At 36.5% G+C, this 60,948-nt stretch overlaps 3 protein-coding genes and 1 long non-coding RNA gene across 6 annotated transcripts; 2 read left to right on the plus strand and 2 right to left on the minus strand.

Annotated features, from left to right (window-relative positions):
- Positions 1-2,749: 2,749 nt before the first annotated feature.
- On the plus strand, positions 2,750-16,163 carry erap2 (endoplasmic reticulum aminopeptidase 2). Of its 2 annotated transcripts, none has more exons than XM_022667472.2 (19): positions 2,750-2,892; positions 5,776-6,425; positions 6,531-6,669; positions 7,217-7,351; positions 8,329-8,449; positions 8,544-8,698; positions 10,556-10,669; positions 10,764-10,895; positions 11,859-11,990; positions 12,097-12,165; positions 12,261-12,436; positions 12,688-12,767; positions 12,852-13,035; positions 13,485-13,641; positions 14,054-14,238; positions 14,752-14,913; positions 15,209-15,349; positions 15,429-15,510; positions 15,650-16,163. In XM_022667472.2, exons 2-19 carry the CDS (start codon positions 5,911-5,913, stop codon positions 15,794-15,796), a joined length of 2,826 nt encoding a protein of 941 aa, XP_022523193.2. In that variant the 5' UTR covers positions 2,750-2,892; positions 5,776-5,910; the 3' UTR covers positions 15,797-16,163. The 2 variants fall into 2 exon arrangements, with proteins under 2 accessions (XP_022523193.2, XP_007244012.2); XM_007243950.4 differs by having other exon boundaries at positions 2,762-3,052.
- Positions 16,164-20,310: 4,147 nt separating this feature from the next.
- On the plus strand, positions 20,311-43,628 carry LOC103042675 (leucyl/cystinyl aminopeptidase). The gene is made up of 18 exons (XM_007243949.4): positions 20,311-20,945; positions 23,078-23,903; positions 24,805-24,943; positions 25,036-25,167; positions 26,515-26,635; positions 26,797-26,948; positions 27,187-27,300; positions 29,082-29,213; positions 29,337-29,468; positions 29,554-29,705; positions 31,871-31,962; positions 34,043-34,226; positions 34,392-34,548; positions 35,297-35,481; positions 37,289-37,450; positions 37,556-37,696; positions 38,466-38,547; positions 39,754-43,628. Exons 1-18 carry the CDS (start codon positions 20,927-20,929, stop codon positions 39,883-39,885), a joined length of 3,054 nt encoding a protein of 1,017 aa, XP_007244011.3. The 5' UTR covers positions 20,311-20,926; the 3' UTR covers positions 39,886-43,628.
- Positions 32,183-33,209, minus strand: LOC125786986 (uncharacterized). Its single transcript, XR_007428950.1, has 2 exons — positions 33,030-33,209; positions 32,183-32,493 (listed from the first exon to the last, which is right to left on the minus strand). It is a non-coding gene; the product is annotated as an uncharacterized LOC125786986 (long non-coding RNA).
- Positions 43,629-48,066: 4,438 nt separating the features above from the next.
- Positions 48,067-60,212, minus strand: slc14a2 (solute carrier family 14 member 2). 2 transcript variants are annotated; one of them, XM_049470698.1, is made up of 10 exons: positions 60,072-60,212; positions 59,870-59,926; positions 58,470-58,653; positions 56,234-56,423; positions 53,618-53,746; positions 51,841-52,033; positions 50,185-50,332; positions 48,949-49,083; positions 48,765-48,814; positions 48,067-48,651 (listed from the first exon to the last, which is right to left on the minus strand). In XM_049470698.1, exons 1-10 carry the CDS (start codon positions 60,093-60,095, stop codon positions 48,262-48,264), a joined length of 1,500 nt encoding a protein of 499 aa, XP_049326655.1. In that variant the 5' UTR covers positions 60,096-60,212; the 3' UTR covers positions 48,067-48,261. The 2 variants fall into 2 exon arrangements, with proteins under 2 accessions (XP_049326655.1, XP_022523126.2); XM_022667405.2 differs by having other exon boundaries at positions 59,870-59,987; positions 60,072-60,155.
- Positions 60,213-60,948: the final 736 nt, after the last annotated feature.

Raw genomic sequence — 60,948 nt, forward strand, 5'->3', positions numbered from 1 at the left:
TGCCCAGAAAAATATCATGTCTATCACGATAACAAAAGTTAGCATGATACGCTTAAATATTATTGTATTTTTCAACACCTATTTAGAATTATATGGAATAAAATATTTTTTACTTTGACTTTTACAAAAAAAAATAATTAGTGTTTTTCCTTCTAATGCTACGTTGCCATTTTGGAATATACAGCTCTGGAAAAAATAAGAGAGCACTCAAAAAGTGATTAATTTCTTTGATTTCACCAAATTGGAAACCTCTGAAATATAACAAATGTAAGATGGATGATCACAAGCCATCAAACCAAGCTGAACTGCTTGAATTTTTGCACCAGGAGTGACATAAAGTTATCCAAAAGCAGTGTGTAAGACTGGTGGTGGAGAACATGCCAAGATGCATGAAGTCAGGGTTATTCCACCAAATATTGATTTCTGAACCCTTAAAACTTTATGAATATGACCTTTTTTTCGTTTTTTTCTTTGCATTATTTGAGGTCAAATTTCAGCCATTTCTCATTTTCTGCAAATAAAATTATTTTTATTTGGAATTTGGGAGAAGTGTTGTTCGTAGTTTTTTTACTCAAACATACCTATAAATAACAAAATCAGAGAAATTGATTCAGAAACAGAAGTGGTCTCTTTTTTTATTTTCCAGAGCTGTATATTATTTTCATGTCACAATAAAACAATTTATTATATAAAATTAGCTTCTAAGCTTTTTGTGCAAAACTAAAAAAAAATAAAAAAATCAGAGAACAAATTTATCATGGCTACATTTGGGGTAAACTATGTAAATTAAGATTTGTTTTTGTATGTATATATACACACACATCCCATTCCATTAAACCATTAAACCATTTAAAGTGGAGTTACTCACTGGTAATGAGCAGGATGGTGAGGAAGCTGCAGAGCATGATGCTGACAGGGCTGTTCACTACACTCTGCCCATCAGCGCAGGGGATTATCAACTTTCAGTCATGTGACTTCACACCCGCCATGGAATCTTTCCACTGGCTTGTTGTTCTTTCCTCCTGGGCCTCTCTGCAGAGACGTGCACGAGCTTAGCCCATACGCCAACAGAAATACCAGCACTCATCTTCACACAGGCCTATTCTGGCACCAGCTCCTATGGGGCATTATAGTGTGGCACTTAAATATTAATGTCCTACTGCATTGTTTGTCATTGGAATGAAGAAAATAGAAAGAGGGATGAGTCCATTGCCGGACAAAAACTAAAAGAAAAAAGGAATTAAAAATTAAAAGGGTTTTTCTGATAGATCAGAAGGACAAAACTGTAAATAAATGATCTGCCATTGTTCTTAATGCCGTGTTTCGTAGAACCACACCTGTTTTATGGTGGTTTGTGGTCAAAGGATGATACAAGCCCCAACGGCTCTTGAACATCTGGGAATCCATTCGTGTACATTTCACATGTAGCCTAATTTATGCTTTTAAAGAAACTTTTCAGTACAGTTTATATTATTCAATTCAGTACATATCATTTACAATAAAGATGTTTTATATGTTAGTTATGAGCAAAATAGCCCAAAAGTTTCCTCGTTTTAATGTATTAGAATGTTATTTTGTTATTAATGAGTGATAATAAAAAAAAATAGGCAGGTTTTCTATGCAATGCAGACAATATCAGATAAAGTAAAATTCATAAAATTTGCAATATATGCCATGAATATTTTACAATTCACACTACAGGCACTGTTTACCTTTAAAACATGTTTTAAAATAAATTTAAATGAAGCTATGGTTTATAGATTAAGGTGCGTCTAAAGGAGTTTGTGGCCACTTCACCTTTTAAGTGACAAACGCTTATCCAGTACCTCTGATATACCTCTAAAATCCTTCCTCCAGTAAGCACGCACTGAAACCATGTCTTTGAATGTTAATGAATAATGATTAACGTATTGGTTCCATCTATAGGCCTGAGTGGGTAATTATCTGATTTCTCCCCAGCTCACATTAAGTATCCTGAAATAATTATCCCGAGATTACTTTAAGAAAAAAAATAAAAATAAACATAAACAAAAACAAACTCAGGCGACCCACCCATCCCCTAAAACATCTTTTAATTTTTTTATTTTTTTTTAATGCAATTTTTTTTCCACTCATGTCCTTACAGGCGGCTTCATAACAATCAGAAATAAGCAAGAAAATATATTTCTGCTGCACAGCAAAATACATGTTTGTGATTGGTTCAGATATCATTCAAAGGTCTCATTTCATGTTTTTTTTTTCTTTAATTTTGACGTGGTCTCTAGTATCAATAAATGTGCTTTGAGACAGTTTGTATGAGAGAGTGCTTGGCGTTCCTGCGTTCCTGTTTCAGGCTGATTTAGTTGTTGAAAAAAAAAAAAAATTTGTGCAGCCCTAATTTCTGCCTTTGCAGCTCCCTCTCAGGTTCAACTGTGCTTAATGGGGGGTGGATGATGTGTCCGAGTACTTTGGTACGCAGACACATCACAATATGCAGATCAGTTAATCAATAATACCGCCTGCGGCTGACCTCTAACCATCTGCGCCTCAGGCCTACCAGAGGCACACTGCTGCTTAGCCAATCAGCTCTCAATCCTGCCCCACCCCTAAACCCATACATCACCCAGTGCCCCTCCCAAACTTCTTCTCCTATTTTTAGCCTTTTTCAAATTTGAGCTGAGGGTGGAGTCAGCAGAAATCAGGGGGTTTAGTGCCCCTTTAAGAGGGGCAAAGACAAAGAGACAAAAAAAGAGGCGGCCCTGATATCCTCCATTATTTATCTGTCAGGTTCAGCATGGCTTTAGACACCATGTGACTGAGAGATGACACAGCAGAGCTGAAGCCCCTCCAGTACAATAGCCGGGGTTAAACATGCCGCAGCGCTGTGAGGACGCGGGCCGGGGGCCTCTGTAGGTCAGTCAGTGCTGGTGCTCTTTGAGCTATTTTACTCTGAGCTCTATCAGCTGCTGCTGCGCGCGCGCTGGAGGCGGTTGTTGTTTTATGTGGGCCGGGCGCGTGAAAGGGAAAATGAAAGCCAGCGAGCGCGCGCGGCAGTGATGAGGCGGAAATTCAGGTAAACTGAACTCTTTACATTCAGCCGGTAAAGCGCTGTTTACCGTGTGTTTACCGCGCTGTGTGTGTCGGTGTGTAGTGTAGGAGCTGCTGGGTGGTATTGTGCGGTGTTTGTGAGGGTCTGTGAAACCTGAGCTGGTGGGAGAGAGAGAGAGAGAGAGACAGGCTGGATACAGTAAGGACAGTCTGTGTCACTCAGGCTCACTGTAACACTGTCATGGCGGTGTGACTGACTGCCTGCCTGCTGGGGGTTAAATTGTCTCTATTCTCTGTTGTGTTATTATACTGCTGCACGCAACACCACATACACATACTTCTATTGTTGTGAGTGTGTGAGCTTTCCAGCTTTCACCATTATTAACAACACTAATCTACTGTAGTCTACTGAAGCTAACAGCACTGAGGACAATTACACAGCAATATAATGTGGTGTGTAATGGTCAGACATGTATAAAATACTATAGACTAGGGGTGGGCAATATTACATCATATACAATATATCGTGACACAGAAATATCATGATAATAAAAATCCATATCGTGATAATATGGCTGTTCTGTCTTAAAAGTAGTCTAATATTTACTGTGAAGCTTTAGGTGTATTTATTGTATAACTTTTAGTTTGCAGTTTATATGCATGCACTAAATATTCTGCAATATTATTTGCTGCAATATATTATTTTATGCTATATTATTTACTTTGCCACATTAGTATTATACTTTTATACTATTATACTATATTCCTGAAATTAATTAATTGTTTTAGCTTTCCTATATCGCCAAGTATATTATCGCAAAAATACCCTGAAATATTGTGATATTATTTTAGAGCCATATTGCCCACTCCTACTATAGACCCAGGTTTTGAGTATAAGTAAAAAAGCTAAATCAAAAAAGTGACTGGACTTGAGAAAAGCTGAAGTGTTTAAACTCCACAATAAAGTGGAAATACTAAAGCGTTCAGCGTTTTTTTTACTTAACCCTTTCAGACCTTAATTACATCCAGTGATGGAATGAAATGTAGGAACGCTGTTTCCTGGACAGGAAAGTCTCCCCAAACAGTAAAAAAACTAAATATGATTGAAAAGTGTTCCAAGTCTCATTAAATAAGTACAAATTATCTGATACTTTGCCTTAACAGCTCTAGTACTACTGTTTGTCCAGTGCGTTGAATGGGATCAAGCCACTGTTCCACTGGTTTATAAACTTGTTCTGATTGATGGTATATCCTGATGAACAGCTCTCAAATAGTGTAATGTGCAGCAAAACATTTAAAAATAAAGAAAATACATGCCCAATGTAATGGATGTAGGGTCTGAAAGGGTTAAAGGAGAACTCTTGTGAAATGGATTAGGTTGTAGTAAAATATGATAACTAGCACAAACTTTTGTTGAATAGCCCATCTCCGTTCACCCCCAGCATTCCAAATTAAAGCACTTTTATCCAGTGCTTTCGACCAGCTTACAATGCTATTTGAAACCCCATTGTTGCCATTCCACTGCATTTTTAGGGTTTGCTGGGTTAATACCATGGCATTTAATAAAAACAACTAAATCAGGTAAAAGGCATCAGGAAATAGTTAAAAAGTGCTTTATTTGCAACAGAACTACTACAAAAACGGTTACATTTTAAAATGATCAAATACCACACCAAAACAAAACATAACACTTTCCTCTTCAGAGTTAGAAAACAGCTAGCTAGGTTAGAATTAAAAACTAACAGTGTTAAATATTTTTGGCAAATAACCAAAATACAGTGAGTGGTGGTGTCCTCTAGCCTTGGGAGACTACACAGAGTAGAATCCTACAGGGTGTGGAGTGAAAAGGTGTGCCTTTCTTACCTGCCTGAAACCCCATGAGGCACAAACAATCAAACAAATCTTTCATAAAACAGAGTTCAAGAAACTACAGGTAAAATACCGTAAAACAAAAAAAACATCCCTGAATCTAAGAGTATGAGCTCATTAAAACAAACCTGTATGATAATCTGTTAAAATACCCAAAAGTGAGTAGGTCGAACACAAGAGAGTTAAACTAAAGAACACATTACATGTCACAACAGTCCTCACTCTCTGGCAGCCATCTTGGACTCTGCATTTAAAAGGTTGGCTCCTCCCCCAATGTTCACCTAGTCAGGCCTCCCATTGGTCAGTAAGTGGAGTCAGCAGCACGTCCAGAGAGAGACAAACAAAACAAAGTTAATGCGTGCAACACCCACTTACAAACATTTAAAAATGACTAAGATTGAATGGCTGCTGTTGGATGGACAGAAAGCTACTAATACTGACAAATACTGACTAACTGACACAAGTATTGAACATGGTGAAGTTAAGCAATTAGCATTGGAGTGACAAAATGCTAAATGTGACAAGTTTGGTTGTGTTTGGACTCATAGGTGGCCAGCTAGGCTTAGATAAGTTAGCTAGCTAACAGGTTAAGCCCCACATGATCCAGCTTACCAAGGCTCACGTCACACAAGTTTCAAGGGTTTTGACTATTTTTAGTGATATTTAGTACAAGTTTGCCTGCATTTCCTTTTATTTGAACTCAAATAGATAGATTGATATGGTGGGCCTGTTTAATTCTGTGTTACAATCATAATTTTAAAATACAGCAGTTGCATGGGATGACTATTATACCGCCCAACTCAACATATATTGTACATCAGTCTAGATAAAATGTAGAATATGAGCCCCCTAAACTTTTTTTACTTTTATTTTCTTCAGGTTGAACTGATTTTAGTTGCTAAGAAGACTAAGAAGCTAAGAAGACCTCAAAACAAGAATGTGAAAAAAGCTGCTAAGTACAAATACTACAGCCATTCACCTTTACAAAAAACTGCAGTATTCTACTGGGCAGTCATGTCATCTTCCAGTATTCTCTTTTTACTTTTGACTGTAATCGCACTGACATTTCCTGGCGTATGTCTGCCTTCTGAAAGCAGCAGTGCTGCTGAAAACATCCATGTGGTGGCGACCAATGGGCTCCCTTTTCCTTGGAGCAAGTTACGCCTTCCGAATTACATTATTCCCATCCATTACCATCTGTTAATCCATCCCAACCTCACCACCCTGAGGTTCAATGGCTCCGTCAAGATTGAGATCGATGTAAAGAATAACACCAACTGGGTGGTTCTGCACAGCAAGAACCTCGAGATCACCGCGGCGACCGTACTGGACGAAAGCGAGGCCCACCTGTTTGATAAAGCTCTTCCTGTTCTGGAGTATCCTCCCCACGAGCAGATAGCCATCTTCTCCCCGAAGATCCTAACATCTGGAGAAAAGTACTTTCTGTACTTGGAATTTAGTGCAGCACTGAGTGATGGCTTCTTTGGCTTTTACAAGAGTTCATACAGGACCAAAGATGGAGAAACAAGGTGTGTATTAGATTTTGATGATGAGAACAAAAAAATTGTTTTCCATGTTATAACAGACAATAATAATTACATTGTTTTCTAAGTTATTCTTATTTAAACTCTCAGGGTTTTGGCGTCTACGCATTTCGAACCTACCTCCGCACGAATGGCGTTTCCCTGTTTTGATGAGCCCATCTTCAAAGCCAACTACTCTGTCCGGATCAGAAGGGGGCCATCTCACATTGCTCTGTCCAACATGCCAGTGGTAAGACTGCCAGCAACAAAAAGACCACATTTAGACATTGTCACTTTATTTGACTAGAATCATCTTGATTATACCTTGATAAGATTTCTCACTAAAATCTTATGTGGGAGGGAGTATTCATACTTCCTTGTTTTTGCAACAATTATCGCTGGTATTTTGGGTTGTACTGGGAGGAGCTTTGGTTGTTAAATGGATCTTGGAGATATAGATGTATTTACACTACTATAAGACTGCCTAAATGCATCTCAATACCTCCAGAGATCCAGAAGGTAGTCAGTCTCAACAGTTTGATAGATATGGGCCAATGGCTGAAGTTTATCAAGCAGCCTTGAGTTAATCTCTGCTCAGATAAATGTGCATTTATGATGATCAAGGTCACAAAATTAGATTCTGTGTCAGTACCTCAACTCCTGAGGTGTTTTTTGGATTTGAAAGACTGTTTTGTTATTGAGAGAAAGAGAGAAATATTGTCCAACAAAGATTTGATGATGAAGTCATGATGAAATGCTAATTCACTGGAACTCAGATGTGTTTTCTTGTTTTTTAGGAGCACACAGTGGAGTTGGAGGATGGTCTGTTTGAGGATCGGTTTGAAGCGAGTGTGCAGATGAGCACCTACCTCGTGGCCTTTATCGTCTGTGATTTCAAGTCTGTAAGCAGGAGAACCGTGACAGGGGTTGATGTAAGTCTGCAATTCTTTCAGCCTAGGAACAGTTGTCGGATCCTTTTTGCTGCACATAATTGGAAGAAAATGACATGGCAGGTTTTTCTTTTCAGTTTATTGTAATAGCAAAAAAATACAGATTTTTTTTACCAGATTTTTTTGTATCCAGGATTGGAATAAAGTAATAATATTAGGCACAAACAATATGAATCTGGTGGATATGTCATGAAAAATGAGATCCGTGCAATTTTTCGTTTTTCATCCAGCAGACGCAACAAGTTGTAACATTTAATTAAATTTGGTTTATGTAACATTGTCTGTCCAGCCCTAATATAGAGCCATTTCTGAAGAAAGCTAATTGAGATGGCATGCATAGAACTATAGTAGGTTGATGGTGTGGTTTAGTGGATAACACCACTACCTGCCAGTGAGCTTCCACATCAAGTGGGAGTCTGAGGTTTAATTTCCAGTCTGGGTGACTATTGCCGTGCTACACCAATAAGAGTCCTTGACCAAGACTCCAGTCCTCCACTATCAATCAATCAACCTTTTATTTTTTTTATTTATAAGTACATTGATGGCAATACTCATTCTTAATGTAGCCAAGCATTTACAAGAAACAGGGATTGACATGACAAAGAAAATAACTAAGTTTAATCATTTTAAAATAACAGTAAATAAAAGATAATAAATAATCAAAATAATTGATAATAAATTAAGATCAAAAGAGGATTAATACAACAAAAAAATAATTAAGCTAAAACTACATTGGCCCAACTCTGTAATAGAAATAACCTGGTTGCTCTGGATAAGATGTCAGCTACATGCCATAAAATGTAAATGTAAAACTATAAAACCCAATTGAATAGGTACTTTTGCACCTATATAAACCCTGTTTTTAAGAGGGCATGACAAGTGTTTGTTCTAATTGTATCCCAATTTAATATTAGCTTGCTTCTGTTTTGATCTAATGTTTGTGACTCCTTCTTCCTCAGGTTTCAATTTACGCTGTTCCGCACAAGTGGCACCAAACCCACTACGCTCTGGAAGCTGCTGTAAAACTGCTGGAGTTTTATGAGACGTATTTCAACATCTATTATCCTTTGCCAAAACTAGGTAATTATCAAGATACAAAGTATTTCTACACGCTAGGCTTAAATACTTAAACACTCTTTTTAGAAACTGTATTTGTCTCTGTGTTTTTGCATAGATTTGATAGCCATTCCAGATTTCCAGTCTGGAGCTATGGAGAACTGGGGCTTGACCACCTACAGAGAGACATCTCTGCTCTATGACCCTGACGTCTCATCCACCTCAGACAAACTGTGGGTTACGATGGTGATCGGACACGAGCTGGCCCATCAGGTTAGTATTTCACACTCAAAATAATGCAGTTTTGTCAAATTTGTACTTTGCAGCCAATACACACAGAATAAAACACAAATTTTATACCGTAGCTTTTAAAACTGCAGTATTAGTTTACATGAGCTACAATATGAAGATTATAAGTGTTTTTTTTTTGTTGTTGAATATTCTATTCTTTTAATTGTTGCTTTTTTAAACAAACATAACACTCAAACACATAACATACAAAGCTACAACACATCCCTGATTCACACGTACATTTAAACAGCACAATAATAATAAGACAAAAATGAAATAAATAAAATCTGTTAAGATTACATAAAATGACAGTTTTGTGTGGAACACAAAAAACACATTCATGGTGCTATTGTCGGCATCACTATAAAACACAGTGACATCATACATCAATCTTCAAATACATTTTTAAATGAATCCTCTTCTAAAAAATGCCTAAATTGTTCCCAGATCTCGCTAAATTGACGTGACTTCTTTTTAACTGCGTAACTGAGAAAGAGATTTAAACCACTGACCTAAAGGGGGTGGTTCAGTACTTTTCCATTTACAAGATATGTTGTGTTTTGCGTGTAGGAGCCATATATTGATCATTTTTAAATTACAGTTTAGTTGAAATTGTCATATTTTCAGGGATTATACCCAAAATGCATAATTTCGGGCAAAGAGGCAGTTTAATAAAGGTTATTAATTATATAGTTTCTATAAGTTTCTTAATCTGATTTTTAGAGTATGCTGTTTAAGTGGCTATTTGAATAGACAGATAACTAAAGTAACCCAGTTATAAATTTGAATATTAAGATATTTTTGATTGCATGTAAATATACTTCATGTTGTTTATCCTATAATTTCCATTACCTGACGGTGAACTGTAGATTGAAGATTTACCCCATAAAGAGCATATTTCAGAACATTATTGTCTGTTTGTGAAATTTTAAAGCTACAATATGTAATATTTTCCTATATGCATGTTTAAACTAACAGACTGTTATAAAACAAATGCAAACCTCAAAACATGCCAGCCCGTATGATTCTTTGATTTATATTCCTGGGTAACAAGACTTTAAGTATTAAGACTTCAAATAAATGTTGTAAAAAGCTATATATACAACTCTACCCAACCTGTTGGAAATGGCTGTTTATGTAAACCAAACTTTTAATATAGCAAGTTTCTTATTCTGCACCCAAGTTTTTCATTCACATGTAAACCTGTACTCTGTGACGTGACAATAAAAATCTTGAATCTTGAATCTTATTTTATTTTAAAACAATTAAAAAAAAAAATCTTGGACAGTTTGATGATAAATATAAAGTACGTTTTTTGGAAAATAGCTGTTTATGCTAACCAAACCTTTAAAGCATTTTTATTTTTTTCTTCAAACAATAAAATCAAATAAAAATCACCAGAGGTCAATCTTTCCAAAAACTGTTGCAAGGCATCAGTAGATGGAGCCACTGAGCAGCTCTGGTTCTTTCTACAGTGGCTCTGCTGAAGGGGAGCCAGGAATCCCAAACCATCCAGCGACTAGAGTTTAAATTGGGCCAAGAATGTACATGTGCACTGACAATGCAGCGTGCACATCGCCGATGACATTTCAAGCATCAGTGCGAAACTGTGCGGGACGTATGTGTGTTCATTAGCGCTGATTTTCCCCTGGCGGATAAAAGCTTCGTTTGGATTCTTGACTCAAAGCCAAGAAGAGAAAAAGTCAAGTAGCCAAAATTAGACTACAGCAGCACAGGTCAATGTATACATACTGTACAGCCGGGATAATGTACACTGGATCTGGAACATTCTCTTTAGGAGGTTATTTATTCATAAAATGTTCCTCTCTTTTTCCACAGTGGTTTGGAAACCTGGTGACTATGGACTGGTGGAATGATATTTGGCTTAATGAGGGCTTCGCTCGATATATGGAGTTTGTGTCTGTTGAGGCCACTTACCCGCAGTTAAAAGTGGTACGGTGCTGTCACATTTTTTAACTCTTACATTTTAAAAGTATATATTTTAAAGTTGTTATAAGATATTTGTCATTTTTGTTCTGGATTACAGGAGGACTATTTGTTGGACACCTGCTTTGCAGCTATTGGACGGGATTCTCTAAACTCCTCCAGGGCGATATCCTGCTCTGCAGAAAACCCAACTCAGATAAAGGAGATGTTTGATACTGTATCTTATGATAAGGTGAGATAATAATGCTCTTCAAGCATAACAATGCAGAGCATTATTCTGCGTCAGAAATTAATAATTAAACCAGAACTGCCTGAAAAAACATCTGTCTGAAACTAACAATCACAAACTTAGAGACAAACTGAGATTTTTATTTTTAACTCTGGCATTTGTTAAATACTTTATAGCAACAATGACCTCATTCATAATATCTTTTTATATTTTTATATTTTTATTTTATTTTAATTGACACCAACATTGATGCACTACAATAAGATTAAGATCTTTAGATTTAAGATCTAAAACAAATTATGACAATAATAATCTAATTAAATACAAAAGCAATAGGATAAATAAAACAAGCTATAAGCTATATAGTTAGTAGGAAAATAGAATCATATGGTATAGTATAAGGAGTATATCAATTTTATCTCTATTAAAAGAAAAAAAAAATAAGTAGCAATTACCACTGCACATACAGCTTTGATTGATTAGACAAGCATTTAACAAGGCTTTAACAAAGTCAGTGTTTTAAATATCTTTAAAAAAACTAGTCAAAATTATTCAAAACTGTTCAAAGGTTTACATTTAACATTAACAATTTATTTGATCATTTTTAATGAAATACAGACTGAAATGCCAAAAGTCAGGGGATAGCATCGTGTAAATGGTTTCCTTAGAGGGCTGCTTGAGAACGTCCACCCCTGTGTAATTTTTGAGGTGTTGTCTTTGGGGCATTAAAACTGTATTAACTCTTATGGTTAGTTCCCCAGATTAAGTGATTAAGCCTAGTGTACAGTTTCTCCAATACTAGGCCTAATCTTAATAAAAAAAATAAAATACAATAAATTAGCAGATGTCACAATACTTTTGCCCATATGGTTTAGATATTATTACTAAAGCAAGGGTTCTTGCAAAGTCTGAGCAAAAAACTTTTTAAACCTAACCACATTTTCTCTTCATTTTGAACTATTTTAGGGGGCTTGTATTCTGCACATGCTGAGGCATTTCCTGACAGATGATGTGTTCCAGAGTGGCATAGTCAGGTATCTGAGAAAGTTCAGATACAGGAATGCCAAAAACGAGGATCTGTGGGACAGCCTGGTCAATGTAATTACTTCTAATCTCTTTAACTCATTTACTTTTGGAAATAAGAAATTGTATAAATGAAGTAATGACATATTTGTGTAGTGTTTTATATGTTTCTGTTCCACAGACATGCTCTGAGGAGGATTTTACATCAGGAGAATACTGCTACAGTAGCACACAGGCCACCAAAAATTCAGTACGTATCAGTCTACACTACTCTAATGCAAAAATAAGGAATTATAATGATGAAAATAAAATATTCACAACTTTTTAAATGGTCTTTTTTTGCAGTATCGGTTTGCTGGGGAACACATAGACCTGAAGAAGATGATGCACACATGGACTCTACAGAAGGGCATTCCTCTGGTCACGGTGAAACGAAAGGGGACCAAGCTTTACATTGAGCAGGAGAGGTTCCTGAAGACGGTCCAGCCCAGTGACCCACTTTGGCAGACAATGCAAACTGGGTAATAACATAAATCTCTCTTATCTTATATGTACTGGTGCTTTATGAGGTTGGCTCAAGATACAGGCCTCTGGTGCTCCCCCTAGTGGTTATGTCTTAAAAAAAAAACAAAGGCAGCTCTGCATGTACTTTCTGTATGCTTTCTTTATACTACAGATACTAGGGTTTTTTTTTTAGTTCAGTGCTTCTTGCTGTCTTCTTTATTTATCCAATGCTGTGTTTAACTGTAATGTAACAATTTCTTCACTTTAGTTTTCTGTGGCACATTCCTTTGACCTACAAAACAAGCCACTCCCACACTGAGATGAGACACATACTACAGACAAAGTCAGGTATGAACTTTCCTCACTGTCTGTTTTACTCATATTTAAGCAGTAATGCAGTTTAGTTACAATGTGTATTTAATCACTTCTCAGACGTTCTGGTGCTGGATGGAGATGTGGACTGGGTGAAGTTCAACACAGATATGAACGGCTACTATATGATCGATTATGATGCTGAGGGATGGAGCGCCTTGATTGAGCTCCTGAGAGTAAACCACAGCGCTGTGAGCTTCAAGGACAGAGCAAACCTTATTCACAACGCCTTTCAGCTGGTCACGTAAGCTACAAATACACACCATACAATACAAAAGATGTCTGCTGCTAATAAAGTGTTAATCCAAAAGATACATATGGTAAATGGTTTGACCATGTTTTTGTCTACTGTACCTTAGTTGTAGTAGATCAGGCCAAAACATATGGCATCTTACTCTTACTCATCTTAAGTCTATGATAAAGTTTAAGCACTAAAAAAAACTGTATGTCTAAATCGGATTTCTAACACTGTATTATAGAAAATAGTTATACTCACCTATAGAGTACACCTTTAAATATGCAGCATGCTTATGTACATTTGATGTATGACCCCAACCATGTTTGACCATAGTACAGTTTCTCATTAAACAAAACTGATTATACCCATTAGTTAACTGTTAAGTCTTTATGAGTTGATTTTAGAGTGGATGTACTCTATTTTACTCTGTACTCTTTTCTCTCTGATCCCTCTAGTGCAGGGCGATTGCCGCTGGACCGGGCTTTGGATCTGATCACTTATCTGAAGACTGAGACTCACAATGTTCCCCTGTTGCAAGGAATTGGATATTTAGAGTCATTTTACAAGATGATCGAGAAGAGAAACATGCCTGACGTCACTCAACATCTCAAGGTATTCACTAACTTACCCGTTACATCAGTGTTATTATTACACTAGTGTAGTCTGAGCTGTGTGCTGATCATGAAAAACAACAACATGTGCTCAGTATCTCTGAACTGGCCGTACAGCACGCACAGGATTAATGTAATGTGCCAGACTTCCCTGAGCGAACCATTCCGAGGATATTGGAGCCAATCTAATTTGCTATACCTCATTCCATTGGATCTCAATCAAAGAGGCTTTTAGTTCAGACACTTTACCAGCAGCTGAGCTTCCTCCATACATCCCTTGGCTGGAATTAGTTTGATTTTCATGTTGAAATGTCAGTCTTAATCCAGTCTTTCTGCTCAGTTATTAGGTTGTATTAATCTTGGGTGGACAGTGACCTCTTGTGTGTGTGTGTGTGTGCTCTCTTGTCTCACAGACCTACATCCTGCAGTATTTTAGAGACGTGATAGATAAGCAGACCTGGAGCAATGAGGGCACAGTCTCAGACAGAAGGCTGCGCTCTGAACTTCTGTCGTTGGCATGTGATCTTGGTTATGCTCCTTGTCTGGAAAAGGCCAAACATTTCTACCATACATGGGTGAAGTCTAACAGCACAATCAGGTGATTTCATAGACTATAAAATATCAAAACTACAGAGAAAACTGTAAAAAAATAAATAAATACATAAAGTATTTACTCGATTCAAATATATATGCACTAGTCATGGGACAGCAGAATATAAAGTGGCTGTAAAGTGTTACCTCAGGGGATGGTTTGGGACTGCAGTGCCCACACCTGTACAAATTTGTGAGGTGTTATCTTGTGAGTAAGTCTGAACACTGGCCGGTGTACTCCAGTTGTGCAAGCATTTAACGTTTCAGGTGAGTTAAGAAATCAATATTTGGTGGAATAACCCAATTTTTTTATCACAGTTTTCATGTATCAAGTAATTGGTCAAATCAAAGAAACTCATCATATTTAAGTGGTCTCGTATTTTTTTCCAGCTGTATATTTAAGTCAAATGATTGATTATTAATAAAACAGTGTGTATATCAAAAACATTGCATCATGCATTTGAGCCAACTGTACTAGCCAGCATATATTAGTGTACGGACTGTTAATTTAATTCCACAGTTTACCCAGTGACGTGACTGAGACCATCTACATGGTTGGAGCTCAGGATGACAGTGGCTGGCACTACCTGTTGGAGAAGTATGGGGTTTCCATGTCTGAGGCAGAGAAATGCAAAATCCTCTCAGCTTTAGCGAGCACCAGGGATTCCAATAAGCTTCTACGGTATGGAATTGTCTTTTCACGTCTACATATATTATCTCATTTACTATGATTACTTTTTTAGAAAATAACAGAGGAAAATTTTTTTTTTCAAAATTACACCAGGTTTTATTTTTTTTTCTGGCTGGAATTTTATTGAGGCTAAAATTATACTTTACATTATTTGATACTTGACATTATTTGAGACCTGTAATATTAACAGTTTGTTTCAAAATGAAAAATAAAAAAAAGAAAATTATTTTAGTAAAAAAAGGCTGCATTATAACCATTATGTATTTTATGATGCATTTGGTTTCAGACTTTTGGAGCTCGGAATGGAGGGATCGGTGATAAGAGCTCAGGACTTATCTACACTAATTTACACTGTGGCCAGAAATCCAGCAGGACATTTCTTAGCTTGGAATTTTGTGAAGAAGAACTGGAATAAACTGGTGGAAAAGTAAGTGCAATTGTTTGAATCTGCTTGAAATCAATATAGTCAGAAATCACTCAAGTAAAAACTTTTTTCCTTGTGCCAGATTCCAACTGGGATCATTCAGTATGAGAAATATCATCATTGGTACAACTGGACAATTCTCATCAAAAGAGGAGCTTGTTAATGTAAGTTTTATTTTCTGTTTTGTGTTTGTATGCTATGAATAATAACATTATATACTATTTAACGTACTATTCAAGTGTCATCAACAGTGTTAATGAACTAAATGAAGAATGAACTAAAATATATGCATTGTTTTTTCAGATCAAGGAATTTTTCGAATCCATCAGGGACCAGACCTCTCAGCTCCGAGTCACTCAGGTGGCAGTTGAAAACGTGGAGAAGAATATTCTGTGGTTGGAGAGGAATTTAGAGACTCTGAGGACGTGGCTTCAACAGAGACTGAATTAATACATCTAATACGCTTTTCCTGAACTTTTTAGCACATACAATCATACTACATCAACACATTTCCACAGGATTCAGGAAAGTGCAGAGACAGATGTATGAAAACTTGCACTGTTCAGTTTTATAAGCAAATCAGAATGTTTAATAGGTTTTATATAGTTTCATATCTTAATGCAGTTTTTACGATAAAGTACAGAGAATGTTTTGATAAATACATTAAGCATGGTTTGAATGGTTTTGTGTTCCATGATAATTATGTTAAATAGGCTAAATGCTGATGAGAGTGCATTATTTTTATTAGGTTTTCTAAAAAGAGATTGTGAGATATTTTGGTGCAACTGCAGTTTAATGGGTTTTAATTTCTTTAATAAAATGATATCCAAACAAAGGAGTTCTTCTTTGCTTTAGGAGTGGTGTGCTGGTAACTGTGTACATGAACAGAGATACTAATAATTTTCCTATTTATGTATCTGTAAAAAATAGCACTTGATTAAGTCAGGTGGTCAACTTTATCAGATTACGGTCAATAATCTACTCTTATTTGGGGCAGGAAATACATTAAAACAACTATCATGATATAAGAATTGGTACCACAATACACATTATTATATAGGGGTTAGGATTTAATAAATCACAATGCATTGAGACACTGTGAGCAAGGCAATATATTGCAATTGTTTAAAAAAAAGACATAGTATAAAAAAATCTGAATTAAATATTTTTTTTCTTTTCATGCATGCAATACAAAGAGATCTAATGAAAGAGTACAACACTGCAAAAATGTTGCAAAGATGTTACACTAGTTATATTTTTAAGTAAAGCTAGCACATAATTGTGTCTTTTTTACTTAAAATATGCATAAGCTTACATATGTATATAAATACAAACAAGCTTGCAAAAATGTTACACTAGTTGTATTTTTCAGTAAAGCTACCACATAACTGTGTCTTTATATAAGCCTTTACTTATATAAATCAATTTCTATAGTAAGTAAAATTAAATACATTGCTACCCTAACTGACTACTACTGACATAAAACAAGTTCTATAGCAGGTTGTAGTTCGTCAAATACATTTATAAACACACAAATAAACCTTAGACCATTTCAAATGAATTTCATTTATTTTTAAAGAACGTAAAACCTTGCCAAAATCAATGCAGTGCAGTGCTGAGTGCGGCATTAGCGACACCACCCACCGGGCTTGGAGTATCGGGCTAGCGGCATTAGCAACACCACCGACCGGGCTTGGAACGTCGGGCTAGCGGCATTAGCGACACCACCGACCGGGCTTGGAGCGCCAGGCTAGCGGCATTAGCTGCTCACTAGCTAGCGCCGGGCTAGCGGCATTAGCGACACCACCGACCGGGCTTGGAGCGCCGGGCTAGCGGCATTAGCGATACCATCCACCGGTCTTAGTGCGTCGGCTAGCGGCATTAGCGAAACCACCAACCGGGCTTGCAACACCGGTCTAGCGGAATTAGCTGCTCACTAGCTAGCGTCGGGCTAGTGGCATTAGCGACGCCACCGACCGGGCTTGGAGCGCCGGGCTAGCGGCATTAGCTGCTCACTAGCTAGCGTAGGGCTAGCGGCATTAGCGACACCACCGACCGGGCTTGATGCACCAGGCTAGCGGCATTAGCAATACCACACACCTGTCTTTGAGCGTCGGCTAGCGGCATTAGCGACACCACGGGGCTTGGAGCTTCTGTCTAGGGGCATTAGCGACGCCACCTTCTTGGAGGGTCGATCTAGCGGCAATAGCGGCGTGCCAGCTAGAAACTGCAATTGACTGACATGATTGATTGATTGATTGATTGATTGATTGATTATTGATTTATTCTAAAAAGTAATGCATTGTCCGACTTTTTAAATAAATACTGTGACGCCATACCAAAGGCTCTTCTAGGCAAATGGCTGAAAATAAAGTGTCATCGAAAGCAAACCTTACTTGCAATCTTATTATAACTGTCTATACAATGCTGGGTGAGCAGTGGTCTACCTAATGAGGTTGATCTGCGGAGCCCTCTCCGTAGTAATGGACACTACAGCTCAGCCATATGTGCAGGACACCGTGCGGCCACATGTCATTTCTCAGGCCAGAGGGTTTCCAACTGGCATTTTTCAGCAGAATCATTTTCATATTGCAACACTGCCCTGGCCTTCCCAGGAACCAGATTTAGATGCTGACTTTGGCCAGCGAGAGGTATAGAGGATCTACAGTCCTAGCTGCAACATCTGTGGCTGCAGAATGCTATACAGAACCTGTACAGTTTTCTCTAGTAAACTTAGCTGAACTTTCAATCAAATATTGTAATCACATACATTTATAAAGTCATATATATATATATATATATATATATATATATATATATATATATATATATATATATATATATATAAAGCTTTATTCCATTCCAACTATTCCTTTTTATTATTTCCATTTAGTGTACATGGTTATGCGGACAGGTTCTTCTCTATCTGGTTAAGATGCCAATCAGTAATCTCACATTTAAGTTCCAGCAGAATAAATGATGCCTGTTCTCTCTAGGCTGTACGAGGCCATTCAGACAAACAGGCAAGGCACTACAATCACATGAGAGAACACCAGGCTATTGTGAGAGACGTGCTGAAGAATGGCACAGAGTCCCTATAACAGAGGCATTGCCAAAGAAATTGTCAGCATGTGATAGCTCAAATTGCTGAACAGGGACACTCTAAGCTTTCCTTAGCCCACTTTTTTAGTGCAGTAGTATGGCGTTTAGCTCCGGCCCAGGTCTGCTCTATGGAATCAATCTGCTTTCTAAATCAGCTGGAATATGGATCCATGGGTATGACGTCTTTACATTTAATCTATTTAATTTAAATAGTGTAGTTTTTCCCCTCTCTCTTAGTTTCACTCGTTCTATCTTAGGGTAGATAGGTTACACTGGGCTTGATTGTCTTTTAAGGTCTTAAAGTATACTGTAAGCCACTAGATCCAGTTGCTAGTTGTGAGCCCGAGCATGAGCATGAGTTATGGATGTAAGCTAGATGTTCAGGTGAGTCAGTAGTGTTTTTATTGCCTTTTACAGCTGTTTTTGCCAGGTGGTTTCCATGTAGAACCACTATGTATTTTGTGGGTCTGAACTGTGTCATTTCTAAATAGTCCAGCTGAAGACCAGCTAATCATTTAGAAAAACATACCCTATGCTGGTAGGTTAACTCTTTAACCATTTCTTGACCAGCATATGGTATGTTTTTTTTCTAGATGGACAGCTGGTCTTGAGTTGATTTTTTTGCAGGGTCTAGTAGCTTAGGTCATACAACTGAACAAACAAGGCCGTAATACTTCGCTTTCTCTCTCTCTCTCTTGACAGTCATGTAGTAGAAAATTCAATTTCAGTCAGTTGATAATTACTCACATGGGCTAACTATGTTATCCTTAATAGCTCTTAGGCTTGAAGTGTTCGATGATACAAACAAGGAAAAACAGGCAAGCCTAGTTTTCCCAGACCTACATTGGCTGCATAGAACTGTCAGTGGTGTTTGAACAGTCACAATGTTCTTTATTTTGGAAAAGGTGCTGTGGCATAAAATTTAACTTATATTATCTTTTATTATGACGATATGATTATACAATTTTATTCTCAAAATGCCATACCATATGTCTTTTTGCTTGAAAAGACAACTTATGACAAATGTTATGACTTTAATCTCGTAATATTACATCTGTACTCTTGATATATTATGACTTTAATCTAGTATTATTACAATACTTTTATTTAGGCCTGTCACAATAATTACTTTATAGACATATCATACAATAAATGGACATGACCTCAATAATATTTGATAATCGTGATCTCATCTATTGTGTTAATTTGTACGTTTGTTCACGTATATAACAGTGAGCATTATTTTTAGCTAGTCGTGCTTCAATAACTGACCATAATATCTGTGACTCCATACACAGACTATGATTAATTAAAATGTAGTTTTCTTAAAAGGAGTATAATTGCTTTGTAATGCTATTGTATTATCATTATGTCAGTGGTATTTAGTGTTCTTAAAATGACAATAATATTGTGTAGCACAATAATTTCCGGGACAGTGTAGGTTATCGTTTGCAATAGGGGTGGGGAGATATGGCCCTAAAATAATATCACGATATTCACTCTGAACACTGAATTAAAAAGAATTGTTTCAAGAATACACTACTGCAACAAAATTAAAATCACATATTGCATACCCCTGATTAGATTTGTAACAGAAGTCAATAATCCAAAATGTCATGATACTAATAATGAACTCCAAATATCTCCATATATCCAGGACTGAAGTAAAATGAATGAGACTGGACTGGTTATTATCTGTCTCTAGTAGATATATAATGGGAAATGAGAACAGTGTGAACTTTTCTTTCGCTAAAAACGACAAGAAAGTTGTACACTGATGTGATAATTAGGGGTGGGTGATATGGCACGATATTTCAGGGTTTAATATTCAAAAATGTTGGCATAATTTGAGGTCTAAATGAAAGACTTGATAATTTTAATGTATGGGGTTTGTATTGTCATTCAGTAGGATGTTATTTTGAAGGATGTGAGCTACTGATAAGAAAGAGAAAGTGTATGTGTGTGTGTGTGTGTGTGTGTGTGTGTGTGTGTGTGTGTGTGTGTGTGTGTGTGTGTCAGGCAGCAGCAGAGCAGAAGTGAGAGAGAGTCTCCAGCCAAAGTCGGGTGACAGCAGCAGCAGCTAGCAGTCAGAGAGGCGTCGTGGCTTTTTAACGATTTTACTGTTTCTTCAGAAACTAGAGCTGCTCGCTCTGAATGCTAAACGCTGCAGAAATCGATGCCTGTCGGCGTTTGTCGGCTTGTTTTGGTGCCACGAGCTGAAAGGCTGCAGGTTAAAATGCCAGAAGTCAGCTAGGTTAGCTAACTATAACTGGCTAGCCGAGCCTAGATAAGATAAGCTAAGCTAACGGTTACTTTCTCCACCGGTGGCTGATTCCTCAGCGTGTTGTTGTTTACTTGGCAGCTGCTCTGCTTCTTATTTTCGCGAGAATTCATTGAGAAGTTGATGAGGATTAGTGCTGTGTCCGTGGGCTTGAAGAGGAGCAGCTTTGTCCTGCAGTTTGTGCCTGATTTTTGAAGATGGAATCGTTTGAAAGCGGTAAGAGAGAGATAACAACTTATCTGTTAGCTAACTCCTGCTAGCTAGCTGATAGCCTGATAACCTGCCCTCTCCTCAGGCTAATCTAACTTAGCTAGCCTGTGCTACTTTGAACATACAGTTAGTTAACTACACTGTGGCTGGTTAAAAATATACTTTAGACCATAGCTAGCTGCCATTTAAGTCTTCCAAACCTCAGAACAACTTTTATTTAGCTTTAATTGTGTGTTTGTTAATTGTGGCTTTGCTTGCTAACCTGGGTTAGCTACTTCGCACTTGCTAGCAGCTAGCAGCGCTGTCAAACTGTCATTCAGGAACATCTTAGGGCATAGGTTAATGCAGTGCAGGTCTAAAAATATAAAAATGAATACAAAGAATTATTCAGGTTATAGCGAGTGAATGTGTAAGCAAGCTAGTTAACTAGCTAGCTAACGAACCAGTAAGATATGTAACTAATTCTTATATTAGAAAAGAACCGCAAGAGTTACCATGTATAGCCTGCCATGCAGTAATGTCAACAAAGTGAGAAAATAGCTCCAGCCTGAGCTTCATCTTCATTTAAGGTCATAAAGTCTTAATAAGCCCATATAAAGTAAGTAACTTAGCAGAACCATAATACATATTAATATATGGTTTTGTTTATATGAACAGTTTAAAGAATTTTCAACAATTTTATCTATTTAATATTATGGCAAAGCTTACTGAAGCTGAGAGTGCTTTTCATTAGGCAAACAGTGTGTTAAAGTTGGTTAGACAAAAATCTGGTAATATGAATGAAGTGTTTGAAGCGATTTAGTGCAAAAGTTTGATTTTCATAATGCTATATGTAGTTTTGGTTGCTGTGCTTATTAGTTTGCAGGAAATACTGCTCTGGAATAAATAAGAGATTACCTAAAATTATGAGTTTCTTTGATTGTACCAAATTGAAATACTCTGTAATATAATCAAGAGGAAGGTGGATGATCACAAGCCATCAAACCAAGCTGAACTGCTTGAATCTTGGCAGTCATGTATTAGTGTATTAGGTACACTGTAGTTGGCCTCAATGATAACCTCATACATGTTAGTTGGCTTCAAGTCATCATACTTTTTATAGTAAAGGATGAATTGATTGGAATTTTTATCATTCACTTTTGCATTTAGCGTTAATCAGTGATACTAAACAAATTAACTCAGTTCTACACACAACAAACATAGTATGGGTTTAGTGATGGGTTTAGGCCTGAAAGTTCTGAAGTGTTTTGTTAAGGGCTTGTGCTGGAGAGAAATCAGAATCTGTTCATGCTGCAGCAAGTGGGGAGATATTATTCAGACTGGGAGTTTATGGTTCAGTCAGATATGATTTGTAAATATACAGAGCAGATAAGGGAGTGAACAGCAGCTGTGCCGTGCCTCATAGACAATAAAACTAGGCCCTGAAATCTTTGAGTCATAAGAGTGTGGCTTTGTATGACTAGCTAATAATTAAGGCCTACTGGTGGTGTTTACACAAACATGGGTTTATGGTCTGTTTTACTAAAGCCTGGGACTTTTTATAAGCAGTAGAAACGGGATGCTTGGAAGATCAACAACGACAGCAACTATGAAGCAGTTTGCTTTATTTATGTCTGTAGAGAAACTGTACAATGTAGAGCTTGAAGTTATAGCAAACAGCCAGACTATTATAACTCTTCCAGCAAGTCTTTTTGTTTTTCTCTCAGTTGGTTAGCGGAGGAAACGAAACAAGGAAGGACTCTGGTTGGTTGTCACTTTTGAAGGATGTCGGTAAACCTATTTGTAGTTGTTCAGCTAAAGTAGGCCTAGTGTTTCTAATAGGCACACCTACTGTTGCCTAGAGGTTTTTGAACACCGATATCTTCTACAGTATTTTCTTCTCAGATAGATTTATGTCAGCCAACGTCAAAAAAAAGGGGTTGATCTTTGTCGCTCACTCTTTTAACTCTTTCCTTTTGTGGGCCAAAGTGTAGGCCGAAGACGAAATCATGTGTTTCTGAAGAACGCTAGGTTAGCTTGCGTGACATCAGCCCACATGACAACAGGAAATAGGCTAATATCACCAACAACTGTGCTGTTGTTATCCTGCACAAGACCTTAACTTTGACATTCTCTTAATCTCTGATCTTAACTTACAGAGCGAGCCCCACTCCCCAGGAACATGATTGAAAACAGCATGTTTGAGGAGGAGCCAGACGTGGTGGATCTGGCCAAAGAGTCCCCCTCCTATCCCATTGACTCAGATGATGTGGTCTACGAGCCACGGAGCTCCAGACTGTTGGTGCGAGGCCTTGGCGAGAACGACATGGATGAAGATGAGGAGGACTATGAGTCGTCTGCCAGGCTTCTGGGAATGTCCTTCATGAACCGAAGCTCCAACCAGCGCAGCGCTGCCTCCTCTTACACCCGCCAGCAGCCCTCCGGCTCCTGCTCCATGCCTTCTGCAAAGAAAACTGTGGTGGGGATCTTGGTCTTAATTGTAGTTGCTTCGATAGCCATGGTCATCTACTTCCTACCACGATGCACCTTTTCCAAAGATGGCTGCCACAAAGCCAACTCTTCCATGGAACACCTCTATCCTGTCGCATCCAATGGAGAACTTTTCCCATGGAGAGATATAAGGCTTCCCACCAGTGTGCGTCCAGTTCAGTACGAACTCTCGCTCTTTCCCAACCTGACCACTATGACTTTCCAAGGGAACGTGACCATAACCCTGGTGGTCTTGCAGGAATCGAAGAAGATTGTTTTGCACAGCTCTGATATGAAGATACTTAAAGCTAATTTCCAAGGTAAAGAGGTGCCGATCTTGGAGTACAAGCCATGGCAGCAGATTGCAATCAAGTTTTCAGAAGAAATCAAAAAGGGACAGGAATACGTCTTGAATATTGTCTACACAGCAAACCTCTCCAACAGCTATGATGGCTTCTACAACAGCTCTTACAGTGATACGGCTGGGGTAAGAAGGTAAGCATGGGCCTATCTGTACTGTCATGTGGGGGGAATTTCTTTTTTAATTGTTTGTAAAATGTAATTAATTAATTAATAGAAATTTATTTTTCTGGTGTGAAAAAAGAAAATTGGGAGCCCTGCACATTTATTGTAACTATTCAAACATACTCAGTTTTTGGAGGAGCCTGTCTTAAACCTCATCCAATCCAATGAGCTTTAAAGTGAGCTAATGTGATGCACCTGATTTTAATTTTATTTATAAGTAGTAGATATTTCCCTATTTCTATTAATTGCAATTTATTTTCTTTTTAATTCCTTAATTTCTTATGTTTTATTTGTTTAGTTATATTATCACAATTTCTTAGTATTGTTAAAATAAAAATATTTGGTTGGAGATTTTTTTAAAGCTCCGTTTTTATTGTTGTTGATGCCTTACTTCCTATTTAGTGAACTACATACAAACAGCTACAATGCCTATGCACAGGTAATGCTAGATTCAGATTCCCACATGTGATGGAATAAATGTAAATAATGTTCAATTAAAAATGTTCTGTTTAGATTTAAAATCTGTAAAATCTGTTTTGTAGTTTGGGATTAAACACCTGTATTTTCTTCCTCCAATAAATAATCATATATTAACCATTTCTTCCCTCATTTTCTTTATTTTACTTTCTTTTTACTTATTTATTTTAACTGTATTTATGAATGTAGAATCCGATGTCTAAATAAAGCACATTTTAGGAAGAAATTATCGATATGGTTAATTATTTGAAGGGCTTTGTCACTGATTACTATGTTTGTATGTAGATTTTTTCACTTATGAAAAAATATTTTAACAATAATTTTTACTTTTTTATTCTCTCTCTCTCACTTTCTCTCTCTTTCTGTCTCTCTCTATATATTGTTGTTTTCTCAGAGTTTTGGCTGCTACTCAGTTTGAGCCCTTGGCTGCCCGCAAGGCTTTTCCTTGTTTTGATGAACCCGCCTTTAAAGCCAGTTTTCTAATTAAGATAAAGAGAGAAGCAGAATACATCAGCCTTTCAAACATGCCCAAGGTAATAATCCCTGTTCAGTAACTAATAGTACAACATCTCTATTTACTGTACATCCACACTGAGATAAATCCTGCTTTTATTTTTCCCCCCAGGCCAAAACTACTCCGTTACCAGGTGGACTTTTTGAAGATGAGTTTGAGAAAAGTGTGAATATGAGCACCTATCTAGTTGCATTTATTGTGGCCAACTTCGTCAGTGCCAACGCCAACGTCTCAAACACACTGGTATGTACATGTTTCATATCTTTCACATTGACATTTCAAATTGAGCTCTCCAAACTCTTATAATAAAACTATGCACCGAGAGGATCAGAAATAACCAAAATATGTATGAAACAGCTTGTGTTTGAGCTTAATTTACAACACTGAGTCTCCAGTATGGTTATTTTAATGTTTTTTCAGCATTTTGCAAGAATTAGCTTTTCTTGCTTCTGAACTTCCCCTGCAGTTGGGAAGCGTAATATACCCTTTAAGCCACCATTAAATTACACACTTTACACATGCATTTCCGGGCAAGCTGAGTAATATAGATCTGTCACTGAAAATGAAAGAAGCATGAGGACTGTCACAGAAGAGTAATATTACAGGATTTTACACCAGAATGCAACTGCATGGGTTATAAAGTTCTTACAAGCGGTATACTCCCTGCTTCTCCAAAGATACATCATGCAGTTAGCAGCATGATTTTGAAGCTGTTAACCTGAAAGTCTTAACCTGCTTCTTGTCGATGAAGCATGTTTATCCTTTTATATAATGAGCAATAATACAACTCTGGGGAAAAAAAATGATTTTGCTATTTATAGGGTTATGTTTGAGTAAAATGAGCATTGTTGTTTTATTCTATAAATTATGTACAACATTTCTCCCAAATTCCAAATAAAAATGTTGTCATTTGGAGCATTTATTTACAGAAAATGAGAAATGGCTGAAATAACAAAAAGATGCAGAGCTTTCAGACCTCAAATAATGCAAAGAAAACAAGTTCATATTCATAAAATTTTAAGAGTTCAAAAATCAGTATTTGGTGGAATAACCCTGGTTTTTAATCACAGTTTTCCTGCAGCTTGGCCTCTTCTCCTCCACCAGTCTTACACACTGCTTTGGGAAAACTTTCAAATTCAAATAGTTCAGCTTGGTTTGATTGCTTGTGATCATCTATTTTCTATCTAATTATATTCCAGAGGTTTTCAATTTGGTAAAAACAAAGAAACTCGTAAGAATTTTTTAAGTGGTTTCTTTTTTTCCCAGAGCTGTAGTTAGCAACAAAGGTAACATTTTGATTCATTTTGCCCACATTGCGCTGATGCTGCTCAGTTGATACGTTGTGCAGCGTCACTTGCAATTTCAGATGGTGTTTAAAAAAAATGAAAGATTTGCAAGTGACTTTGTTGCATGTTGTCTAAAAGACCAAAAAAAACCTCATATATTACAATTTCTGTCATTCTTTGTGTTGGAAAGTCTAACTTCATTAGATCTAACTAAGAATTATTAAAACTAATTGTTCTCTTTTTATTCTATATTCCTCCTTTCTTTTATGTCCTTATTATTCTATATTTTTCTTCTTTTTCACAGGTCTCTGTATATGCAGTTCCAGATAAAAAGGACCAAGTTCATTATGCGCTGGAGGCCGCCACAAAGTTGCTGCATTTCTACAATACTTTCTTTGAAATCGAGTACCCTCTCCGCAAATTGGGTGAGACTGGCCTTAATTTACTGTAACTTCACAAATAGGAGTTCTTCAGTTCTTTGTGTAAAAGAACTCGTGATAATGGCGTTATCTATAATCAGTGCGGCGTTGGTTAGATTTACTTTTGTCCGACTTCGTGACTTATTACGACTCCTATTTATCAACAGACTTAGTGGGCATTCCTGACTTCCTGGCTGGAGCTATGGAGAACTGGGGACTCATCACATTCCGGGAAACGACTCTACTCGTGGGCAACCATTCCTCCCCCATTGATAAACAACTAGTGACCTCTGTCATTGCCCATGAACTTGCACATCAGGTACATTCAGGAATTCACTGTATAGTCTTGATATTATCAGACTTCATACAGATAATATCTGTAAATAATATGTTTGAAATCTCGTCACAGCTGTTTGTATGATTAGCATCACAGACATTGTTATTAGCTATGATAATGTAGGTTAATATTTAATTGAGTTGCTCTTTTTAGATTCTGAATGTAAAATAGATTCTTAGAATCTTAATTTAACAAACTTTTTTTGGTTGTTTCATTTTAGTGGTTTGGAAACCTCGTCACCATGCGCTGGTGGAATGATCTTTGGCTGAATGAAGGATTTGCAACCTACATGCAGTACATGTCTATTGAGAAGGTGTTTCCAGAACTTGATATTGTAAGTGTAATTGAGTTCCTTTAACAATTTGTATTACATAATGTAGTTTTAGAAGTTTGTGTTAAAAATGTATTTGATATTTAAACTTTTTGGCTGTTAGATTAATGGATTATGATAATAGCTTCTCATTAAAGAGCTGCTCTTTACATTGGATTCGTGTTTATTGTGGCTAGTGGTGTACTGGATCACTAAAATGGTTTAGATTGGATTTTGTTTTTTGAGGCAAGGATCAGGTCAGCGTAAAAGAAAATGGGAGAAACTTATGAGACAGTAATCCTAAAAAAATCTTTTACTAAATAAACAAGACAGTAGTTTTCAGTTTTGCGTATTTGTTTCTGTTTTGTTTGTATAAGTGAATTTTATGTTAACATGGTGTGTTAGTTTGTTATAGCAGGTTTTGTATTTACACTGTCTATTATTTTGGTCTAGTAACTTAATTTTTTTTATTTGGGCTCATTAGCGACTTTTATTTTGACACAGACTGGTATTTTATGTGCAAAGTCTGTTTGTTTCAAAATAAGTCACTAATACAAATTGTCCGGTCTGGATTAATTGTATTAGCGGAATATTGTGACATGGGCTGTTTGTTTGTCAGTCATAGTAATGAAATAGTAAGTGTTTATGTAGTTTGTTTGGTAGTTTGTATTGGTGACTTCTTTGGACACAACTTGCTTGTGATGTAGCTTCTTAGTAGAGTGGTTGCTTATTTATTTTTTTATTTTTTATTTATTTTTTTATTTTTTCATTCCGTTACACATTAAACATGAATAGTGCAGTCTGTCATTCTGGGGAAGACTTCTTTGAAGATTTCTTCACACACTTATCCTGTGTCTGTATAGGACTCTTATACCTCACACTAATATACCAGTAACTCTGCTTTCCACTCACACGCCAAAGGGAAGCTCTGTGCTGTGAATGTGCACATGATTTAGTCTTGTACTGGTTTTATGTTGACAGAATCCTGTTGTTTGTCTCGCCAAGTGGTCCAGCGGTCTAAAGCGCTGCTACTATGAGCGGGAGGTCGCTGGTTCAAACCCCCGCTCATGCAGCTTTGCCATCAAGCTGCCGGCGCTTAGAGGCCCTGCTCCCTCCGGGTGGGGTGGGTAGATGGCGCTCTCTCCCCACATCACTCCTAGGGTGATGTCCACAGCACAGGGCGTCTGTGAGCTGATGTATCAGAACCGAGCCTCTTCGCTTTCCTACAAGAGCGCTGTGATGCTGCTCGGCAATTCTGCATCAGCAGCAGTTCAAAAAGAGGCGGTGGATGGCTTGACGTATCGGAGGAAGCATTTAGTGTTAGTCTTCACCCTCCTGGTGTGTTGGGGCATTACTAGTGATAGGGGGAGTCCAAATGAGTGGGTTGGGTAATTGGCTGTGTAAATTGGGGAGAAAATGGGAAAAATTAGAAATAAAATTATTATATAAAAAAAAAAAAATCCTGTTGTTTGTATGTTTTCTCTCTGCAGCTCTGCTTTGAGATTGCTACTGTAAAAAGATTTAGCAGCGTTTAATCTGTACTCTTCCGATTGTTTTTTTTTTTTTTTTTTTTTTTTTAGCTTCTTAAAGTTTACTTTTAAAACTAATAAGTGGTTTACATGCATCACAAACTGTATCTGGGGTGATTTGTATGCATGATGGAATTTCCGTGACTTGTTACACCACTAATTGTGGTTAAGGAAGGGGATAAATGGATGTCATCAGTAAAGAGCTTTGACCTACTCAGAATTTTCGTTTCTGAATCTGTCCAGTTGCAAGTTTCAGTTCTGGTTCCTTGTTTTCAGGACAATGAATTCCTGAGTGTGCGCTTCAGAGCAATGGCCAAAGATTCTCTGAACTCATCCCATCCTGTGTCTTCCAAAGTGACCACTCCAGAGGAAGTGGAGGAGATGTTTGACTCTGTGTCTTACGAGAAGGTACTTTTCTAATTTCCAGGCTTAATTTTTTGATTGTTTATCAACCCATTTAATAATAAAACACAACACTAACCACCTAAAATTCATTACTAACCACCTTCTTGTGTCTTTTCTCCCACATAGGGTGCCTCCATCTTGCTCATGCTCAATGCAACCCTCAGTGAGGAAGCATTCCGGAAAGGTGTGATTGAGTATTTGACGAATTATAGGGGCGGCAACACAGAAAATGAAGATCTGTGGAGCAGCCTCTCTCAGGTAAATCCTCCTTCTGCTGTGAGAAATCTTTTTATTGATGCATTCCCATTGATACTCAATTACCACTTTTCCCACGTTTCTATAGGTATCAAAACAATCAATCAACGTATCTCAGATGATGAACACTTGGACTGTACAGAAAGGCTTTCCACTGGTCACCGTGAACCGTGCAGGCAAGCAAGTGAAACTGACGCAGGAACATTTCCTCCTAAATGCAGAAAATGCCACTGATCACAGGTATCCATTTTTTCTAGCCTGAGGATTTGTTTGACATGCATTTACTGGGAATGGTAAAGGAAGAATCTCAGAATTTGCCATTATACACTCATTTGCCAAAAAGATAACGCACTGTGAGGATATATGGAAGTGATTACAGTGTAAGAGCAAAAGAATAAGTATATTATGAAAAACTGCACAATTAAACTGATTCTCTTGCATCCTGTTGGACCAAGCTTGCAATGGTAGAGACAGGGATAGAAATCATTGCTGTGTTTGGGTGAGCGATATTTTGATGAAAAATTCCAATTAGAGCACATGGCCTCAGAATGTCCTGCATATATTTAGGGTTCATAGGTTTCTAAATTTTCATGAAAAACCTGGAAAAGTCTTGGAATTTGAAAAGAGCAATTCCCAGGCCTGGATAAGTTTTGGGAAAAATAAAACCCAGAAAGTTTTGGAATTGTCATGGAAGTTTGGCCTACAAACCTTTGTGTTTCCGTTTATCAAAGGAGAAAATCTATTTTGAGCTAATAAATATGTCAGAGCTTAGAGTTAATACAGTAATTTAGCCCTACACAGTGGAGCTCTCAGGATTTTTATTATTAATATATATATATATATATATATATATATATATATATATATATATATATATATATATATATATATATATATATATATATATATATATATATATTTTTTTTTTTTTTTTTTTTTTTTTTAAAGATTGTGTGATTTTCTGATTACTGTCAGGCCTACTTTAATACATTGTGATTATAGTTTAAGTTGATTTTTTTGTTTAATTTTCCATGTCTGCACTGATGTTTTAAAAATTGTATAGTCATGAAAATTTGCCTTGAAGGCATGGAAAAGTCATTAAAAAATCATGGTAATGTATTGGTTAAAAAGTGTATGAACCCTCTATATTGCTCCCTCATATCACTACTGCAGTTCAAAAAATTTAATCTTAGCAAGTGAAATTTTTAAATTTGAAGGCAATACATTTTTTTTTTACTTACTAAGCATTGGGTAAGTGTGTGATTTATTTTTTTTGCGTATTTTAAGAATAATGTTCTAAATCAGTCTTACTTAGAGTTCTCACCTTATTTTAAGTAATTTGAACTAAAATAAGCAAAAAAAGATAAACAACTTATTCTGGTACTTGTGTCCAAATTTAGGACAAAGAATCATGATTTTTGCTTGATTTAAGTCTTACTTCATTCATATTAATATTTGGGATGACAGGCAATTCATCAAAATAATCACCTTGTTTCTCACATTCCTTTGATGTTCACCCTCTCAAAAGCTGTCAACTGGTCATTAAAAACTTTTACACCTTTTTGCTGTAAGACCCAGGGCCCATTTTACACCCTGCGTAAGGTGTGTTGTGATGCTCATTGCTATCTTACACCAACAGTTTCTTTTCACACTTTGTGCCTGCAACGTTACAGTAGAGACCAAGCTTACAGATATATATATATATATATATTCGCTGTTGGGCGTAGGGGTTTGGAAATTGTGTTGCTATCTTGACAGCAGAAAACACAGGTGCACCAGCGACTTATTAAAACCCTGACAGCAGTCAGCCTTCAGACGTTCATTGCTTTCTTGGCTACGCAGGTGCACTGCTCTGTTAAGATACCTGTTAAGTGACACGCTGGTTTATTTAACATTACACCCGTGAATAATTATGATAATTAGTACATGCCTTTCATGCATTTCAGGCCTGTCTGTCATTATGATAGCAAAGACATACTGACATGCCCTAAATCAATCTGCACGGCTCGCCTATGAATTGCTAAAATAGGGCCCCCAGTGTCTAATCAGACCACACCTTAAATCGTTTGCATTCAAAACTATTCCACTTCTATGCAGGGACTATACAAGGTGTCTGTGTGCATTTGTTTCTGCAGTGGTTGCAGGTTAAAGTAGCTAAATGCATTCATTAAAACTGGTGTCCCAAAATATTTTGATCTATAGTGAAGTTCCACTGCTCCACAGAGCAAATCTGAAGAGAGCTGCTAACCTTGTGCTGCAACGGGTGGAAAAGTTAAACCGGCTGTGTTGGGTTATTCCATGGTTACCGGGATTTTCACCAAACATGTCATTTCTTAAATCTAATAAAATTCAATCTAAATCAGCTGAGCTTTAACTCAAACATGGCTTTGTTTTCTTCCCCCCAGCCACCTTTGGCACATCCCCCTCACATATGTCAACGACACTTGTAGCACTTCCAGCGGCTGTAAGCAAGTGTTTCTTTTTAAGAACAAAACTGGTAAGTAGTCTGGATTTTGTTCCTGTGATGTTACGTTGTTACATTACATTGTAAACAGTTGATTTTGTTGCTGGGATTAGGACTGCAGCTATCGATTCTTTTTGTAATCGAGTACTCTACTGAAAAATCGATTCAATTAATCGAGTAATCGGGTAAAACATTTTTTTTTGTTAAAGAGCAATTAAAAAGGCATTTCACTTAATAATGAATGACCAATTGGTTTCCTTGTTTAGATAAGTTATATTTTTAAAATCACAACATACATTTCCAAATTGCAAATACAAATAAATAAACCACAATAAAGAAATAAATACCACAATTACAAAAATACATTTAATTACATTACTTTCAATTTTGGATTTCTTGTAAGTATCAAATATAGGGTATTAATCAATAAAAAAGGCATAAACATTGTCTTTGTGTTGTGCATCTTAGCTTCTGAACAGCAGAGACGTTGTCAGTTCTGCCAGTGTTGGATCAGTGTGCTGCATTCTTTTACCACCAAGCCACTTCTCCAAAATATATCAGGACCTGTGTAATAATTGTGAAACAGAAGTATTACAAATGTGGGTTTTTTCTTTATTTATATGTTGGACTACTTGGGTCTAATTACATCACTAAGACTAATAAGTCTAATAATAAAGTCATGGCCGTGCATTTATGAACGCATTGGGGCACATTAGGCACTAGTAGTAATTCATATTTTATCCAATAATATTTTATCCAATAAATAAGAGACACACACTTCCTTATATGAACAACACAGTGTTCATACACAGTTTCTGTCTCACCGGTCAAATGTACTCTTAGATGAAGAAATCATGCATTTAGTTTTCAGCCAAAGTAACTTCATTGTAGCTAACTTTAACATTATTATTGTTTATATTCTGAACTCCACAGCGCTGTGTTTACTGTTTCGATAAAGCATGTATTCATTCGAAAACTTGTCTCTGTTCTAATAAACGTAATAGACAGTGTTTCTATTAATAAGCACTCCACGGCGCTGCTGTTATGTTATTAAGGCATATTAATGTTAATCTCATTGATTTATTATAAGTTATGTTTACCTGCTCTCTCGGCTGTCCTCAGCTCAGATGGTGCAGCATTAAAACGCGCTGTTTTGGGAGGCAAGGACGCGCTGCACTGAATACATGTCACCGTTCCAACCTAAAATGCTTTTATTCCTTTAAAACCGCTGTTTTCTCTCGCCGCTTCCATTTTTGCCGCTGCTCAAACCTCCGTCTCCTTCTTCCAGGGCGAGAGTGACGTAACGCTGAGCGCGTTGTCAAAATAAAAGTCGCGGAAATACCGCGCGCTGAGTTTATTAATTAAATAAACGATTACTCGAGGCACAGAAAATTAATCGATCAATTTTTTGAATCGAGTTACTCGATTTACTCGAGTAATCGTTTCACCCCTAGCTGGGATACAATTTACTGGGAATGAATTAGGAAATTAAATATTCTGGGTCTAAAATGGGCTCTGTTAAATGCATGCAGTAAAACACGGCACACTTGTTTAGTTGAAAACACTGTCAAAAATATATTTTAGAAAGTGAAACCCTCTTAAATCTAGCTGATGTTTATTTTTACACTCTTATTAAAGTATTATATTATATTGCCCTTTAACTGGTTGTTTTTATAGTTGTAGTAAAGATCGTATCTCGCTGTATGAATAAGATCATAGTATTGAGTTATAAATTGAAATAATTCTGAAAAGCAAAAAAGAGAAAAGAAAGAAATACGATCAGAAATAATTTTAGCTTTCAGTTTTAAAGTATTGTGTGTGTTAGCTAATTTATTTTGTTTATATATTGTGTATATATACAAACAATCTTTCACATAATTATTATGATAGGCCTTTTTCCAATATTCTTTTTTTGGCAAAGGCTTCATTTTATATTATTTCTTGAATTAAGCAAAATGATCTGCAAAAAGATAATTAGAAATGTTTGGAATAGAATTAATGCTAAAATACTACTACAGTAATTCCAGTAGGAGATAATAGATTTTTAGACTGATTTAACTGAAGAGGATTTCAGTTAAACTTATATATTCTAACCTTTTACCACCATTTTCAGCTACTCTTGAGGTTCCAGACAGTGTGAAATGGCTGAAGTTTAACTACAAAAGTGATGGCTTCTACATAGTGGACTATGGAATGGAGGGCTGGATGAATCTGACTGAGGCCTTAAAGACAAACGTGAACGTTCTTCCTCACGAAGACCGAGCGTCTCTCATCAATAACCTCTTTTCTCTCTCAAGGTCAGTCTGTTTTTGTTATAAAGGGTGATTTTTATTAAGAAAGGTACATTTCCAACATTATGCTCAGACCTTGTAGAGCAGATCTAAGTTTCTCAACGTCTAATAGATTCAATAGATGTTCATTCCAATAGAGTTCCGTTATTCATCTGGTTTTGTTTTCTTTAGGTTGGGTAAGGTTTCGTTCAGACAGGTGTTAAATCTGTTCGAGTATCTGAAGAATGAGACTGAAACGGCTCCTCTGACTGAAGCCCTGGCTCAGCTCAACCACATCTTCAGGCTTCTGGACAAAAGATCTGAGTTGTTATTGGTGTCCAGGATGACAGTAGGTTTATCTTTATATGTAATAATATAGTGCATTATATTGTTATAAGATAAGCCCACTTAAAAATTATTATTTTTTTATTTTTTTTTTTTTTTTTACCAAATTGAGAACCTCTGGAATATATTCAAGAGGTAGATAGATGATCAAGCAGTTCAGCTTGGTTTGATGGCTGGTGAATTTTTGCACCAGGAGTGGCATTAAGTTATCCAAAAGCAGTGTGTAAGACTGGTGGAGGAGAACATGCCAAGATGCATGAAAACTGTGATTAAAAACCAGTATTATTCCACCTAATATTGATTTCTGAACTCTTAAAACTTTATAAATATAAACTTGTTTTCTTTGCATTATTCTGAAAGCTCTGCACCTTTTTTTTTATTTCAGCCATGTCTCATTTTTTGTAAATAAATGCTCTAAAGGACATTTTTTATTTGGAATTTGGAAGAAATGTTGTCTGTTTTATTCTATAAACTACAATGTGCATTTATAAATAGCAAAATCAGAAAAAAACTAATTCAGAAACTGAAGTGGTCTCTTAATTTTTTTTTCCAGAGCTGTATATATATTTTATTTGTTTAAGGGGTCATTAAGTTTTTATAAAGTTGTTTACCACCCTGTTAGTTGGGTTATTTCAGATTATTGTAACCGTGTAATTTCCAATGGGGTTTGTAAACACATGGAAGTAATAGGAATATCTTGGTCCCAGATGGGCATAAACTTGAAATAATATCACTTGTTTTCTTTCACACAGAAATATATTTTGGATCATTTTCGTGATCTGATGGACAGCCAGTCCTGGGAAGAGGAGACCTCTGTGTCTAAGCAAGTGCTTAGATCTGCCCTGCTCGAAACAGCCTGCAGACTCAACAGACCTAATTGCACAACACAGGCCAAAAGCGTGTATGATGAGTGGATCGCTTCAAAAAAAACTAAACAGTAAGTTTGAACTGTTCATTTATCTGACGTCTTTCATTGATGCTTTTTATTAAGAGCTTAAAGCTGCAATTAAGTTACACTGCAGCTCAGTTAGCTGTTTTGATGGTTTAAAAGAATATTTTACTTCAACACAGTTTAACTAATAGGGATAGACTATGATGACAGGCAGGCAGGCCAGTCCAGTACCTGTTCCCTCTTCTTCCACAGCCATGCCTTAGTAATGTGTGCAACATGTGGTTTAGCATTGTCTTGTTAAAAAATGAATGTAGGTCCCTTAATGTTTTTTATCTTTTAGGTTGAAGGTAGCATATGTTGCTCTAAGATCTCAGTTTACTTTTTCTTTTCTGCATTATTGCTGCACCACAGATGTCTACTGACATGCCCCCATACCATGACAGACCCAGGCTGGAAAACACTTTTCACTTCTTCCAAAAGGATGTGAAATACTGATTAGTCCAGGGTCCCCGCGGGTTCTTAAAAATCCTTAAAATGTCTTAAATTTAGTTTTACATATTCAAGGTCTTAAAATGTCTGGAATTTTAGTTTTTTTTTTATTATTATTATGTATAAGGCAAAGTGAATTTATAAGTGCTTTTATGTTTATTTGATAGTTATTTGAAATTATTTTTGCTAGTAGAAAGTCAGTAATGTTCCATAAGTTTCTTATTTCAATTCAGTAACTCTTTTTGTATATTATCACCTAGTTTGTCATTTATTTGCCACAGAAATAGTTAATTTTTTTCTTGAGAGATATTAAAAAGGTCTTAAAAGTCATTAAATTTGAGCTTTAAAAATGGGCAAATACCCTGGATTAGTCTGAGCACAATACACATTTTTAATGTGTGATGCTCCGTCCCAGAGACCTCCAAGAGTTTATTTATTTGTTTTATTGGAACAAATAAAGTACTTTGTTTAATACTGCTTATATTGCAAAGGGTAATAAAGAAACTTGAGCTAACTAAATGGAACCATTTACAATCAAAGATTTGTGCGGTAATTTTAGTGCGGTAATTGATTGATTTTGCTAAATTATTAAGCACTTCTTTAGTTTAGCGTTTCTAAACTGCTTAGAAACCAATCTTAATTGAGACATGTGCTAAATGCCTTTATATTTAGGTTAATGCTATTTTAGGTACTTTTTATAATTGTTGTATTGGAAAACATTTTCCATCACTACATCTCCACTAAATTTAGCTGTATTGACATAATTGACCTCATGATTTCACTTTGTCTGCTGAAATGCCTGTGAACTACACGAACGTCCCGAGCTTATGATTTTTATTTGGAGAGGAGACATTCTGATTGTCTTGTAGATAAAGAGCATTTGGCAAATTCCCAGCATCCTACAAACTATATATACAGCTCTGGAAAAAAGAGACCGCCTTAAAAACCTTGAAACATGAAAACCCCTGGAACATAATCAAGAGGAAGATGGATGATCACAGCCATCAAACCAAACTGGACTGCTTAATTTTTTGCACCAGGAGTGGCATAAAGATATTCAAAAGCAGTGTAAGACTGGTGGAGAAGAACATGCTAAGATGCATGAAAACTGTGATTATTCCTCCAAATACTGATTTCTGAACTCTTAAAACTTTATGAATATGAACTTGTTTTCTTTGCATTATGTGAGGTCTGAAAGCTCTGCATCTTTTTTGTTATTTCAGACATTTCTTATTTTCTGCATTTTTTTAAACTGTTTCCTGAAATCTTGTCTATAAATTGAGAGCTTTACCCTGCTTTCATTAAAAATATGCACTTTTTTAAACATGTAGAAATTGTCCCACCATTCATTTTCTGTCCTCAGTATTCCTGGAGATCTCCTGAGAGTGGTCCTGTCTGTGGCAGCACAAACTGAAGTCGGTTGGAAAGAGTTATTTGATACTTACAAACACTCCATCTATGACTCTGAGAAACGCAAGACACTGGAGGCTCTGGCCAGCACACAGGATGTGAGAAAAATTGTGTGGTAAGGCTTCAGTCCAAACTGCCAGTCTCTCAGTAATTCAGCAGGATGCAGATGGCTTTTGGCTTCTATAGCTTCTATTAAAGATGAGCCCTTTGTCCCTTATAGGATCCTGAATGCTGGTCTTGAAGGAAGTGAAATTCAGACTCCTGAACTTCCTCTTGTGATCAGCACAGTCTGTAAACATTACGCTGGCTACCTCTATGCCTGGGATTTTGTAAAGGAGAACTGGGATAAGCTCACCCAAAAGTAAGTGACTGCAGTATGTTACAGTAGGACAGCATTTAAGGTAGTATGCATTTAAAGTCAGGGTACCTGTGGGTTCTTAAAAAGTTTTAAAATGTCTTTAATTTAGTTTTACATATTCAAAGATTAAACATGTTTTAAAATGTCTGGAATTTTAGGAGGGGAGGCATTAAATCATGTATGAAAGTATAATTTTAGTCTTTTCAGTCTTATGCTTTTATGTTTGATAGTTATTTGAAATTATTTTTGCTTATAGAAAGTCAGTAATTTTCCCTAAGTTTATTATTTCAGTTCAGTAAAACATTTTGAATACTATACTAGTAAATTATTTAGTAGTATTATTTTTTTCTTGAGTGGTATTAAAAAAAAGTCTTAAGTCATTAATTTTGAGCTTTAAAAATGTGCAGATAACCTGAAGGTGCTTTCACGCTTACATTGTTTGGTCTAGAGTTTCAGACCTCATAGTTTTGTCTGAACCAAAATAGAAGGTGTGAAGTGTGACGTTAACATCACTCCAAACCAAAGCACCACATTTTTTTCCGGGGCATCTGAAGGCAGGGAGGCAGACAACGTCCTACAAAGCAATCAATCAGTGTTAAGTATAGAGAGAACTGAACCAGATCAAATGTATACGTTTATAACAGCAAAATAGCGTTTAAAAACAAAATAGCGTTGCCCTGTGCTTGATGTTATATTTTGCTGATGATTTTCTGCTGGAATGCTTTCTACATGTTTATGATGTTTTGACACACTTGTTCCTTTTCTTTTAAAGATTTCCCATTGGTAGTTTCCCCTTGCAAGCCATCATCATGGCCACCACCAGCCAGTTCTCTACGAAGGCACATCTTGATGAGGTTGGTTCTTCTAAACAGATCTGGGCCAAGTTTCCTAAGTTTTTAGGGGTAGTGTTTAGTGTGATTGCTTTATATTGCTTTAAATACTCACAAGCACTGGCAGTTCTAGGGCGGGGCAACAGGGGCTTTGGCCCCAGCTAAAATCGGATTGTCCCTCTAAAGTGCTCCTGTCCTGTCACTTATCTTTCCTTTACCCGAGAGTGATGATCAGATTATAGGTGGATACAAGTCCAAGCCCAAACACTGGGGGGGCTAATGAGATAAATATAAATGGGAGAAGGGAAAGATGTTTTCAACTGTCCGTATTTGTAAAAAAGTAAAAAGATAAAAAAGGAATAAAATTGCTGATTTTCTCACATGCTGTGTGTATTTGAAAGTATTATGTCTATATATCATAATGTTTGTAAAATTGGTAAGCAGATAAAGCAAGAAATAAAGCAGAAGCAAACAATATATTTTAGCAGCAAAATCCACAAATAATCCACAAAAACAGAAAAATGTTATTGAAAACTAAAAAAGAAATAACCACACATAATTTTCAAATAACTGCAAAGAATAATAAAGTGGCCAAGTATGTTTAAAATTTACAGCTCTAGGAAAAAAAATAAGAGACCACTTCAGTTTGTGAATCAGTTTATCTGATTTTGCTATTAATAGGTATATGTTTCAGTAAAATGAACATGGTTGTTTTATTCTATAAACTGTGGACATTTGTCCTAAATTCCAAATAAAAATATTGTCATATAGAGCATTTATTTGCAGAGAAATGGCTGAAATAAAAAAGACGCAGAGCTTTCAGACCTCAAATAATGCAAAGAAAAAAAGTTTATATTCCCTGTTTTTAATCACAGTTTTCATGCATCTTGGCATTATGTCCTCCACCAGTCTTACACACTGCTTTTGGATAACTTTATGCCACTCCTGGTGCAAAAATGTAAGCAGTTCAGTTTGGTTTGATGGCTTGTGATCATAAATCTTTCTCTTGATTATATTCCAGAGGTTTTCAATTTGGTAAAATCAAAGAAACTCATAACTTTTATGTGGTCTCTTACTTTTTCCTTTTGATTCTTAAATTTATTTATTTATTTATTTTTTCAGTACATTCAAGTGTTTGAACATGGTGTAACTGGTGAAATAATCTGTGGCCCTTCACTCAGAAAAATCCTAAATCTGCCACTGAGCATAATATCTGCTGCCTTTCCTCAGGTGGAGAGGTTCTTTGGCTCTCTGAAGGATAGAGGATCCCAGATGAGAAGCATTCAGGAGGCGATCGAGACCATCAAGCTGAACATGCGATGGATGGACCGCAACTTGGCCACGCTTCAGACCTGGCTGTAGCCTCGGAGGCCTGCAGCCTCTCCTCCCTGTTGCACACGCAGCCCCTCAGGTGATGTGGCCGAGCACCTGTGAGTGACGTTACCGTAACACACAGCCTGGGCCGTGTGTGTGCAGAGATGGGCTTTGGACAGGGAAAATTCAGGGGTACCTTTTAGAGTTAAATAGACTGCCTTTGTGTTTGTTTTTTCAGTTTTCCAGTGCTTTTCTTTTTTTTTTTTTTTCAATTTGTTGTGGGCTAAACTGACTAGCTGACTAAATACTAGACCCATTAAAAAAAAGTCCCATTAAAAAAACAAAAGCTCTGAAATAGGTCATTGTCTGTATAGCGAGGAGAGTAGCAGCTTTGTGGTTTAGTACAGTTTTGTGTCAGCTGTGTAGACGAGCACTGTGTTGTTTATGAGCTTCCTGTTTTTAGTGGGTAGAGGTGTAGATGGCATACGTGCCTGTTTTTGCCTTCTAGCATTGCTATCTGCTTCAGGTCATGTGGGAAACTCGCTGCTTTTTCTTCAGGGTAGTTTCACTTTCAGCCCATCTCTGCACATTGACATGGCTCTGGCCTACAAACCTGTTTGCACTATTAGGAGATTCAGCTTGCTCAGGGCTACTCTGGATGGTTTCTGATTGGTCAGACGATATGACGCACGTGCTTGAACTCATTTCAGCTTCTCACTGCTGTCAGTGGCTGCAGACCAAACCTCTCAGCAGTATCTTTTCAACATGCCTTTCGCCTACGTTGCCAAAAAAATAAAAAAAATAAGAGTCAGTTAAAAAAGTGGAATATGATTTTTGAAATCCTGCAATGTTGGAAGTACGACAATAGGACTCCTTGTTGTGTCAATAAGAGTCACGCACTTGTGGTGTGAAGCTAGATAAGTGTATCTGCCTGAATATGTGCAGACAATCAGTTTTTTATAAAGGCATTTGCAAAGCCTCTCATTTATGTGAGTTGCTTTTTTCCCCTCTTAAGTACAATTTAAAAAGTGCAGAGTCATCTGGAATTTGCAATGCCTGTAGCCGGTACTGTGTAAATACTCTTGCCTTAGCAGTTTTCCATACAAGCCTCATCCTTTACTTTGAGTTCAGTTTTGAATGTTTTTTTTTTTTGTTTGTTAGATTTAGTTTGGTGATGTATATACTGATATACTGTGTGTTTTATATTTTTGTGCAGACTTGCACGCAGTGAAGTCAGATGCTTTTATTTGCCTTGACAGAGTTTAAGTTTAAGTTAAAGCCTAGTATTTAAGTGTGAGTTTTATTTTACGTTTTGCTATGCACATCCTTAATAAAGAAGAAAGTAGCTTACTATAAAACTAAGTTAAAACGGATCAGGATTTAAAAATAGAAATGGGTGTATACAGTGGACTTTAGAATTATTGGTACCCATTAATATATATTTTTTATGTGTGCTCCATCCAGTTTTCTATTTTTGCTTAATGCAATCAAATCCTCACAGCAATGCTAGATTTTAATTTTCTTCCCTGAACAGTAGAAACAGTTAGTACAATTAATAAAATATTCCATATTTAAGAAGAAACTTGGGATGTCTCTGCAAACCGAGACAGATTATGTAATTTTTTAAGAATTGAAATCAGATGACGCACACACTCAACTACAGATCACAATTATTACTGTATTATTCCTAAACATACAGGGAAATAAGAGCCTTTACAAAAAATAAATACTAGTTTTTGGTTATTAACACCAATATATTTTAAGTGAGTGACACCAATAAAATATCAATACATAGTTTAATTTTGCCTCTAAGTTAGTTTAATCTAATGCAAAATTATCTTTTATTTACATTTAAGTACCCATTTTTAAAAGCTTAAGAAAAACGAAAAATCGTGTTTATACATATATGAACAGTTTAATATTTGCAGTTAATTTTTTTTTTATGTTTTTGTTTCAAGTAAAAAAAAATATTATTATTATTATTGTTGTTGTTTTTGGCCCACATTGTTGCATTGCACCTTTGTGTGTTGCCAGGTTCGAGATGCAGTTGTGGTTCTTGCTGAATGTATAAACAGTTCTCTTCTCATTTTGCCCAATGAGAAAAGATCAGTGGCAAGCTTTATGATTGTAACTTCATTGTATCTGATGTGTGGGTGCACCAATACCAAAAATACAACCAATACCGATAATATTGTTAATATATATTGTTATAAGTTACAGACAGTAGTCTTTTTTTTATGTTACAAAGGTTTCAAAGGTTACAAAATTGTTACAGAGTAGTGCTGGGTGGTGCTAATTACTCTTTTAATTTTGATTTTCAAAATGAGAAGTGCATGGCGTCTCAAAATAATTAAGCAATAATACACGAGAGGGAGTGCTACGACCACAGCACGTTGTAGCACGAACCTGTATAGTTGTGATTATACCACAGTTCCATTATTGCTGTTTATTGAAAGATTTTGAGATAAAGAGGATGAGAAAATACGTTCTGTTTGGTTATAAACACACACGCAAGTTAAAATATTTCCATTGCTGCTCTGTTTGTAGCGGTGTTGTTTGGCTTGTAAGTGCTGCATCCTTGCTAGGTTACCTGTATGGGGCGGAGTAATACATGGAGAGCTTCGGTTACAGTGCATTACCGGCTGATAATGGCAGTTCTAGAACGCCTCTCAGCAAATCACATTGCAGGGTCGAATTAAATGTGGTACAATTCTCTGATAATTGTTCATTGTACTAATAATAATTATGTCTTATATATATTGATTTTGTTAACTCTTTGCAATTTCCTTTCCAAATCAGTACAGGTTACACTCCACAAATGCTTATGAAGGAAGCAAAAAGAGCTCAACTCTCCTCCACAGATCCTCCAAGATACACAGCGTAATTTTCTTTACTGTAAATATAAAGATGTCAGATCTTGATGCAAAAATATGCCACAGATGTGGAGCCAATCAGCTGATTCCTATATCATTAGCTAAGCTTGCCCACTGTTTAGGAACCGTTCAACTCCATGCTCAGAACTGGAAAAGAGGTCATTTTTGCTGAGATTTTGTAGTATTGGTGCACCCTTATCTCCGGTACAATCTAAAATTCATGTATGTTTATGTATAATACGTCTTACTGTATCTGTGTGACTATTAATGTAAATTTGTTTCAGTCTTTTTATACAGTAAGAAGGTCACCTGTACGTTTGTGGATTTTCGCTCAAGAAATTTTGTGGATCACATCTGAATTTTTACTCTCTGTTTCTTTTTGTATGTTTTTATTTCTTTCCACTGTGTAAAATGTCAGGTAGAGCTGAGAGACATGTATTCTTAGCCGTTTGCTCTTTAGCTCTTTTACTTCCAACAATAAGCTCTTCAGCACTTTCAGAAGTCTATGTACAGACAGTGAATGGAAAAAAAAATATTTGTGACACCTCCTATTCACTTTCTGTTATGGACTTAAAATACACACATTTTGTCCTGTGTTTATTTTCTTACTTTTTTTCTTCAAATAAAACTGACCTTAAGGTTGGTTGAATTTTTGAGAAAAGTCATGTCATCTGTTAAAACCCTTCTAGATACCGTTTGCCTGCAGTGTTAGTTTTTTCTGAAATGCTCTTCTGTCTTTCTTGCTTTCACACGCTTATATATTTTATTTTGTGCAACAACAAAAAAAAAAGCTTTACACTGGACTTCTTCACCCATAATGTTCATAAAAAAGTGATTCATACATGAATAAAACTATTGTGAAGAGATGAATTTTATGAAAAGGAAAGGAAAATTATGAATAAACTGCCTTTACAATAATTTGCCTGTATGTTTGCCTGTTTATGTCCCACTAGATGGCGCTGTTTTTCTTTTTGTAGCAACATGGCCTGGTCCTGGAGTCACACATCTGATTGTAGAGCTGATTGTAGGATCAGAAGATTACAGAAAGGATCATGGTCTAGATCAGAGCTTTTAATCTGATAAACTTTATAAATTCCAGGCCTAAGATTTTACAAAAGAACAGATAAAGTCATATATCTAGGTGTACCAGTGTCTTCAGCTGGAGACTATCGTTTTTTTTATTATTCAATTGCACAAATTTGTCAGTGATCTCTGCCTGAAATGTTTCACCAGGGGTTTTCAAGTTTGAAAATCAGCTATATCATACTTTTTGTTAAGTGGTTCTGCTTTGTCCCATCCCTGTTCGATGTTGAACTTTAATGATGTTCAGCTTCATATAGTAAAAAATCCTATATTATAACTGCTGACCCACTATTGTTCATGCTTGGTTTGCATTTTGTATTGGTTGGCAGCAGCTTAATTTCGCCTGCTCATGACAACACTATACTTATAGTAGCATCAATAGTATACCATTTCATTTCATCAGCCATGGTTAGTAGAAGAGTTTCTGAATGTTACAGTTATTTCTGTAAAAAATTCTGGATGTTCTTAGAATGTTAACTTTTTTAAACATTTTGGTAACTTTGCTGCAGTGTCACTTGTTAAGTTTTTATTGTTAGTTTTGGGAATATAACTTCTAAGGTTTCCATAACATTACTTTGCAGCATACCAGGATAATCTTCCTCGAACCAAATTTACTGTAAAAAAAAAAAATATATATATATAATATATATATTATATAAAATATAAAATATAAAATATAAAATATATATATATATATAAACATATACTGAGAACACTTAAAAATGATGAGTTTCTTTGATTTTACCAAATTGAAATCCTCTGAAATATAATTAAGGAATTAAGGAGGAAGCTGAATGATCACAAGCCATCAAACCAAACTAAACTGCTTTAATTTTTGCACCAGCAGTGGAATAAAGTTATCCAAAAGCAGTGTGTAAGACTGGTGGAGGAGAGCATGCCAAAATGCAAAAAAAACTGTGATTAAAAACATATTTTTGCATTGCTCATTCCTAGAAACAGGGTGATTTTAGGCTATTTTGGTGAGGTTTGGGTTGATATGAGAACAGTGTAAGAGTAGGTCACTAGTATAAAGATTTATTAAGAGCAGTACATTCCTGTTGCAAAATGAAACAAGTCAAACCTGTTTAATCAGATTCAACTTGTGTTCTTTAGGAAAAAGTTTTTTTTATTATTATTTTTACTATTTTAAATAAATAATAGATCTGATATTTAGTATTTGGTCTCTGAATTAAATTGCTTTAGCAGATAGAGCTGTAGTATTCTGAAATGTTCCTCTGGGTTCCCAAAGGTACTGTTATGTAATGCAATGTAATTTATTTTATGATCTTTATGATCTCAGATCTTCAGTTTTATCTTGATGCACACTGTCGTTCCATCCATGTGAAACTGTCCACACATGATCTCCAACTGTAAGTTTGCTAATGAGGGTGAACATCATTCTTCTACAGTAGATATAAACCCACAGGAGGATCAGTAGATCAGTATCATGAAGGAAAAGCAGTGTTTCCTAAATAGGAGTCTGTCTGTTTGCAGTGGTTTAATAGCCTTACCAGAGTTCATGACCTGGACACATATTTTATAATGCAGTGATGCATCAAAATAATTTTGTAGGTTTTTGCTGAATTTGCTACTTTTTTCACCATTGACTAGATTACATAATTTATTTAGTTTTTGCTTTGCTTTTTTCCTACAAAACTGCACATATTTATTACACATATTTTTTTAACATCTGCCATTTTTAATATCCCAGCAGACAAACCAAAAGCAATTTACCCCAGCAATGCCATTCTAGTCACACATTTTGCTAGCTAACAAGCTAACGACCTCTGCATTCTAATCATAAATATTACCTCATCGGTGCATTTTTCCTAAAACATTTAATTTAGCAGTGTTACTCAAATAACACATTTACTTTAGAAATACTAATCTAGTCGCACATTTAGCTAGCTAGCTAACAACCTCAGCAGAGCTATTTTCATTATACATTGACCTCAGCAGTGTTACTCAATTAATACATATATTTTAGCAATACTAATCTAGTCACACGTTTAGCTAGCTAGCTAACTACCTCTGCAATGCTATTTTTATCATACATTTACCTCAGCAATGTTATTTATACAGCATTGTATAATTAGAGGTGCATGAATACTGATACCATGCTAACAGACTTGAACTTGCAAAGAGGACCCGATACCTAGTGTTATCAAATGAACAACTTCATCGCTCAATTAAGAATTATATATATTCAGTGCCAGATCCACCGCATGAGAGATGGAGCCAGCGAGTGAGGTAAAACTAATCTTTATTTTTTGTCTAAGCATAATTTCTATATGCTTGTTTGGAAAAGTAATATTTTAAATATTGTAAGTTACAAAATTAACTCAAAATTAACACATTAACTGTTGCATTGCAGTACTTTACACTAAAAACTACACTTTTAAATAATGCTCCTGATTACTTTGTTCTACACAGGTATCAGTATCAGCGTCAGTGACAAAATACACACGTACTCGTACTCGGTTAAAAAAATGATAGTACTAATTATAATCTTTCATTATTTCGGTACTGCTGTTCTAGTCGCATTTAGCTAGCTTGCTAACCTAATTACCTCAGTAATTTACCTCAGTGGTCAATTTACTACATCAATTTACTTCAGCCTAGCTATTCTAGTCACACATGTAGCTAGCTAGCAACCTCAGCAGGTTTTTTTTTTTTGTTATAAATTTACCCCAGTAGTTAAATATAAATTTGCATCTTCATTACTACTCAAATCATGTGTAACTACATTACTTTTATTTAATTTACACAAAGAAATCGTTGTGTCTTTGGTTAAAAAAGAAAAACAAGTGCTAAAGCTAAGTTAGCTCAGCTAGGTTAATGTTATTAGCCTAACTGTATGTACAGCTTGTTTTTTAGCTAGAAAACAGCTAATTTGTAAAAAGGTAGCCAGTAAACTAACACCAAACATAACGAGTGAAGCTGAATGCTTTATTTTTTTTAATTTATGTATGTAGATGATTAAAAAGAAATTAAACTTACCATCTCTCGTGTGTAAATATCTTACTCTCACCACACAGTCAGACAAAAGGCAAGGAAAAATATATTTTTGTCTAAATATATTTAATTGCAAATATATGTTTAATATACAGTATTGCTGGATGTTGTATATGAATGAAACTGCATTTTGTCCTCAGCATACTATGCACTGCTCTATGAACAGTTCTCTTAGCACTCGCTGATGGATGTACTGAAAAGATCTTTTGTCATTCATTGATACATATAGAATTTATACAGACAACAAAATGCATTTTTTAAACTCTTTATTAATAAAATATAAGTAATTGACCAAATAACTATAAATAAACATCTTTTTCTTTGCCCCAATACATTTGTAGCTCTTAACAAAGATACAGAAAAAGTCACACACACATATTACACGTTACACTATGTGAAATGATCCAGAGATATGATCCACAAACAAAAATTACAAACCACGAAATGGCAAAAACCTTAAAGGGACACTCTGGCCTTATTGGACAAGTCCTTTCTGTTGTTATATGAATGAAGGAGACCAAAAGTGTGCCTAGAAAGTATTCTTCATATAGTTACACTACATCCATCAGCATCTGTGTTTACTGCAGCCTCAGCTTTCTGTTCTTGGCTGACAGAACTCAAAGCAGTTTGTCCATTCTCAGTTCTCATTTTTCATCAACACAGTGTTCCTGTCTGGATTTTCACCTTATTACACAATTATGACTGTGCCAGGGTCAAAATTCCTGAGATACATGTGATTATTACATGAATAAACATGATTATGTGCATTGCACTGCTCCCACATAGCGGGCTGATTAGAAAATTGCATGAATTAGCACTTTAATTCCAAAAGAAGTGCTTGAATAAGTGAGTGTATGATAAGAGCAAGCTGCAAGATTAGCCCTTTACGTGTGAAATAAACATTAAAAAAATGCTTTTGTTTTATAGAAAAAATGGCATCATTTAGTAGTTTGTAGTATTATTTTGCACGATAAAACAACCCTTTAAATTGTGGCACACTAAAAATAATTAAAAAAATAAAAAATAATTTAGCAAAATAAACATTTGTATATATTTATATACTGTGTATACTCATTGCTGCCTATTTTAACAACATTCTCATTTTAAAAGTAAGGTTTCAGAGCTGCCCAATACTTTCCTGTGTGAGGAAATGACTGAAATTATATACATAAGTAAAACAAACAAGTGTATTGTTTAGACTGTGGCTTATGCATAATTTTAAAACATTTTGAGACATTTTAGCTTAGCAACAATTTTGTAAATAATATATTGTTTGGATTCAAAACAATAATATATTATTCATTTCAAAAAATCTATTTACATTTACAGCAAATCAAGATAATACATAGTGAATGTTCCAGGCTGAGCAAGTCTCTGTTGATGAAGCTTCAGTTGAGCTATTGATGGATATTATGCTGATACAGTCTGCTCTGCTGAGGCATGTGGGTGGAATTCACAGTACAGAGAGTTCTACCATGATAGGCTCTGTGCTGACAGTAACACCTGGGTATTCTGGTGGATTGTCTTCGTGGCTGGTGTCCGTCGCCGTTGTCCTCTCGACCTTGGCCTCCTGCTGCTCCGGCTCTTGGCTCTCGATTGTAATCTTCACCTCCTCGTCTTTTGCTATTTGCGCCTCCTTCTCCTGCAGCTCCACCTGTTCTTTTGCGGCCTTCAGCTTCTCCGCTTTCTCTTCCTTCTTCATCTTTAGGTAGTAGATGAGGTTTTTCTCGGGGTAGGCCACCTTGGACAGCGGCAGCTTGTAGATGGTTTTGGTCTCACTGGTGATCAGGAGGAAGGTGAGGGCGGACAGGCAGAAGGGCCAGGTGCATGCTGGGAGGCCAAACTGAGGACAAAACCATCAGAATAACGAGCCGTTATGAATCAGAGTGCAGAACTGCAGCATCTATCATCTCTACAGCAGCTGTGTTCTGTTGCCAGCGTGTGAATAATACTTACGGTGGCCATCACGTTGGAAATAGCGGAGCCGAGGTAGGCGCAGAAAAATGCTGAGAGGAAATGAGAAACGAAATGGAGGTCATTAGAGGGCCGCTGATAACACGGCAAATTGTTCTTACATAACCAGAATTATTCAGGATTGAGGAAATACAAAATTGTTAAATTGTTGTGCTTGGGAACATACCACAGACGACAGCCAGGAGATGAGTCTGCCACGTGAGAGCATAGAACATTCCACCGACTGCAATGCATGCTAAAACACAGTTGTAACCCCACAGGCCGAAGTAGATTTTCTCGAATGGTGAAGCAAGGGCGAGACCTGAAAAAATACAAATTACGCCATTAACTTAAAATTAAGTCATTTAATCATAGATGTAAGTCATTTTTTATTTTCTTTTTTTAAAGATCACTTGACCTAGCCATGCTACACCTACAAATGCTGTTGCCAAGCTTTGCAAAGTGCTGTCAAAACTCCCAAACAATCCAATCTGTAATGTTATTCATTCTAAAATGTATTATCAATGCATTTACATTAAAGCAGCAATATGCAAGAATTGCAAGACTAGGACTTTCTCTAGTTTCTGGACTCTGAAGAAGGACATGCTTTACACATGCATTTCTGGACAAGCTGAGAGATACAAAACTATTGCTTACGGTAAAAGGAGTATGTGGGCTAATATGTAGAGTAATATTACACGATTTTACACAAATATGACTCTGGATACATAACATTATGCAGATTTTTTTGTCTTGCTTGCTTTTTCAGAGTTATATCAGCCAAACCGTAAATAACAATGATAGAGTTGATTTTCTTCATATTGAAGGTGAGTGGAACATCACAATGACTTTGAAGTTATGTAATTTTGCTTTATCTGTATTGTTGCATGCAATTTTTTTGGTACTGCAGATCAGATTACATTTGTTGTGGTGAGCAGGCCTACCCACAATCATTAGATAGATTGCAGAAAAGACTACCAGAATAAGGTGCCAGTTTATTGCATGGTACCACATACTAGTATGGCCGGTTCGATTTATCTATCGCATGCCCCACACAGACAAGTGTTTCTCTACTGACACAACATCTACACAATAACAGCCCAATTATTGCTAATTTGCTTGCTTTAACATATTATAGGAAATGCACAGTTGGATGCAAATGGACAGTTCAACACGCTTGGATGAGATCAGTAAATATATATGTGTGCTTTTTTGTTGTGTAGTCAAACTGTCATCTTTTTCAATCTGATTTATTTAAAATATAAAACGATTCCTTTAAAAATCCCCTTATATTGGATGCAAACATTATTTAAAGCTTGTAAAACAAAGTCAAAATAACACTTTCTAGAAAGGAATGCATTTGTAGGCACAGTGTGGATAGATAAAATAGTGCTTCATTTATAATGGTCTTAAGCACACTTACCTGAGACCATACCAACAGCTGAGCCAATCACTGCATGCACACAAGTGATTGGTGAAGAAATAAACAGAGCGATGATGAATATTCCTCCTGTCCAGGGATTATCACAGCCATAGACCTGCCCGATGCCCACCGGAATGGACTTGAAAAGCTGAGGGAACACAACAATAGCAGAAAAAAAAACTGGTCACTTAAGGGGGAATTATTTTTTTATTTGCACTAAAGTAACCTGTGCACTGGAGCATGGCTTCATTTACTGAAGTTCATTTTGCTTGTGCTGACATGTTTATGTGGGGTTCGACAAATCTGGTGCCTCGTGCAAGAAAAAAACGCTGACTCTCTGAAAATGTGGCACTTCCAGCTCGCTCGAATTCCATACTTATAATACCAGCATCTTCTAAATGACGCATAAAGCATGTGAGCTTACTATCAGCGCTGACGATTCTCTCCTGGCACCACATGTCTAACTGGATGCTGCCCTTAAAGAACCCCAAAGTTCTTTTAACATTCGTCCAACAACTTTAACAACTGATTAAGTGACTGTGGATTAATCACTTGCTGGCCAAAATGATGATCCCACATACTGGTATATGATAATATTCATGTTTTAATGTGGAAATTATTTGGTGATTCCATAATAAATCCTTGCAAATGTATTGTGGTTGAATTTTGGCTAAATTATCAGTGCAAATCTTGAGAGAAACAGATTTATAGACTGAAGAGTAAATTATAGGTTTTGGAACTGATACAGTTACACACTATACCAGAGTGTAGAAATAAATACACAGGGTAGGGGTGAGCAACATGACAATATTTTATGATATCAAGAAAAAATTGCAGCAAATGTTGAGTAATACTGAATACAAGAGAGAAGAGAACAACATTTTTAATAATCTGACATTAATCTGAATTCACTGCCTCAACTGGTTTGATTTGCATTGATTTGCATTTGATTGCATCATTAAAAACACAATTTCAGTTTGCAAGAATCTAATTCTACTGATGCATTTTATCACCGTGTCAAAATATTGTGATTAACAGGAACGCACAGAATATATTTGGCTACCAAGATTCTTAGTCCAGATATGACAAAAAAAGTACTTTCAGTATTCAAAATAATTTTATGCACCTTTGTTTATCATGATATTTTGACACACTCACGAAATGCATCAGCATTGCTGGATTCTACTAATGTGAAAAGACAGAATAATGATGTTTTTGATGAATTGATCAAATCACAGCCAGCTGGGATGTGAAAAATGCAAATGAAAAGCAATCAACAAACTACAGATTAAAAATATATGTCTTAAAAGAACACTGAACATTTTAATTTTAACTCACTTTCCTATACATTTTGGTGGCTGTTGGAACACAGAAACTCTATGGCTTGAGCGTATGTAAAAATACATGGGACTGAATGGGAGGAATGAGGGATGAAAAAACAACAAATAGATGAGTATATGCGTCAGTATGGCTGTGGATAATAACTAAAAAATTGCATGCATTTTGGTGGCTGTCAGGAAAACAAAAAGGACTAGAATTTTGTATAGGCAATAATGAATGGGAGTCAATAGAAGGAACGATGGATGGAAATAAAACATAATAAAAAACGAGTGCAGAACAAACAGCATAACAAAAAAACAGACCAGCACTCTTTACCTTAGCATAATCCAGCTCGCTCCACGTGATGTTGGGGTAGGAGGTGCGGGGCTGGATCAGAACCTGAGGGAAGTGCAGGTTGTAATGGCCTGTAGCCACCATGTGTAGACACACCAGGATGTTGAAAGGCAGAGTGAACACAGGCAGGTCCCAGCGGCTGTTGATTGAGGCCAGGGCGCTGGAGAGGATCGGGCTGCAGGACATGAAATATTCACATTGTTTACAGCCGTGAACGTCTTTCACAGCTTCTCAGCTCGAGCTAAAACTGTGAGCCTTGTGGGCCTCATGCTGGTCAGCTTTCAGTTTGGGATTTGTAGAATAGAAGCAGTGAAGATGCTCTGGTCTATTTCAGGGTGTGGACTGGAAACATGTTCATGTATTATGTTTTCTAGGGTTGATTTGCAGTGGTAAAAGCACCAGTCTGTAAGATTTATTTTATTTTAAATTGACGGAAGTTGTATTACTGAGTATGAAAAGAATAAAATATTAGAATTATTACATTCATTCTGAAATCAAAGTGGTCTGGTAGGTTTTGACATTTGACAATCCTGTTATCCATAACCTTCTTACAAAAAAAGACTTTACAACTATAATGCTTTACCCTTTAATAAGTTATCACCCAAATTATTATTATTATTTTTTGATTATCTTTTAGTAGCTGTTTTAAGGCGATAAAATATCAAAAAGATTCTGGACACTACATTTCATAAATGCATTCAGCAACTTTAGGTTGCAGATATTGCTGACACAGATTTGGAAATGCACAACACAGCTTGTCTAGCTGTGTAGAGCAGTATTGCTAAAACATTAGAACTCCCTAGAGCAATAGGGCATGGTAATGAATCAGAAATTAACCAAAACAGACATTCAAAACATCAAAACGATATAATCTTGCCCATAATTACCACACTAAATATTACAGTATTTTTTTTATTCTGTTAATATTTTCTTTTGTGTGTTCATGTACTGTCCTTATATTACAGCATGTGTAACCATGCGACTCAACCCCATTCAATCTCTGCAACATGGACACAACATGTTGCAGAACAGTTGAGCAACTTGAGCAACTCACATCAAAGTAAAAAGCCTTGTCCAACGTTCATTAAATTAACTGTTCATTAAAATGACTGTATTGCAATTAATCATGATATTGATGCATTGAGCATTGAGCTATAAAACAGTGTTGGAACTGTGTTCTTTAGAACAATGGTACTCTATCCAGGACTTTTTGGATGAGTTGTTTGACCTCATTATAGATCTTGGCACTGTATGCAAACAAATCTGCACAGCAATGTTCCTAAAAAAAGTGTGCAAAAAATCTTCATTGTACAGTAGAGACAGTTACTCCAACAAAAGCATGATATACCTTTAATTTCAAGATACCTTTGTCCATAGCATATTGAAAAAAAAGCACTTATAAAGGAAGAGATCTCGTCTCTGACCCGGGCAGGCATGCTCTCCTACTCAGCTCTATGGGTTTGACATTTGATAAACTGGTGAGACATTCCTTCAGTTTAAAGAGATCATATGACTTTGATTAAGGGAAGAGATTTCTCCATGAATCTTATCTATTTTGTCTTCCCTCAGCGGTCATGACCTGTCATTGTGACCTGCTTTGACTAGTTTTTTTTCTGCCACTTTTCTCAGCTTTAAATGCCAGACCTGCAGAAGGGCACTGTCCTCCATTAGCCTCCGTAAGACCTGAGGCAGGAGCGCTACTGTAGGGGCATGTGTTTTTTACAGCTCACGTTACTGTAGACACCAGGAGGACACTCACCATGCCATCGACATGAAGATGTTGGGGAGCAGAAGCCACCAGTACCAGTCGCCTGCGTCGGAGAAGACGGCCATCAGAAGACCCACCAGGATTCCGTTGTATCCATATAGGCCTGCTGCGATCGCTCCCCTGAGAGAACATGGGAACATTTATACTTTTATTAAACTTTTATAGTGATTCTATAATTAATATAAGAAGAGGTGGGCGATATCGTAATTATCTGATATGGTAATTGTGATTCTGCATGAGAAAGCAGTCTGTAAACTGATCATAATTGATCGTGGAGTGTTACCTCAGGCTACAGCTTGGAAACACCCACACCTGTCATGAGGAGTTATGAGGTGTTATCTTGTGGGGTAAGGCGACACAAATTATCTGCCAGACTGATGGGACATTCCATTTCTGTTGTTAACTTAAGTGCAGACATTTAGCATTTTTTGATCCACAGTGTCACCTGTGTACCAGCAGTACCACATAAATACAGTACAATACCACCCACAGTGGACTGGAAAGAAAATGGAAATGTACCCGGACATAAAACCCAAAAAACATGGGATTAGCAAAAAGGAGGTGTTATCTTGAACAAGTGGGGTTGATCATTGGCCAGTGCGTTCGTATGAAAGTGATGTGCATTATCAGTTGGGGTTGTAATGAGGACTGAAAGTGGGTGCCAGATGATGGAACATTCCATTCCATAACACTCACAGTGGACAGCCCAGTGATAATGTGGTAATGATCGTGACTGGCAGCTTCTGGCTTTATTTGACCATGTATAAAAACAAATGAGTGAGTGGTCCAGCGGTCTAAAGCGCTGCCACTATGAGCAGGAGGTCGCAGGTTCGAACCCCCGCTCATGCAGTCCTAATGAATAGACCACTGAAGTCGTGTTGTCATTTTGTAGTCGGCGCCATGTTGTTTATGCCCATATTTGGGGCTCCTTTGGGGTTCCGTGTCTAAGCCGTCCAAGTCAATACGGGATTTGAATGGGCTTTTCAAAAACCGGCCTCTGTCACATTCTGTGGAAAATAAATATGTTAAGAACCCTGTACGTTTTATTCTGTGTACATTTACCTCCTAAATATCACTGGATCCTCTGAATTTCGAGATTGTTTAAGGGGAGTAATCAGAAAAATGCTAACTTTAAGCTAATGCTTAACTGACGTCACAGCACCGCGGCTGGAAGAGACCCCGGACTGGATTCTGCATAACACCAGTGAACTCCCATCAGAAAGCGTTTTGGATTATTATGCTTCTTCACAGCGGATCATTAAAGCATTTAAACAGGTGAAAACTCTTTCAGTAATGTTGAGCAGTGTAATGTTGAGCAGTGTAGTCTGTGTTAGAGCTTTAAAAGGCAGATAATAAGATAAAATGGCTCTCAGTTCGGCAGCGCTTCTCCGAAGGGTTTAGTATTTAATTACGGTCATTAGTTTATAAAATTACAACACCTGACCCAAATAATCAACTAACATCTAACTAATTAACTAATCAACTAACTACCTGCCCTCACTGAGGCGGCAACTAACCAGAAACACCAATTTATTTCACTGCATAGTAAAGAAGGTAAATGTTAAAACGTGTTACAGCTGGTTCTGGAGTATCACTGACCTGTTTTAGTGATTTTATCCTGTGAGACTCTCAGCTCTCCTCAGTAAGGGCAGTTAGTTAATTATTAGGCTCAGCTGTGTGTAAAAAGCTCCTAACTGACGGCTGGAGTTCTCTGGTGTTGCGCCGAAAACAGTCCCCTGTTAACTCCGCTGTAGCATTAGCTTAAAGTTAGCATTTTTCTCATTACGACCCTTAAACGATCTCGTGATTCAGAGGATCCAGTGATGTTTCAGAGTAAAATGTACACAGAATAAAACGTACAGAGGTCTGAACATATTTATTTACCACAGAGTGTGACAGAGGCGGGTTTTTAAAACCCCCATTAATTTTTTTCATAGGGAAAAACCGCTTAGACAGGGAAGCCGTAGGAGCACTACAGAATGACGCACGACTTCAGTGGTTGGGTAACTGGCCGTGTAAATTGGGGAGAAAATGGGAAAAATTAGAAATAAATTATATAAAAAAAAAAAGAAATGACCTAACATTCAGTGCATATACTATACCCTGCTCTTAAGTTGCACCCATTGCTGACATGGACACAGCTTGTCTAGTCCCTGTAGCTAGGTGTTACCAAAAGAGTTGGGCTCTTTGGAGCAGATAAGCATGAACCATTCGGCACCATGTTAAATGCCAGAGTTTGGATACAGCAACTGCAATGAAATAGCAGGTGTCCCAATATTTTTGTCCCCATATAGCATATGTACTGTAAACTGAATGTGTCAGCACTGTACAACATATGTAATGCCTTGCTAAGTGCAGTTCAGTCACTGACCTAGTCTTAGACTCCCTGTAAAACGTGAAATCCACCGGAGATCCTATGTAAACCTATAGTTACACATAGAGGTGGGTAGTCCAGATCCACTTTTAACCAGTATAATATAAAGGTAGTTTGTGTTTTTTTATTTTTTATTTTAGTGATTCATCCAATGCAAAGCAATGAAATAGCAGGTGCCCCAAAATATTTGCCCCCATATAGTATATGTACTGTAACCTGAAGTGTGGAAGTACCTGTTTTGTCTGAGAATAAGGGCAGAGATGGTGGAGAACAAGGTGCCAACAAAGCCATTGAGCGCCACCCATCTGCTCTGGAGGATGAGCCCAGCGAAGATGATTAGTCCACTGAGGGGGTTGTTCACAAACATGACCTGCGCTGCCCCTCGCAACACCCAGTCCAGGATCTGGAAGAGGATGAACTGACCTGGACACAAGACATATTCAACAGGTGCTGCTGATTAGCATTGAGAAAATAATGTGCAAAAATGCTGCAGTTACTGTAGTAAAAATTATACTTAAACATCAGAAAAATATTAAAAAAAACAATGACCAGGAATATGTCATAAAAGGTGCAATCATTACCACCCATAGTGGACTGTGCAGTGTGTGGTAATAATAGTGAGCGGCGCCTTCTGGCTTCAGTTGTCCAAGCGTCAGAAGCTCAGAAATCTCATACACATTCAATGCAGGATTGACCTGCAGGTCAATGCAGCCTTCTTTGGCTTCCATTGAACATGGCAAAAGTCATGGGACACAATACTAATACACCTTAACTTTGGATCGACTGTGCGATCGCATCTCGCTTCACACCAAACAATGAGGAGCATCATAAAAGCATTTCCTTCATAGGGTTAAGAACATTTGTAGGCTTTTCGTCTGCGTGCACTTATTGTTTCAGACCTGGGTGTGGATCTTAGCCCAAACAAACAGAGCCCCCAGGAGAGGAAGTGAAGTCAGGAGTGCACTGATGAGCACACGAAGAATGCAATTAAATAAGAAAATGCAACATTACTGATTTTTGCCTCTTACACCGATTGCTTCTGCTTACCTCTGCCAGGTCTTTGTTCAGGATTTAATAGGATTAACCCAAATACCACGAGGCCAAGCCTAATATTGAACTTGGACAGCTTCTTTCAGAATACACTTAGCACAATTCACCTCTAGAAAGGCTTCAGAGATTACAGCTGCTTACACTTACACTATCAGATAGCCACTGGTGCAGGGTGTCAGTCACAAGGCCCAACACGAGAGCACTGAACAGGTGACAAACGGCATTCCTACAGTAAATCTTCAAGCATGACTGAGGAACTGTCACTGATAAGCATCTATCATACACTGTACAGAACAAACAGTCACTGCAGTACAGTTAGAAAAAGAAGGTTCTAGCATCTTGTTGTGTCATCTTTAGCTTGGGTACAAGATTAGGTACTGCAGCGGTTGGTGCAGCTGGGCCTGTAGATTCTTCACACTTGTAGGTTGTCGCATGGGCCCCCTTAAATACTTGAAAAACAATAAATCTGAGGAAAACCAGAAAGGCAGAACTAAAGCTCTTGCTACAAGGCCTTCATAATTGAAGTAATTGTTGTTGGATCCCAAAACCAGGAATGATCTCAAAGTCAGTCATTTCTCACTAATAGATGTGTTAAGTTATTCAAAAGCAGTGTGTAAGACTGGTGAAGGAGAACATGCCAAGATGCATGAACACTGTGATTAAAAACCAGGATTATTCCACCAAATATAGATTTCTGGACTATTAAAACTTTATGAATGTGAACTTGTTTTTTTGCATTATCTAAGGTCAGAAAGCTCTGCAAATAAATCCTCTAAATGGCAATATTATTATGTGGCATATGGATAAATATTGTATGTAGTTTATAAAATAAAACAACAATGTTAATTTTACTCAAACAAATATCTATAAAATAGCAAAATCAGAGAAACTGATTCAGAAACTGAAGTGGTCTCCTCATTTTTTTCCAGAGCTGTATACATTTTTACTCACTTTACCACGTGTCATAGTTATTACAGCACTTTTATGTAAAGAATCTAATCTAGCAGCCTCTAGCCTTGGAGAGAAAGCTTTATAGTAAATGACATTGACGAACATTGACGTAGGAGTTTGAGTGCACTCATCCATAAATGTCATTGCATTGCCCCTGGGGCAGAGCTGAAGGCTTTTTAGATACAGATCTATAGTTAACACGTACAGAACAACAATGGATATAACGTGACTGCTTTAGTGTGTCCCGTTCTTTCGGCAGTGTTTTTCATGTAGATCATGTAAATTGTTTGTGCACGGCTGTATGCCTGTGTCCAAAAGTTTGTGGACACCGCTTTTAATAAATGCAACTTTACATTGCATTCACTGCTGACACAGATGTATTGCCAATAGAATCAATTGGCACACCATTCCTAATACCAGACATTGTCTAGGGGGTATGAGGTACTTTTTAATGGCATTCAACCTTACCTTTCATCCACTCTGCTAAGGGAGCCATGTCTCCAGCGAAGTACGACACAAACCGGGTCAGTCTCGCCTTCGCCTTGGCTCTGGATGAGGGTTCTGCAGGGAGGCGCTGCTCAGGCTTCTCGGAGGCCTGTGGCTTCTTCTGCCCTGTCTGAGGAACTGTATTAGCCATGAGTGGTTGGAGCTCCTGGAAAAGATAAAAGACAACACAATGTTTTAGAAAATTATATTTTTTCTCAAGATCGGTGAAGATTTCTGAAAGTCTGAAAATATACTACTTTATTTACATACAAACAAAATAATTGTTGGACATTAATTGGTTAAATTTCGACTTTTAAATTCAATGTGTCCTACTGTATTACCATAAACTAATTAACCTCTTTGACCCTAGATTTATCATTCAGATATTAATCTAAAGGTAGAAACTATTATGAATTATTTGTCAAGCAGTAAGCTTACTTTGTGGAGTCCCACAAGGTTCTATTTTAGGGTTTACTCAGTAACGTAGTTATGAAAGCGAAGATCTACAGCGTGGGTTAATATACACAGTTTAAAAGGTTACATCACAACAATAGAAAATTAATTCGCTTGTTTAATCTTATTGTAATCTACTGTAGGTTTACTGAGTCCCACAAGGTTCTATTTTAGGGTCTATAAAATTGTGAAAATAATGATAGTACTCTAGTTATAAGAGTGAAGATATAAGGTGTGGGTCTACATTCACGGTTTTATTGATTAAAATACAACAAAAGAAAAGGAATATTGGTTTACTCACTATTATATTATTAAAACGCATTGAGTCCTACAAGGTTCTATTTTAGGGTCTATGAAATTGTGTAAATAATGACAATTATAAATGTAGTTGAAATATTAATGTAGTAAAAATGAAGATCTAAGGGGTTTTATAATTACATTACAACCCAATAAAACTAATATAGGTTTACTGACTATTATAATATATAATGACTATTAAAAACTTTTATTGAATATAGAATCAAAATGTCAAAACAGAAATGCTTTCCAGCCAGAGAAAAAATAACTGCAAGAATAACATAATTTTTTCAGGATTGCTTTGATCTATTGTCATAATGCACTATTGTTCTTTTTGTGTGTTCTTCATTTATGTTTTGTTTATTGTTCTTCACTCTATTTAGTTGTATTGTTTTAGAGCTCCGTGTAAGCTGGACCCCACACAGGCTCACGGAGTAAGTTGTGCAACACCAAGCGTGACATAATCGGGTTCAAACTGCTTACCTAAATAACATCCGGATAAATAAATAAATAAGCAAAGTCCAGATCTTGCCTGTCTCAAAGTATTTTATAGAATGATAAATTTAATCATAACATTTCCTAACATGTGGAGTTAAAAGGTCCAAATGGCATCACTGATTAGTTTTTCTTACCTTAGACTGTCTGGGAACGGGTGATCTGAAGAGGTTAGAGATATTGGCAGGAATACCCTGAATCAGAATTTTAAGCAGATCAAAATGGAAAACAGTGAACTGCTTATTTTCTGAAAGGCTGCAATAAATACAGGAGATTAGAGAGTTATATTAAAATGTAGAAATAATGCAGAAAAATGAGTTACAAAAAATATCAATCTACCTCTGAGGAGTGTGTCCCAGGCATGAATAAGGCTTTAGATGGTTTTCTGCAATGTTCTCCAGGTAACCAGCAACTGTGCAGAAGAAGCCAATCTGAGGATGTTTTATAGAGCACTAGTGAATGGAAAGCTCCGCCTACTAGCACTTACTCACTTAGGGAAATGAGCCAGCGGGCCTAAATTCTTTCCTTCTTCTTTTCCTTCTTTTCTCTCTCATTTTCTCATTCTCTCTCTTCAAACTATTTTCCTTCTCCCTAGTGAGAAGGAAAAAAAGAGTAAATTAAAGTATACTAAGCATTATTATGCTATAGTGCACTGTAGTGTATTTGTAGCCACATTATTAATCAGTATATTTAAAGAGTGCTAAAATGGAACAAATTTTTTTTGTACTTTGGGTTATTATACTTTAATTGTATGAAAATAGTAAAAAAAAATAAAGTCTCACTTAAATTGTGCTAAGTGTACTTACCTGTTCTAAAATGGAACTAGTTTAAATATACTGTTCTTAAGTAACATTTAACCATATTACTTCATGCATGTAACCCTATATTTTAAATATGCTTACAGTAAAAATATAAAAATACATTTAATAAGTATTACAACTGTATCACTATTATACACCAGGTATATTAGAAATATACTAAATACTACAATATATTTACATTAGTAAAAATATGCTTCTTGTTCCTGTCTTTTGTAAGTAGAACACTTCTAGTGTACTTCGTTGGGTATAAAAATATATTTTAATTTAGTGTACTAAAATTTTTAGCGTGGTACTTATTTACTTTATTTTTTTAAAATAAGTCGTAGTAATTTAATTTACTTTCTAAAAAGTTACACGATACATTGTACTTTAAGTGAACTACTGTAACAGTTGTT

The sequence above is a fragment of the Astyanax mexicanus genome, chromosome 22, assembly GCF_023375975.1.
Source record: "Astyanax mexicanus isolate ESR-SI-001 chromosome 22, AstMex3_surface, whole genome shotgun sequence".
NCBI classification, from domain to species: Eukaryota; Metazoa; Chordata; class Actinopteri; order Characiformes; family Acestrorhamphidae; genus Astyanax; species Astyanax mexicanus.

Excerpts from the sequence above, each read along its gene's own strand:
- LOC103042675 (XM_007243949.4), top strand. Across the intron at positions 24,944-25,035 it reads GCCTTTCAAACATGCCCAAG|GCCAAAACTACTCCGTTACC; the intron begins GTAATAATCCCT and ends TTTTCCCCCCAG. Across the intron at positions 26,636-26,796 it reads GTACCCTCTCCGCAAATTGG|ACTTAGTGGGCATTCCTGAC; the intron begins GTGAGACTGGCC and ends ATTTATCAACAG.
- erap2 (XM_022667472.2), top strand. The coding sequence starts at position 5,911 with ATGTCATCTTCCAGTATTCTCTTTTTACTTTTGACTGTAATCGCACTG. Across the intron at positions 6,670-7,216 it reads CTCTGTCCAACATGCCAGTG|GAGCACACAGTGGAGTTGGA; the intron begins GTAAGACTGCCA and ends CTTGTTTTTTAG. Across the intron at positions 10,896-11,858 it reads ATACTGTATCTTATGATAAG|GGGGCTTGTATTCTGCACAT; the intron begins GTGAGATAATAA and ends GAACTATTTTAG.
- slc14a2 (XM_049470698.1), bottom strand. The coding sequence starts at position 60,095 with ATGCCTGGGACACACTCCTCAGAG. Across the intron at positions 52,034-53,617 it reads ATCTTCATGTCGATGGCATG|CCCGATCCTCTCCAGCGCCC; the intron begins GTGAGTGTCCTC and ends CATGTCCTGCAG. Across the intron at positions 50,333-51,840 it reads GCGAGCTGGATTATGCTAAG|CTTTTCAAGTCCATTCCGGT; the intron begins GTAAAGAGTGCT and ends GTGTTCCCTCAG.